This window comes from Malania oleifera, chromosome 12 (assembly GCF_029873635.1).
Source record: "Malania oleifera isolate guangnan ecotype guangnan chromosome 12, ASM2987363v1, whole genome shotgun sequence".
NCBI classification, from domain to species: Eukaryota; Viridiplantae; Streptophyta; class Magnoliopsida; order Santalales; family Ximeniaceae; genus Malania; species Malania oleifera.
Genome location: NC_080428.1, coordinates 62,265,354 through 62,337,442, shown reverse-complemented (window position 1 = coordinate 62,337,442; position 72,089 = coordinate 62,265,354). Strand labels below are relative to the sequence as shown.

Sequence of the window (72,089 nt, the reverse complement as noted above, 5' to 3'; positions counted from 1 at the left end):
TAAATCCAAAGGGTGCATTTTCATTGGTTATGAAAAGGGGATTAAAGGTTTTAAGTCGTGACATCTAGATGATAAGAAGGTATTTATGAGCAAATATATGGTGTTTAATGAGACATCAATGCTGAGATACAAAGAAGATGGGCAAGATAGTAAAGTTGACAAGAAGGAACCAAAGGTGCAAGTGGAGGTTGGTAAACTTAAGAACCAACAACTCAAAGGGACCCTTAATTGAGCAGCATGTTCTGATAGGGGTGGCAAAAAGGGTTAATAGGTAGGGTTCGGGCGAGTCACAAACGGGTCGAGATTAAACAAGTTTGGATTCAGATTGATCTATTTATAAACAAGTGACTAATAAATAAACTCAAATCCACCCATTTAATAAACGGGTCATAAACAGACCACCAACTTAAAAATATAATTTATTTATTTTAAAAATTTTTAAACAAATTTTTTAAAAGCACTCTTTCACTTGACATCATCGGCTATCTCTCCTCTCTCTCTCTCTCTCTCTCTCTCTCTCTCTCTCTCTCTCTCTCTCTCTCTTTGTGAAGAACCAGAGATGAAATTCAACATTTGTAACTATGTCATTATAGAAAAAAAAAAAAAAGGAAGAAGAAAAAAAAGTGGAAAAAGGAAGGAGGAGGGAAGTGAAAAGGGCGGGATCCAGATCGGAATGCGGATCTACAAATGGGGGCTCCTAGTATGGAGTTGCTGCAGTTGCAGGAGTCTAAGTGGGAAGAGCTGAGGAAGGAGGCTAAGAAGATTGGGACAGCTAGTATGAAACTCCTTAACTGTTGTTATTGGCTTGCTGTTGCTCCTAAACTCCACTATTGTTGTCGATCTAAAGTTCGTTGTTGTTGCTGCTGCAAAAAGCTACGGTTGAAATGCAAAAAGCTACTGTTGAAATCGGCAACAAACTCTACGCTGCATTGCATGCACAATCCACAAAATCTAACAAGAGCAGGCGCAAATCTAACCCACTGCCCGATAATGCAGTTGAGTCATCATGAAAATAAAAAAAAAAAGCCAACTGGCACCTATACCATGCACCTCACCTCCCCATCGTATAAACAAATAAAAATATATACTTATTTACCTGTTTCAAGGCCTCGATGAGCGGAATCAACGCATGCCTAGCTGGTAATTAATCAAGCAAGGGTCTCCCAGTTTGCGCCTTTCTTCATTCTATGTGGTTGCTGAATAGAGAGAGCATTGAAACCCAACACACCTTAAGCCATTTCGAGTTTCAAGCGTCGACATTTTTCCCAATTTAATCCATCATGAAAAATGAGCAGAGACATTGCAAATCCCAAAAGAATAAGAACCACCCCCTCGTCCTCAGACATAGTGATTGCCTCTGAATTAATTAAGATAAAAAAGAAAAATGGTTGAGATGGCAGTCGATGATTTCTACTTCTCAGCTTTTTATGATGAAGAAACAATCCTCCCTATTTTCGATGGGAAATACGCCCATGAATTGCACTTTCAAGAGGCTTTAGTGTCCTTTACACTCTCCTATTCAATGCTCAAAACGGTCTCCTCCCCTGTTGCAGGGTAAAATTAGCAGGATTGCTCCTTCGACTTCTGCTGACCTGAAAGGGGAAGAGAAGAAAGGTTTGGAGGACCCGGGGTGAACTCCGGGGGATCACTCTAATGCCTAAGTAAAAGAAATATTTTTAGAGAGGCTGAATGCAACAGTAGAATGAGTTGAATGACTTACCTCAGCATTTTCCTTGCCCCCCTTTTTATAGGAGTTAGAGTTGACCCTTTGGGTGATTTGCCTTTATTGCGCGGGGCTTGAATTGCTCCCGAGTCATAAAGTGTTCGCGTACATCACTCGGCCATTTAAGTCGTTGGCATAGACCTCTCTTCCTCTTTATTGAGTTGGAGTTGATTGCTCTCGTCAGATTGTTTGACTTAGGGGGGGGACCACGGGTCAGGTGTTGTCTTGCTCTTATTGGCTAGTTTATTTTGGGCATATCAGTTGTCCCCCCCTCAGTTTAAAATTTCTAGACAGAATTTGAATCTGCACTCTCCCCCCGGAATATGTAATGCTCCCTCCTCCTCTTCTTCTTCTTCTTTCTTTCTCTCTTCCAACTTTATTTTTTATTTTTTATTTTTTTTTGGGTGTTTTGAGCTGCTTTGTGGAGGAATTTTACAGAGTTGTTCCAAGCTGGGGAGAATTTTTTGAGCTGATGTTTCAAGCTAATATTCTGAGCTATTTCGCGAAGGACTTTTACCGAGCTGTTCCGAGCTGGGGAGAATTTTCCGAGCTGATGTTCTGAGATGGGGAGAATTTTCTAAGCTGATGTTCTGAGCTAGGGAGAATTTTCTGAGCTGATGTTCTGAGTTGGGGAGAATTTTCTGAGCTGATGTTCCGAGCTGGGGAGAATTTTCCGAGCTCATGTTCCGAACTGAGTGGTGGAGGACATTTTACGAACTCATGTTCCGAGCTGAGTGGTGGAGAACATTTTCTGAGCTCATGTTCCGAGCTGATGTTCCGAACTGAGTGGTGGAGGACATTTTCTGAGCTGAGTGGTGACGAACATTTTTTGAGCTCATGTTCCGAGCTGATGTTCTGAACTGAGTGGTGGAGGACATTTTCCAAGCTTATGCTTCGATCTGAGTGGTGGAGAACATTTTCTAAGCTCATGTTCCGAGCTAATTCATGGAGCGAATTTTGCCGAACTGATCTTACCGAACAGCTTCATGGAGCAATTTTTTGGGGCAGGGCTTACCGAGCAATTCGTGCCGAGCTGCTTCATGGAGCGAATTTTGATGAACTATTTTTACCGAGCAGCTTCATGACTTTTTATGCCTACTGAGTCGTGCTCATCTGTCGGGCTATTTTTGGCCTTCCGAGTCGTGCTTGTCAGTTTGGCCTCTGTGCCTAATGAGTCGTGCTCATCTGCTAGGCTCTTTTTGGCTTTTCGAGTCTTACTCGTCAGTTTGGCCTCTGTGTCTAATGAGTCGTACTCATCTGCTGGGCTGTTTTTGGCCTTACGAGTCATGCTCGTCATTTGGGCCTTCGATGCTTAATGAGTCGTGCTCATCTGCTGGGCTTTTTTTGGCCTTCCGAGTCGTGCTCGTTAGTTTGACCTTTGTGCCTAATAAGTCGTGCTCATCTGCTGGGCTGTTTTTGGCCTTCTGAGTTGTGCTCGTCAGTTTGGCCTCTGTGCCTAATGAGTCGTGCTCATCGGTTGGGCTGTTTTTGGCCTTATGAGTAGTGCTCGTCATTTGGGCCTTTGATGCTTAATAAGTCGTACTCATCTGCTGGGCTGTTTTTGGCCTTACGAGTTGTGCTCGTCATTTGGGCCTTTGATGCTTAATGAGTCATGCTCATCTTCTGGGCTTGCGTGTAGTGTGCTAGTCTCTTGTCTTTTCGCGAATCTATAGGATTCTCCCGTCTCCCTGCTACTACTTTTCCTTTTTCGTTCTATGCGACTTCCTCTTGTGTCCATCATCTCCTCCAGGTTGATGTATTTCTGTGCTTGAGCCATCAGCTCCCCCATATCCACTGGAGGCTTTTTCCTTAAAGAGTAAACTTCCGGGCTGAAGAGCTGTTGTCAAGGCTGCTAAAGCCACCCCCATGTCTAGGTTGCGGATTTCTAGGGTTGTCGTGTTGAAGCGGTGCATGAATTTCTTTATAGTCTCTTGCTCTCCTTGCGCCATACTCATGAGATGACCCGTTGTTTTAGCAATTCTCTGACTACTAAGGAAGTGGCCGGCGAACAGTTGTTCCATCTCTGAGAAGGAACCGATCGATCCGAGTTGCAGAGTTCGGTACCAATCTCTGGCAGTACCCTTAAGGGTTGTTGCAAAAGCTCGGCACATGATAGCGTCTGGAGCACCTTGTAGCTGCATCACCATCCTAAAGGTGTCCAGATGATCAATTGGGTCAGACAGACCTTCGTACCTTTCAAAGGTGGGCATCTTAAATCTACTTGGTAGTGGAGCCTCTATGATCTCTTTGTTGAATGGCGGCTCTGAGGACCTTAGGGACGCTCCCCCGTAGAAGGGTTTGGTTCTGCCCTTTTTCATCATTTTTTCTATGTGATCTATTTTCTTGATCCTTTCTTCGAGCTCCGTGGATCTCTATTGGTTGACATCTACACTGTTTGCGTCCTCTACCTTGTTGTTGAGGTAGATTTTTTTCTCGTTCTCCTTTTGTTTGTCAGCTTTCGTGTTTGTACTGGGGCTCTATTGTCATTGGTGGAGGACGTGCCCTTCCTGACTCTTTTGTTGTAAGAGCTGGTTGAGCATATCCTTCATTTCCTTTTGGAAAGCAAGGAATTCCTCCTTGCTAACACCCGATGGTTGTGCGGGTGTGAAGTGGATGGATTGAGACGATTCTTTTCTCGCTGCAGGGATGGAAGTAGAACTGTGTGAGGTCGGCATTGCCTGAATGTCAAAAGTCAAGAGCAAGATATGATCGCCTCTCAAAAGCAGGTTCCCACAGACAGTGCCAACTGTTGCAGGGTAAAATTAGCAGGGTTGCTCCTTCAGGTCAAAGTGATCCCCTGGAGTTCACCCCAGGTCGTCCAAGCCTTTCTTTTTTTCCCCTTTCAGGTCAGCGGAAGTCGAAGGAGCAACCCTGCTAATTTTACCCTGCAACAGTTGGCACTGTTTGTGGGAACCTGCTTTTGAGAGGCGATCATATCTTGCTCTTGACTTTCGACATTCAGGCAATGCTGACCTCACACAGTTCTATGTCCATCCCTGCTGCGAGAAAAGAATCGTCCCAGTCCATCCACTCCACACCCACACAACCATCGGGTGTCAGCAGGGAGGAATTCCTTGCTTTCCAAAAAGAAATAACGGATATGTTCAACCACCTCTTACAACAAAAGAGTCAGGAAGGGCACGTCCTCCACCAACGGCAAGAGAGCCCCAGTACAGACAAGAAAGCTGACAAACCAAAGGAGAACGAGAAAAAAATCTACCTCAACAACAAGGTAGACGCAAACAGCGTAGATGTTAACCAATAGAGATCCATGGAGCTCGAAGAAAGGATCAAGAAAATAGATCACATAAAAAAAATGATGAAAGAGGGGGGAACCAAACCCTTCTACTGGGGAGCGTCCCTAAGGTCCTCAGAGCCACCATTCAACAAAGAGATCATGGAGGCTCCACTGCCAAGTAGATTCAAGATGCCCACCTTCGAAAGGTACGAAGGTCTGTTCGACCCAATTGATCATCTGGACACCTTTAGGATGGTGAGCAGCTGCAAGGTGCTCCAGATGCTATAATGTATCGAGCTTTTGCAACAACCCTTAAGAGTACTGCTAGAGACTGGTACCGAACTTTGTGACCCGGATCGATCAGTTCCTTCTCAGAGATGGAACAACTATACACCGGCCACTTCCTTAGTAGTCGAAGAATTTTTAATACAACGGGCTATCTCATGAGTATGGCGCAAAGAGAGCAGGAGACTATAAATAAATTCATGCACCGCTTCAACACAGCAACCTTAGAAATCCACAACCTAGACATGGGGGTGGCTTTAGCAGCCTTGACAACGGCTCTTCAGCCCGGAAGTTTCTTGTACTCTCGAGGGAAAAAGCCGCCGGTGGATATGGGGGAGCTGATGGCTCGAGCACAGAAATACATCAACCTGGAGGAGGACACAAGAGGAAGTCGCATAGACCGGAAAAGGAAAAGTAGTAGCAGGGAGACGAGAGAATCCTATAGATCCACGAAAAGACAAGAGACTAGCATATTACACGCAAGCCCAGCAGATGAGCACGACTCATTAGGCACAGAGGTCAAACTGATGAGCACGACTCGTAAGGCCAAAAACAGCCCAGCAGATAAGCACGACTCATTAGGCACAGAGGCCAAACTGACGAACACGACTCGGAAGGCAAAAAACAGTCCAGCAGATGAGCACGACTCATTAAGCATCAAAGGCCCAAATGACGAGCATGACTCGTAAGGCCAAAAACAACCCAGCAGATGAGCACGACTCAGTAGGCATAAAAGGCCACGAAACTGCTCAGTAAGATCAGTTCGGCAAAATTCGCTCCATGAATCAGTTCCGCAAGAACTGCTCGGTAAGTACCGCTCCGCGAAATTGTTCCATGAAACTGCTCGGTAAAATCAGTTCGGCAAAATTCACATCATGAATCAGCTCGACACGAATTGCTCGGCAAACTTGCTTGGCAAGCCCTGCCCCAAAAAATTGCTCCATGAAGCTGCTCGGTAAGATGAGCTCGGAAAATTCTCTCCACCACTCAGCTTGGAACATGAGCTCGGAAAATCTCCTCCACACTCAGGTCAGAACATGAGCTCGAAAAACGTTCTCCACCACTCAGCTCGGAACATGAGCTCGAAAAATCTCCTCCACACTCAATTCAGAACATCAACTCGAAAAATTCTCCCCCCCCCCCCCCCGCCAATCCCCAAATCCTTTAAATCAAAAAATAGAGCAACTAGGGAATCTTTCTAAGTCCTGTGCGCAAGGGTGGCAAAATGGGTCACGGGCGACCCGACCCGAACCTACCGAACCCATTTCATAAACGGGTCGGGTCCGGGTTGATCCGTTTAATAACAGATCAGCTTGTATTAAACCCTAACTCGGTTTAAACGGGCGGGTCACAGGTCACCCATCAGCTTTCGACCCGTTTTGCCACCCCTATGTTCTGCAGCAATCAAGTACCATAATGTAGCTACAGACAAACCCAAATGCATATTCATGCATTGCAAAGATATGGTTTTAAGAATGTAGTCTCCTTAATTTGCTTTAGTCACTGGTAATGTAGATCCATATTCTTTATAGAATGAAGTTTTCAATTTAGAGAAAATAGGTAGATGGAAGCTATGATGGAAGAGGTGAAGTCTTCGCATAAAAATTAGACTTGGGAGTTGGTGGAACTTCCTAAGGGAAGGAAAGCAGTGGGATGCAAATGGGTATTCAGAAAGAAAGATGATATTTCAAGAAAAGATGGTAAATGATTTAAGGCTGAACTAGTAGCCAAAGGGTGCTCTTAGAGGGAAGCATGGTTTTAAATAACGATCGCGGCCGTTGTGTCACAATTTTTTTGGTTACTGATACCGTTACACACCACAAACTCAATAGGAAAAAAAATCACGATTGTAGCAGTTGTTATGGACCGCAACCATTATGTAAAGGCCGCTACAGCCGTTACATAACTGCTACATGACTTACGCCAAAAAAATTATTTTATTTTTTACCTTTTCTTTTCACTTTTCCCTCCTTCTTTCATATATCATTCTCAATATACTATGTGTAAGGACCCCAAAAATAGTTATACTTGATTAGGGTTATGATCTTAAAATAAATAAATAAATAAAATAAAATAAAATAAAATAATATTAAAATAATTAATTAAATAAACAATGAATAGTATTATAATGACAATAAAGACCTATTGGAATATATATATATATATATATATATATATATATATAATATTAATATAATCTAGTAATAAAATATATATACATATATAGGTGAATCTTGAAGCTTTAAGCTTCAAGATTAAGCAAAGTCCCCCACATTTTTCTCCCATGCAAAGCTTCAAGATTAAGCAAAGCCCCCCTCACATTTTTCTCCCATGCCCGTACGCCTCTATCTCTTTCTCTCTCTCTCTCTCTCTCTCCTTCACTTTCTCGCTCCTCAATTTTTCGACAAAACATGTGCTGATTGAAGAACGAAAAGTATCCCTGGAGTCCAAATTCAACCACCAACATTTTAATTAGAGTGGATTCGTTATTTGGCATCGTAGGCACCACTCCTGGGGATAGATTATGTCAATTATTTTAGAAATTCACCTGATTAAATCATGGTATATAACTACTGGAATATTGTATATAGTTTTCTGAGTAATTTTATGAGTATGAAAATTATGGTTTATTTATTAAATTGTAGTATTTGATTAAATTATATTTTTGGGAATATTTTTGGGATTAAATTAAATTGCAAGATTTGATTATATCAATTTTATTGGAATATTTTGGAATTAAGTTAAGCTGTCGGCATTTGATTAAATTAGATTTTTCGGAATATTTTGGAATTAAATTAACCTGCAGGGATTTGATTAAATTAGATTTTTGGGAATATTTTGGAATTTAATTAACCTGCAAGGACTTGATTAAATTAGATTTTTTTGGGAATATTTTGGAATTATATTAAACTGTAGAGATTTGATTATATTAAATTTTTGGGACGTTAGGATAGTAATTATTCCGAGATTTAGTTAATTTAACTAAAATATATTATTATAGGATTTTGTACTCCGAATGCTGCAGCCATCGGTTTAGGATCCTTGCAGGAACATTTTCAGTAAATAGGTAAGAGAAATACATTATGTTAGCTTTTTAAAGATTTTGAACCGATTAAATTTGAGTATATTATACGAATATGCCGTATTTGAATTTATGTATGATTTGGGCATATGAAATGGTCGTTTTTGAGTGTTTTTGAGTGTCATACATATTTGGGAATAACCAGGAGGGTGGTTTGTGTGCCTCCATTTTAGGAAAAATTGCATGTTTAAATTAAATAGAATTTTTAAAAAATAATCGAACCAGATTTTAGAAATACGCACAATTTCCTAGCGGATTACTTAAATGAAAATTTTAACGTATAACCGTGTGACATGAGATTGATTAAAAAATAATTTTATATGAATTTGTTGAAATTGTTATGGTATGATATTGTGAGTATGTGACGTAATACTAGTTTATAGATATATGTATATAGTGGGAATACTGTGAAATTATAAAATGATAGGTTTGATATGGATATGAAGATATGACAGTTTAATTCCATTAATCATAAAATGGTAAGTTAGATTTTGCATGTGATTGATAAATTGAAGCGAGATATGACAATTTAATTCCATTAATCATAAAATGATAAGTTAGATTTTGCATGTGATTGATAAATTGAAGCGGTGATGCTCAATATAGAAATTCTGTGTGAAGTTTTTACTGATGTTGAAGGCCTATGTGGTATACAAATTGAAGTGGTGATGCTCAGCATAGAAATTCCGTGTGAAGTCTATATTGATGTCGAAGGTCTGTGTGGCGTATAAATTGAAGTGGTGATGCTCAGTTTAGAAACTCTATGTAAAGTCTATACTGATGTCAAAGACCTGTGTAACATATAAATTGAAGTGGTGATGCTCAGTATAGAAACTTTGTGTGTGAAGTCTATACTGATACCGAAGGTTTGTGTGGCGTATAAATTGAAGTAGTGATGCTTAGTATCGAAACTCTGTGTGAAGTCTATATTGATGTCGAAGGCCTGTGTGGCGTATAAATTGAAGTAGTGATGCTCAGTATAGAAACTCTGTGTGAAGTCTATACTGATGTCGAAAGCTTGTGTGGCGCATAAATCGAAGGATATGGTCTGTGTGGCATATAGAAGTGCTATAGAAGTGTAAATTTAATTATCTAGTGATGTGTTGTAACACCTACATTAGTAGATGTGACTAAACTGCATTATATTGTTTGTGATATGTCGTAAACCTTACGTAAGTAGATTTATTATAAATTGTTTTACCTTGTGTGTGATATGTCGTAAAACTTACGTTAGTAGACTTATCTAACTGCATCATATTGATTATACTGATGTTGAGTATATTTAGGGGTAATATAAGAGACATAAATAAATAATTGTCAACTCATCTGTCACACATTGATAATAATGTATTTCGTCTTATTGAGAGATGTCTCACCCCATCATTATATATCATTTTTCAGATGCCCTATAGAGTATGATAGTAATCAGAGTTGTCGCGACATATGTCCCAGAGCGCATATGCTCCGAGGTTGGCAAAATAAAAATTGATGTTTAGATTTTCCGGAAAAATAGGAATGGAGTCGTCACTAACCTTTTAGTGTGGTTAGAACACTTGATTACTACCCAATTAAGGGTAGAATCAGTCTGCGTTACCAAAGCCGGGATCGGGAGTTTGGTTACTCGAGGGAAAGGTACGAGCACCCCCTACGTGCCCATTCTTACGAATAGTACCTAATTAATTATGAAATTATCTCAAAGTAAATTTAAAAAGCCTTTTAAGTTACTCCTTTTGTGAATTTACAAAATGCACATGTACGTGAATGCTTCACACAAATATTTACATAATAAATATATATTCCCTCAGAAACGGGATGCGTGAAGCTCAAAAAGTTCATATCATTTTGTTAAAATCATAGGGAAATACATACACGAAAATAAATAGTACTATAAAATAAAATAATAAGAGTAAATATCATAATACATAATACAAAATTTGAATATACCTGAGAAACAAAAATACTAAGAATATTTAATATTAGTAATAATAAAATTTAATAACAACAGTAACAATAATGAAAACATAATACTATAATAATATCCCTATACTAATAATATCATTTTAATATTGCAACGCTATACTGTAATAATAACATACAATGATACCACAATGACACTACATAAATAATTAAAGTATAATAATTATATACTAATAATAATATCACATAATAATAACACTACCTTAGCATATGAATATATATGTATAATAATAAAAAATAACCTATACTCTGATATATGATAATAATAACATGTAACTCAAATATATATACATACACTAATAGTAATAATAACATCTATTTTAACATATATATATATATATATATATATATATATACCTGCACAAAAATGATAATAATAATAAAATAAAATAATACCACACATCTAAAAATATACATATGTATATGTATATAATGATCAAGATAATAATTACAGCAATAATAATATTAATAATAATAATAAGCATATCTTAATAATACCAAACCTGCCTTAATATTAACATATAATTAATAATAACATGTACAATATGGAAATAATTAAAGAAATAAATTAATCCGATAATTAACATGTAAACTAAATAATACCACACATGTAAAAATATACATATGTATATGTATATAATGATAAAGATAATAATTACAGCAATAATAATATTAATAATAATAATAAGCATATCTTAATAATACCAAACCTGCCTTAATATTAACATATAATTAATGATAACATGTACAATATGGAAATAACTAAAAAAATAAATTAATCCGATAATTAACATGTAAACTATACAATCTGAAAACAAATTGATTCTAAAATCAATATATAGATATGCAAGGATAAGTATGGCAACAAATTAACCTTAACATTAATATGCAATAATATACAATCCGATTAATAACAATAATAATATAAGTATGTAAACAATATTCAAAAACAATTGATCAAGAACCCTAATTAAATATAAATAATAAAATGAATAATGTAATGACAATAAGACAAACCTAATGATGTGAATACAATAGATCAAAAACCCTAAATATATAACTAGTACAATGACCATAAATCCAAAACCCATATACGCAATGAACATGATAAAAATAAAAATAAAAACTTAAACTTACACAATAACAATAATCTAAACAATAAACCTGAATTTACAATCGTATTTAATAAATATATAATCGATAAAAAACAAATATATGACCAAAATATTAAATATAAACACCTTAAATATTAAAATAACACAATAAATCAGAACATGAATAACAATACCCTAAAATCCATGGCAACATAACAATAATCTAGAAAAGAAAACCTAAATAAAAATAAGCAATCCATATGCACAAAACAACAATAAATAATAAACAAATATATAAATCAATGACATGTCAAATAAGTAGATGTGTGCGTTGTGTAGTGTGTGTTTACTGTGTGTGTGGGTGTATAGTGAGGCAGTGTGTGTTTGTGTTGTGCATATATATATTTTACTCCTTAATACACTCCAGAAGGAGTGTTATTCATGGTGTGTGTTGTGTGCGAGTCTGGAGAAGGGAATTTACCTCATAGGTTGCTGCCGGAGTTGGAGGAGCGTCGAGCACAGTAGCCTGAGATGAGGGTGGAAAGGCTGGCCGTGAGGTTGGCGTTGAGTGGCTGGCCGTGACAGAGGACGGCCGGTGATGGGCAGTGGCTGTACGGCAAGTCTGTTGGTGTCTCGTGGAGGTTCGCCGGAGATGGGAGTCGTGGACGGTGTTACTGCTGCTGTCGGAGATACAGAGCCATGAGTGCTCGACGGCGACGGCGGGGCTGGTATGATGACAGAGGAGATGGGGCGACGGCGACGGCGATGCCTGGACTGTCTGATGTGCGGCCGGATCTGCTGGTTCGTCGAGTATGGAGGCCGGGAGGTTGGCGGTGTTACGTGGGTGGTGAGGTTGGCGTAATGGTGATTCTGGAAGGATGGTGTTGTGGAGCTATGAATGTGTTTTGCTGCTGTGCGTGTGAGTTCCTCGTCGGAACGTCGTCGGGGCTGGGCGTAATGTGGTGTGATGGTGGTTGCAGGTGAGGACGTGGAGGGCTGCGGCTAGGCGTGGTTGCAGGTGAGGTCGTGAGGGGCTGCCGGATTGGATCTGAGAATGGTGCGAGTATATGGTCGGAGATAGAGGTGGAGGCTGGAAGGGTGGTGTTGTGGCGGCTGTGTGCGTGAAAGAGAAAGAGAGCAGAGAGGGGGGATAGCTTAGGTTTCTTTTTCTTAATGATTCTCCCCCCACCGCGGACCCGGCTGTCCTCGGTGTCTCTCTCTTTATAGGATCCCCATGGAGTGTGCCGCTCCTTCTTGAAGCTGTGCGTGGACTTATTTCGCATGGCCCATGAATTGTATTTTGATGCCCAATAAAAGAGAGGCCCGTGAAAACGAACTTTGTCCCGGAGACAAAAGAACCCGGACTCAAAATAAAAATGACTCAATAAAAGGGACTTGAAAATAAAAAATAAAAAATAGGGGACTCAATTTTAAAATAAAATACTTAATTAAAAGGTCTCAATTTTAAAATTTAAAGAAATCAATTTATTTTTAAATTAAAAGACTCAATTTAGAATTAAAAGACTCAATTTAAAAAGACTCAATTTTAAAAATTAAAGGCCTTAAATAAAAATAACCAGGACTTGATTTAAGAACTGGAACTCAGTTTAAAATAATCGGGGCTCGGTTGGGCCCTCCCATTCCCGGGATACAAAGTCGACTTCATATTCAGCAGGGTCTTCTTAAAAAGACCTGGTTAAAATTTGGGTGTCTACAAGAGTAGCATAGTGGAAGTGTGGGTGGGACTAAATAAAGAGGTTTAGATTAATTGTTAATTTTGTTATTATGGTTTATCTTGAAATTCCTAAGGATGTATTAAATTGATATTGAAGATATTGTTGATATTTTATTTATGTTTTGATAAGTTCAAAACTTCATTGTGTTACTGGGATGGATTTATTGTTATATTATGATATTTTAGTTACTCTAATAATTGTTATGGAGATCTTACGCTGTGTATTTATGTGGTATCATAGATTTATTTAGAATAACACTCCAAACCCCAGTTTTGGGTTCGGGGCATCATAGTTGGTATCAGATAAATTAAGTGAAATTTTCGGGTCATTACAGTTGGTATCAGAGCTTAGGATACAGATTCTGTAGATTTTAAGAATGATCTTTAACAGAGTATAGGTATAAAGTAGGATGAGGATAGGAATGGGTAGGCTGGGTGTGGTAAAAGCGACCGGATATAGGATGCGTAGCAGAGTAAAATACAACAAGCAATTGGAATTTTGGAGTTTGTCTTGCAGCTGAAAGAAGAAATCCATCAAGGGTTCTCAATGATTTTTCTGGAACAGCCGGCAATTCCAAAAAAGTTATGACAAACCATTGACGTTTTTCTCCCGAAATGCTACACTATGTTCTTTATCTTGTGTAAATAGTCACCGTAAGGTAGGCTGTGCAAAACGGGTCATAACCCGTCGGGTCACTCAGACCCACCTATTTAAAACGGATTCGGATTTAAAGAAGTAGACCCGTTTAATAATTGGGCAAGTCACAGGTTGACCCGTTTATAAACGGGTTAACCGAGTTCGGGCGGGTCACTCGCCGGGTGACCCGTTAATTTGGATCCTTTATATTATATGCATTCGTCATCACTCACTTGTCCAACCCTAACAAAAAAACCCTAATCTCTTCTAGCCTTCAGGCTTCTCTCGCTCTCCTCTGGCGGCCTTCGGTGCTTCACTCTCCTCTGGCTTTTAGCCTTCGGTGCTTCGCTCTCCTTTGGCTCCTAGCCTCTCGGCTTTCAGCCTCTCACTCTCTCAGCCTCTCATCTCGGTACTCTCCTCTCGGTTCTAGCAGCACAGTCGCACGCCATCGCCATCGCCCACACCGCACGCCATCGCCGTCACCTACGCTGCACGCCGTCACCATTGCCCACGCCGCACGCTGTCTGCCTGTCCAGCCCGTCCCCCTCCCTCTCATTCTCAGTCTTCCTGGTTCCTAAGTCCCTCTCAGCTCAGACCTCAGTGAGCTCATGATCTCGATTCTCCCTCTCACTCTGAGTTCCACGTGACGACATCAACGGTCAATCTCCCTCTCTCAGTTCTCTCAAGCAATCAGACCCCGACGATCTGCAATTCTACATCTTTCTTTTCACATTTCACTTCTTTTTTTTTTAGATACAATAAATAAAATAAGTATTTTTAAAAATAAAAAATAAAATTTAAAATTAAAATATATAATTATTTATTAAACGGTTGACCCGTGACCCGCCCGTTTAATAAACGGGCGGGTTAGGGTTGGCATGTATATGATCCATTTAACATTAACCTGTTTATGACCCAGCCCGTTTATGACCCGGCCCGTTGACGACCCGCCCGAACCCGGCCCGCCCGCCCGTTTTGCCACCCCAGGTAAGGAATGAGCTACCATTTGCAAAAATGGAATATTTGAAATAGAATTTTGTGTATTCTTGGAATGTGCGCACCTTTACATATTAGAGTGTACTCCTAGTTCCCTATGGTTTCCTTATGATTTAGTGTGCATGGATCTGAGAGCAACTGAAAGAATGTTAGTGGTTACCTTCGGATCAAAACGCTAAGAAATCTCAGGGGTTCTTTAATGGTGAAGTCTTTGTGGATATTGATTATCCTAAGCTTTCATGAAAAGTATAGTTCTTTGGTGTATGTTATTTTCTCCCGTGTTTCTTGTGCTTAAAGAAAATATTCTATCTTTCCATAAGTCATTCATGGGTCCTTAGATCACTTTCTAAGGAGAGTAAAGGGTCAAATTAAATTCCGATTTGCAATAAAAATGTCACGGAAGTAACTGTAGATTTTGTTCGAGCAAAAAAGGAATGGAAGATATTTTTACAGTCCATGAGTCAAGTATCTAATGAACTTAGAATTTCAAAGAGTGAGGATCTTTTTAATAGGTTAAAGAAAACAAGAGAAAAAAATACAACAACAACAACAACAATAATAATAATAATGGGATAAATTTAAATTAAATTGGGCCACACACAAAAGGATATGGAAATAATTAATTCATGTGAGTGTGAGAAGATCTTGTAATAAGAAATCATATTACTTGCCCATAAAGATATATGCAACACCCTTAGCATGTAAAAGAGACCGTGATGCATAAGGTATCTCAAAACTCGTCCCTTGATCAGTCGAGCCAGTCATCTCAAATTTGGAAGTTACAATTCTAGCATTTGTTTAATAAGATAATCTAGTATATTAAGTTGATAAGTTAAGGGAAATTTTGGTTGGAAACCATCAAAGTTCTTTAATGTTTGGAATTAGATTTCAAATAAATGAGTGCATATATATAGTTTGGAAGCAAAACTTTCACAGAATAGTGTCAGATTGAAAGAGAACCCTTTAAATTATTAGTGGAAAAGTTTGGATATGATATTTTGTTTGTTTGGAGGAGAAAACTCAAATTTGCAGCTAAGAGTTAGATTCCCTTATTTAGTGGTTAGATGGATTTAGGAATGTTTGTATTTTTAAAAAAAAATATAAGAAAAGTATTCATTACAAAAAGTTAGCGAGATAAAGACTTTAAGGGGGACAAAAGAAAATTAGAATGGTAAGCTTATAGAGTTGGGTTTACAATGAATAGTAAAGGTTCTGGCAAGAGTTGCTGGCGATTGTGGGATGGGAGAAGACAAGTGTTGTTGTGGTTCAATTTGCAAACGGTCATCCTGAGGATGGAAGGAGGTCCTGTAATGACCTGCCTAATTTACCATATATTTTTTTTATTCTTTTACATAATAGCATGCCAATAATCATAATAACCATAAACATAATCTACCCAGACCCGTGGGTACTGGGGAATAAACCTGTAATATATCACTGACACCCTAACAGCGGAAAACATACATCATATACATAACAAACCAACCGTCCAAATACAATACTAGAGTTTTACAACCAGTCATATAAATATACATACATCCCAAAATAATCATAAAGTTCCCTAGGGTCACTACCCAAAAACCCATCTGACCCTAGCATAGCGACTTACCCTTCTAGCAGGGTAGATCGGGCAACCACTAACGCCACAGAGCTCTATCCGCTCCTCTACCTGGATTCCTTAAAATGTTTTAAAGTTAGGGTGAGACACCTCTCAGTAAGGGAAATAAACTAATATCAGTGTGTGGCAACATGGGTATTTTCATGTGTCATAAGCATATACTGTATGTAAATCATATCTGTCAAAACTGTCTGATAATTTAATAAATAAACATATTTAAAAGTAACATACATGTCATGCTATATCCTTATACGTGTGAATCATCTTATACAACTGTATAATATGTGAAATAAATCACATGATGGATAGCTAGTTGGTGTCATGTATAACCCCTACATGGTTGGGTTGTGCAGCCAGAAGGCGGGACCTAGCAATGGCTAGCCGACCATGTTAGATCAAAAATTCTGATTTATAAGTACGATGAGTTTGCCCCACCTAGTTCGGACTGCCAGGGGAACATCTCCAAACTACACTAAAGTCACATCGACTATCACCTTACCACACTCTGATCGTGTGGTTGCACTATCATAATCTGAATATATATAGTTATGGTATCGTGCTCCTAAAAATTGAACTAAACTAAGTCATCCGGGTTCTGATATCATAGACTATGTTTCATATGCTAAACATAACTGTTTCATCATAATATCTGACATAATAATAATTTCATGAAAATAACATATCATACGTCACGACCTTTGCGCCAACATATCATATCATATAAATTATGGCCCTTGCGTCATTTCATATAAATTATGGCCCTTGCTCCGTATCATATAAATTACGGTCCTTGCGTCGTTGCATTATAATATACTTTAAACATATTTCTATATTGTTTTTAACAATTTCCTGAAACAGTGATAGCATGCTTATTCTGAAAACAGGGCATTTTTCCAATACATAAAATCTTAAAATTCTATACCCATGCCACACAAAAGTAAATCATGTTCTACTCATAAAATCTGCACTGAAATCATTTTCCCTGATTAAATGTATTAAAACAATCTCCTGTTAACAATAGTAAATTTCTCAAACATAATTCTATAGTGTACATAATTTCCTAGAATAAAATGTTGTAACATAGTAAATATTTCCATGAAAAATACTGACTTAATTTATTCCTTTACCTGATTTCTTGAACTACATCAACAGGAATCCCAAACTGATGCCTACGGTGCTCACCCATACCCTGAATAAAAATCCTAATTCCATTAAATCAATCCTAAATAAAATACTATTTTGTTATTTCTTAAGCCCATAAATTCCAAATAAATAATTATACCCTCAAATATAATCAATTTACTTAATTCCCCATATCCCACTCTTGCTTTGGAATGGTGCTTAGGAAATTGAAATTAAAAATTTACTCAAACCAAAATGACGACGATAACAACTAGGACCCCGTGGTGGTGCCCGATCGTCGATTTGGCTGAAGATCTAAGGAGAAGTTGAGAAAATAGGGAAAGATTATCTTATCCCAGGAATGGTGCCTACATCGCTCCTATGACAAATTTGCTCTAGTAAAAATGTCGGTGGCGGAGAATGGAGTTCAACGATATTTCTGATTTTTGATCGAACGAAAATCAGTCGAGAAATTGAAGGAAGTGGGAGAGAGACAAAGGTGAGCAAAGAGAGATTCGGAAGGGGGGTTGCGGCTTCTCCTAGATTTCCAATTCAAATGCTTCCTGAAGCAAAGCTTTAGGAAGCTTGGATATATATTTATATATATATATATATATATATTAATATAATAATAATAATAATAATAATAATAATATTAATCTTAATTTTAATATTAATATTAATATCAATATCATTATTATTGTTATAATATTTAATTAATAATATTTATTTATTTTAATTAATTTAATTAATTGTTTAATTTAATTTAATTTAATTTAATTTTTTTTTTAGGATCCACTACATCCTCCTGTAATAATTATTTTTGGGGCGTTACGGATCCTATCCAATTGTTTAAATTTAGTGAACGATGAGAGGTAAAGTGAAAGTTTCAGTGATTCTGAATAAGTATTGTTCTATAGGCTGAAACATTGTTAGTTAGAAGAGAAGTTTTCCTTTCGGTTTATTCAAAGAAAGGTTAACTAGTGAGATAAGGGTAGTTGAGGATGTTGCTACTAAAATTGTTGAACTGCCACATTTGGGGTTCACAACATGTTGAGTTAGTAGAAGAAGAAAAATAGTTGGTCTTTGTTATTCATCTCGTGTTTTAAAGTTTGAGGTTGAATTCTTTTTTATAGTGGAAAAATAATACAATTTGTTATCAAGAGATTATTATTAACTTCCTAATGTTAACAGTATATTTGGTTATTTATTTATGGTGATTTCATTGGGGGAAAATCTTCAAAAGTCTAGGATACATTAGTTTTGAAATTAAATTAGACGTCGATGATAAGGTCTTCGTTAAGAGTCATTTTGCAGATCAACTAATTGTACTAGGGAAATATTTGACAACTTTTGTTTAAGTTTTGGATGTCACTTAAGTTGGGATTGGCCTAGTGTATAAGGCATCTAATAGGGTCAAGAAAAGTGGATGTACAGAGCATATGGCTGTTTGAGGTTTGGACTTACGTAGTAGGCGTAAGTAGATTTTGGTGATGTATTTCAGGGAATAGTAAAGTCAAAGATGCATGTGCATAGAAGTAAATGAAAACGTCTATGTTAGGTTGTGAATTAAATTTTATTTAACTTGGGTTTGGATCTATAGGTGTGTGTACACGCAGGAATATAATATCTTGGTATAGGACAATAATAAATTAAGTTTGAGTGCCACCTATGATGATGTGTTTTCTATTGTCTTCATGGATAATACAAGAGTTTTTCAAGATTGGTACTCACCTTTGTTTTTATTCTAGGATAAGATTGTCACTGAGGTTTCCTTGTGGAGTTCTGTGCTAGAAGGTTTTTAAAAGCAATCATAAGGGTATTGGGGGAATTAGGCTTAACAAATATGCCAAGAATTGTTGGATTCTTGGTTGTTGTGGTATTACTAATTAGATTCCCTACTATGAAGTTTAATGTACTATTTGAGCACCCTTTCATTTTAAAGCTAATAGTTACATCCTACATGCAGACCCTTGTTTAGTTGGCAAGATGCAAAACTGAGTACGCGTTTTATTGTAAGTACTTAGTAGGAATATGTTCATTTTAAATATGATAAAATAATTTTAAGAACTAAGATTGTGATACTTCGGAGTTAGAAACTTGCTCATGAGATGAGTTGGAGATAGGAGTCGAGAATGAATTGATTTAGGGATGGTTATTGTAACTCTTAGACTTATCCATAGAGATCTTGGTGGTAGGAGAAGAAGGAATTTTATTTTGGAGTTGATGGTTAGCAAATTTCGAGAATGAAATTTTTATAAGGAGGGGAGAATGTAACGATCCCATAAAATAGTAATACTTGATTAGAGTTATGATCCTAAAAATAATAATTAATTAAATAAACAAATAAAATGAATAGCATTATAATGACATTAAAGACATATTGGAATATATATATATATATATATATATATATATATATGTTGAACCTATGGGTCATACCCTGTTTTGATTATGATAAATACTCAGGTATTTAATAACTGCTGAGTTGATGTGCAGAATTATCTTGGTAGTATCCTATGATGGCACTCGGAGACCCGGAGGAAAACGAAGACGAAGACCCTAAAGACCCTGGATATAATTTAGTTGTTGTAATTTATATTCGGGTCTGTAATATTTAAGTAGGAAAGGTCTGTAATAGTAATTAGTATCTTTGGTTTGTAATACGCTGACACACATTACATGCATGATTTATTACGTAAGCTCAAACAAACCATAAATGAAAAATAACCTTAGAAAGACCTTAGGGTTTTCCCTTCTGTAGACTGACACCAGACTTTTTCGGTGTATTCATAATCATAAATGACCCTAGGACACACACATTTACATATATGTTTGTTAGGCACTTGAATAGGGCTTATTTGTTTCGAAGCGAGACCGAAATGCACACATGGTGCACTTTCGGTTGACCAGCAAAGCCAGTTCATTTTGGCCTGGTCAACGGAACCCTCCCTGGGTCAACTGATTGACCAAAGCCCTGGTCGACCGAACCAGAATAGTTCAAAAAGCCCTGATCGACCGAAACCCTCTTTGGTCAACATTTTGACCACCTGGTCAACCGAACCAGGTAGTTCAAAAAGCCCTGGTCAACCGAAACCTCCCTGGGTCAAAATTTTGACCATCTGGTCAACTAGCCCTTTTTGTACTCCAACTACCTTCTCAACCGGAGGGTCCTCAGGAGAATTCCCAGCGGTTTGGTCGACCGAAGCAAGCAGTTCAAAATGGCCTAGTCGATCGAACCTCGAAAAATTGAGAAATTGCCCTCTCCTGGTTGACCGAACCCTTAGTTCAATATTCCTCTGGTCGACCAAACCATATGAGACTTGGTTGACTGAAACCTATTCTGGTCGACCAGACCTCTCGAGTTGTCCTGATTTTTTACCGCAGTTAATATTTTTTAAATAAGGTTAAAATGCTTTAAACATCATTAAACTTTCCTAAGAATACCCAATAGGTCCCCAATGGTCATATTTTCTCTCATATCTATATATATGAGTTCATTTGATAAAATTAAGTGTGATTAGCCACTTTGATTAGGGAATAATTCTCTGAAAAATAAAAACCCTATACTACTCATTTTCTTACTCAAATCACTCATACTTGCCTTCTATCATTGCCTACATCATTTGTAAGTGGATTGAGTGTGTTTGAAAAGATTTGCTCTCCTTGTTCTATTTGCTTGGCACGATTTTATTAGAGAGCAAAACCTAAGGATTCTTAGGAGACTTTGTTGATAAGTCTATCCTAAGAAGACCTTGTTAGATCTTTTAAGCTTGCACCTTCATTGCAATATTCTGAGAAGATCGTATAGTATTTTGTTTGCAAAATCTTTTCAAAATCATTTTCAAATATCTAGTGTGCTTTATATTGATAAATACATTTGAAGAGATATTTGTTTGTGTGATAGTGGTTTTTGTAGCAATATTCATTCACTCATATATTATTTGCTGAATACAAAGATTACACATCTTTTGCAAACTAAGCATATACATCATTTAATACCAATATGCTTGAGATATCTTACTGATTGAAATACTGTAGACTTGACATCTTTGTGTGAACTTATTTGTTTAATATCTTGTGATACAAAGATTGCTTGTTTGACACTCTCACGAATGCATTACACTGATAGAAAATACCTTTGAGAGTTAAACCATTTAGACCACATTGAGCTTACATATTGAATCATATTGTGGTGTATGTTATTGCGCGCATTTGGGTACATATCTGCTTTACACGAAAGCACAATCATTGTACCATCTGATTATACACACTTTTGTTGAATATCCAGGCATGGGTCTAAAGAGGGAGACTAGCCCTGGAATAGTCCCGGATTGGTTTAGACCCGGTTAGGAAAGTTAGGTGCGTCGTCCTGTTAAGGCGTGTAGGTTGAGGTCAGCCCCGTTAATTTGACCTGGTTAAGGTTGAGGTCAATCCTATGTTAATTTGACCTAATTGTAAACGGTGCCGCTCCACCCTTAAGTGAGCTATTAGTGGAATCCTCCGGCTTGCGAGCTAGAGGCGGGGACGTAGGCACAGTTGGCCAAACCCCGATAATATATCGTGTGCCTTGTTTATATTTCTATACTTTATATTTACCGCACATGTATGTTATGGTGTGAATGATGCGTTTGATTTAATTTCCACATCATTTTTATCTGCGCATTTGGAATCGCATAAAAAGACCCTAGGTTTGTATAATACTGATTGTAGGATTAGTTGAACCTAAGAAAAAAGTTTTAAATTCCAATTCATCCCCCTTTTGGGAATACACCTTTTCTAAAAATATATATATAATATTAATATAATCTAGTAATAAAATATATATACATATATAGGTGAATCTTGAAGCTTTAAGCTTCAAGATTAAGCAACCCCCCTCACATTTTTCTCCCATGGTCGTATGCCTCTCTCTCTCTCTCTCTCTCCTCAACTCACTTTCTCTCTCCTCGATTTTTTGACGAAACAAGCGTCGATTGAAGAAGGAAAAATATCCCTGGGTTCTAAATTCAACCATCAATATTTTTATCAGAGTGAATTCATTATTTGGGCGTCGTAAGCACCACTCCTAAAATAAGGTAAGATGAGAGATTATGTTAGTTATTTTAAAAATCCACCCGGTTAAATCATGGTATATAATTACTGGAATATTATATATGGTTGTAAAGAAACGGCTAGACGTAGAGAGAAATTCTGAATCTCATTCATGATTAAAATTATTACATCAATAAGTATATATAGCTGAAGCTGAAGAACTAACAAACTGAATAGATAACAAAATAACAAGCAGAATATAATTAAGTTACACTAATATTCTGAGAATGCTAACTAAATCTCCAACTACATTTATAGCTAGCAGCTGACTGTTTAACACTCCCCCTCAAGATGAATGTGATTGAGTATAAACATCAATTACACCCATCTAGGAAAGTAATGAAGCAAAGGAAGGAAATCCAAGAGGTTTCGTGAAGATGTCTGCTAGCTGATTCAATGAAGTGACTTGCAAAGTCTTGATAACACCAGCTTGTGATTTTTCCCGAACTATATGGTAGTCTATCTCTATAAGTTTTGTTCTCTCATGGAATACCAGATTAGCAGTTATATGTAGTGCTGCTTGATTGTCACAAAAAATCAAGGCTGGCTTGGTGTGCTCAATCTTTAAATCCTTAAGTAATGAAATCAGCCAAGTTACTTCGCAGATAGTAGTAGCCATGGATCTATAATCCGATTTTGCAGATGATCTAGAAGCTGTCTTCTGTTTCTTGGATTTCCATGAAACTAAAGAGTTTCCTAGGAAAACATAGTAACCTGTGACTAATTTCCTAGTCTCTATGCAACCTGCCCAATCTGAATCACAAAAAGCCTTCAAATGCATGTTTGAAGAAGCTGAGAAGAACACCTTGACCAAGAGTAGCCTTGATATACCTCAGCACCCGATATGCTGCAGTCAAGTGAGGTACCCTTGGCTTGTCCATGAACTGACTTAGAGCTTAAACTGCATAGGATAGATCTGGCCTTGCAATAGTTAGATACAACATCCTCCCAATTAATCTTATGTTGGCAGTGGGATCTTCAAGTTAGTCAACTTCAAGTTTTGCTCCATAGGAAATTTGATTGCCTTAGAGCCTATATAACCTTAATCTTTAAGAATGTCCAAGGCATATTTCCTTTGACATATGGAAATGCCTCTTTTAGACCTTGCTACCTCTATTCCCAAAAAGTACTTCAATTCTCCTAGATCTTTAATTTTAAATTTCTCATGTAGAAAGTGTGTCAAATCCTTAAACTCCTGCAAATCATTCCCTACCAAAATCACATCATCTACATATACTAAGAGTGTATGTGTTGGCTTTAGTGTATTCCCAAGAGGGGGGTGATTTGGAATTTTAAAATTTCTTCCTAGGTTCAAGTAATCCAACAACTAGTATTACACAAACCTAGGGTCTATCTATGCATTTCCAATATGCGCAGATAAATATAAAGTGCGTAAATTAAATCATGTGCAACATTCACAATATAATATACACGTGCGAAAATATAAATTGCAAAAATATAAACAAAGCACACACGATATGTTATCGGGGTTCAGCCAACTGTGCCTACGTTCCCGCCTCTAGCTCGCAAGCCCGAGAATTCCATTAAAGTTCACTTAACAGGTGGAGCGGCACCGATTACAACCAGGTTAATTCAAGGGGCTGACCTTAACCAACACGCCTTACCAGGATGACACACCTAACTTTCCTAACCGGGTCTAAGCCAGTCTGAGACTATTTACTAGGGCTAATCTCCCTCTTCAGGCCCGTGCCTGGAATACAACCAATTTGAAATATAATTTTTGCGTACAAGGAAATGCTTCTTACACAAGCCGATGTGTACCAATATAATCAACACACTACCAAATTATAAGATATGATAAGCTCAGTGTAGTCTTAGTGTCTACTCTCAAAATTAATGTTAATAATGCAATTAGAACGTGAGAGTGTAGGTGACATGATCATTGTGTCAAAATAATATTCTCAATCACAATGTACTAACAAAGATCACAAGTATATTTCAAATATCTCAATAGAAGTTTTAATCAAAATGAACCACAAGAGATATTCAACAATGGTTTGTAAAATAGTTAATTATATCTATTAAATCGCAGGCATCTTTTCGGGGTCCTCGTTGGGGTAGTGCAAGAAATCAGGTAAAGGGAAAAATTTATGTATTAAATCAGGTTTTTATAAATTAAAAATGGTTATGTGTTATTTATTTATATATGTTTTTATGTGGATTTAAAATGTCAACCATGTTAAAATATGTTTTCTGAGCCTAAGGTTGTTTTATTAGATACTTATATGTGAAATTAAACTGATGAAAGTGGGAAATATTTTTCAAAATAATTATATAAGAAATTAAAGGTATTTTCTAGTTTATGAATGTTAAACATGGGTTGGCCTATTTTACAAAAATATGTATGAATTTTACTGTTAAATTGTGTGGCATAAGATTCTGTGCAAATATATGTCAAATGTTTGAGATGCGGGTTAAATAAGTAAAATACTATGAATAAAATATGATATGGATTACGTTGCCTGTGTATGTTAAATGCAACCATTTAAATGTAAGATAGCTGAAAGACAACCATGTTAACAGATTTTAGCGCATTTCTATGTGGATATTTTAACGCATTTCTATGTGGACTAACTGATGATGGCTAAAGATCAGCTGTAGTACGAAGGAATGAAATGAAAATGTTATACAATGAAATGACAATGTAATGAAATGAAATGTGAAATGTGAATGATACAAATGGGAAAGAGTCACTTAAAGTAAAACATAATGAAATGTTAAGTTATGAACATGAAAGGATGTGAATGATTGAATAATGATAGAAAAATGGTGTATTATGATATTAGAAATATGTATGTACGTAGAACATGTTATGATTGGGTGAGGCGTACCTTTCGCCTGAGGGCTTGCTGAGTAAGGCGAGTGCACTAGTAGCTACAGATGTGGCAGTAGTGGCATAACATACTAGGGCAGAGGGAACCTACTTATATGGGCGGGTAAATTTCCCTATCCTTAGGGCCTTTGCCGGTAAACTATTGTTGAACTGTGTGAGTATGAGATTAATCTTACACTTGAGGGTTTACTGAGTAAGGTGAGTGCTCTGGTATGTTTTAATTGTGACCTTAGGGTTACCTAAGTATCAGAGCAGAGGGGTGCTACTTGTATGGGCGGGTAATCACCCTTATCCTTGGGTAATCTCGTGGGTAAATCTCTGCATGTGATTGTTTAAGTTCAGAAAACGATTTCAATGTTATATGATGATTTGCAAATGAAATAAAAACGATATTTATTTACCTCATGTTGGCCACATGCTGTTTTAATATGCATGTTTCTTCCCTGACTGAAATGTGTCTCACCCAAATATGATTATTTCTTTTATAGGACATCCTCGAGGTCGAGGGTATTTAGCATTTTGAGGAACTTAAAGATAAAGGGTATATTTTTATAATACTTTGGGGGATGTAAATATTTATGTTTTAAGTTTTTATATTTTAAGTCTGTTGAGAATGGAATGTGAAATTAGGAATAGCTTCCCAAGAGGGGGGGTGAATTGGATTCTAAAAGTTTCTTTTAATTCCTTTTAAAATACCTTAAACTTCTTTTATTTATTTTAACCAATTCTTGACTTATTTTTTAATTCCTTAATCAATCAAGAACTTAGTTCTTTTATCCAATCAATTAAACACAATCTTCAAAGCAAACAATTAATTTATTTGCCAAGTACAAATTAAACAACAAATAACCAAACCAAGATATAAAGTATTCAGCAATTTGGTAATATAAGATCTTGAGATAGTTTATTTGTTTATATAAGCCCTGTGATTATGAATTATAATTTATGCTTACTGAAGTAAAGCCCTGTATAAATAAATCCAATCACTCTTTCCAAATATTTAGAATTCAAATAAACTCTTGGCAAATTTATCTTTAGGGTGTTAACCAAGTAACGTACTCCCGTATGGTTTCCGCAAGATATGGTGTAACCAACGTACTCCCTTTTGGTTTCCGCAACCCAAATCAAAATTGGATTTTAAGTTTACTTGATTTCCAAGTATGCATAGTATGTATAATTTAGATATTTAAATCATCCACGCAGTTGTATATGAACTGAAATTAAAGAATAAGGAAAGAGAGAGTGAGACGGAGATTTTTACGAGGTTCGGCTTATACCCAGCCTACGTCCTCGCCTTTGGCAAACCACCAAAGGATTCACTAAACCTGTTCCGTTGATGGGTGGAACAAAACCGATTACAACATTCCTTGGTTAAGGCTAGAGCCTGCCTTCTCCAAACGATATTCCCTCGTTCGGTCACTCCTTACATAGGCTAGAGTCCGCCTCTCTAAGCAATATCCCCTTGCTTAGTCAACGATCCAAACACCTTGGAACGTCAATGAACTACAAGAAACATAAGATAAAATCTGCGTACAAGTATACTCTCTCAAATAGCAAGTTAGTACAATTTCAGCACTATATACTTAAATGTAAAATATCAATAGTAAATAGAATGAAGCTCAAGTGTAGAATTCACCAATATCCTTCTTAGAAGAGGATTAGCAGTAGGAATTCAAAGGAAGAAGGATCAACACTTCAGAGTTCTCAGCAAAAGAATTTTCCAATGAGTGAGCAAGAGAACTTAGGAAGAACAAGAATACTTTTAGCTTCTCAAAACAGATTTTTCAATTCTTGGTTTTATATTTGTTTTGCAAAACCATGTATTTATAGGCTTTCAAACTTGCAAAAGTTTCCTTAAAGAATTTCCCTATTTATTAGAATATTTAAGGTTCAAACGGCTATAATTTAAAACATTCGAATTTTAAAAATTTGCCCGTTGAACAATTTTTAAATGTCTGACAGCAGTGACCTCGATTCAGTGTTTTGGCCATAACTTTTTCTATATAACTCCAAATTAGGTGATCTTGGTGTCAAACGAAAGCTAAGAGAAAATCCTACAACTTTAGTGTTATCACTATTTAAAATAATGAGTTCTTGATAGAGAAAAATTCACCTCAATGCGGATGTATAAAAACTGACAGCATTTGGGAAAAAACTCTTTTTGGTGCTCTTTATTCCAAAAATGATTTTAACCTTTTTAAAATAATTTTTGACCATATAAAAATATTATTCAGGTATTTTAAAAAGTATCTAGGTCTAAGAAGTTAACCTAAGAGCTTCAAAATATTTCAAATGATATTTTAAACATTAAAGCACTTACATGAAACTTCTAAAATATTAACATTCTAAGTTCTTGAGTCTTCATGCTTTGTCCTTTGATTGAATCCATCTTTTCTTCAAACTTCCATATTCTTTAAGCTTTCTTACTTTGCCTTTCTTTGAATCTTTTGACTTTAATATGCCTTGGCTTTCAACAACTTATTCATGTCCTCATGTTCTTCAACAAGTAATTCATGTCTTGGCTCATTTAAGCTTCATTTGATCCTTGTGAGCACTTTGACCTTGCTTCCATCATATTTGATCCTTGTGGGCACTTTGACCTTACTTTCACATATATGAATCCTGAAATATCATTACTCACACAATTACATTAAATTTCACTTGTTTGTTAGCATCAAAATAAGATAACAAGATTTTAAGCCTTGTAAGGCTAACAGAATGGTTGTGAAAATACTAGAATGCTTTTGGAGATGTATGTATTCATGGAAATGCATGTGATAAATGGATAATATGGATTATAGTTAAATTTGTAAACTCTGGTATATTGTTATACGGAGATTGTGATTATGTTTTCCGCTGTGTATGTTATGGATTATGATTTATCAAGATTTTACCAGGTATAAAGCGCTGGACCCGAATTTAAGGGTTCGGGGCGTTACATACCCGGCCAGCATTGGGATGGCACCGTATGAGGCGCTTTATGGTAGGAGGTGACGATCCTCGTTATACTGGGATGAGGTTGGAGAGAGACAGGTATTGGGGCCAGAGCTGATACAGCAGACTCTGGATAAAGTCAGACTCATCAGAGATAGGATCAGGACAGCGCAGAGCCAGCAGAAGAGTTATGCTGATACTCATCGGCGAGAATTGGAGTTTGACGCATGAGATCACGTATTCCTGAAGGGGGCACCGATGAAGGGATTTATGAGGTTCGAGAGGAAGGGTAAGTTGAGCCATAGGTATATTGGACTATTCAAGATTCTTGAGAGAGTGGGTCCAATTGCCTATCGCTTGGCATTACCACCGGTTCTATCTAGGATCCATGACGTATTCCACGTTGCTATGCTGAGGAAATACGTCCCAGACCCCTCCCATGTGATAAGATATGAAGCACTGAAGTTGGGTTATACTTTAGCTTATGAGGAAGTGTCAGTGCAGATTCTTGACTGGAAGGAACAAGAACTACGTACGAAGAGGATTCCACTGGTGAAAGTTTTGTGGCGCAATCATGCAGTTGAGGAGGCTTCCTGGGAACTAGAGGATCAAATGCGCCAAAAATATCCATACTTATTTAGTGGAACTTAGAGTTGATCCAATCAAGTGAATGAAATAATATTGTGTATTTTTATTTGTATAGTGTAACGTATGATAGATAGAGTTTTTAGTTTTGAAATATGAATGACTTTGGGAGAATTTTGGAAAAGTTGTAATCTTCCAGAACCCTCGTTGTAACCACGGTGTTCCTCCGCCATAAGTGAGGGTAATTAATAAAATTAGGGTATTTCTCTTTAAGAATGAAAAGTGATAAAGAGCAAATTTCGATGACGAAATTTTTACAATGAGGAGAGAATGTAATAACTCCAAAAGGGCTATAGAAGATTAGTAGTGTCATGATTTGCTTATTTTCCACATTTTTTTTATAATAATAAAATTAACATCATACATTCCAGCTTAGCAGGTCACAATCCACCTGGACCCGTGGGTACCAGGGATATATCAAAACATACAGCAGAAGCCCTAGTAGCAGAAAACATACAATAAAGTACATCTCAATACCAGATATATTACAATATACCAGAGTTGCTACAATCACCGTATCTCAGAATATACATCCCAAAAATCATATCTAGAGACATTTTTCCTAAAATCTAACAGTCCCTACAAAACTTACCCTTCACAGAGGGCAGATAAACAACACTAATTCTGAGGGGCCTTTCCCGCTCTCTTATCCGGGGCTCCTGAAAAGTTTATAAGATTAAGGGGTGAGACACCTCTTAGTAAGGGAAATAAACTAATACCAGTGTGTGGCAACATGAGTATTCCGTGTTCTACATATACCATACATATCATATTTAGTACTGTATATCAAATCTGGGAAAACATATGTATATCAAAACATGGTAGAACATACTGCATTTTCATAAACACTTCTCATTTTATATCATAATAATAATAACATAAAAACATCCTTGGTAGGTTAGCTGACCATTGTCATGTATTACCCCCACATGACTGGGTTGTGTGGCCCGAAGGCGGGACCCCACAATGGTTGGCCGACCACTGCCAGGTCAATAGTCTAGTCTGTAGGTCCAATGGGTCTGCCAGACCTGGTCCGTACACCAGGGGAGATAATAGCACACTTCTTGAAAAATAACCACATCGACCATCCAATCTCACACCACTCCGTACAACGGCGTTAATATAGATATCATGATCACGAAGACCATAGACACATAGCAATGGTACAGTGCAAGTGCTAACCTAAACCAAGCCAACCAGGTTCTGATATCATATACATATATAAAACTGTGATACATAAATATCTCATATCATTAATTACCAAACCAATCATATCAATTTGCACATACACGTATATCATGAAAATCATCTGCTCGTACGCTGGTATTACACATTTTATTATAGTTCGGCCCGTATGCCGGCAAATCATAGCTTAACCCGTACGTTGGCAAATCATATCCACATAGCACGACCCGTACGCCGGCAAATCATAGCACAGCCCGTACGCTGGCAAATCACAGTCACATAGCACGGCCTGTACGCCGGCAAAACATGTAAAAATCTCTGCCCGTATGCCGGTTTTCCATCGTAAAAATCCATATCATCCACATTCCCAGAAAACAGTATTTCACAACATTTTATACTTATGTCACACAAACAGATTTTCACATATTCGACCATACAATCATTTTTATCGTATTTTGAAAATATAAAACATATATATAAATATATACATGTTCCGCAAATCAGATGCTAAATATATATACATACGTTTTCTCAAAACAAACTAGCTTAGTTTATCCCCTTACCTGATTCCAATCATCCCTGCTCCCGCAGGGTTCCTAAGTCAACACCCTGAAAATGGAAATTTCCAGTATTAAAGTTCAGTATTTCTAAGCATATAATACTTTCCTCAACTGTCAAAAACCCAAATATTGAGTAGAAAGTTTTTACCCAAAAGTATTCAAGTCTAACAACTGAGGGATTCCCTGACCAATACCCCAAAACTGAAAACCCCCAGTATTAAACTTCAGTATTTTCATGCGCACAACATTTCTTATAACTGACGCAAGACCAAATATGACTTAAAAAGCCTTACCTCAACTCTGGGATGATTTACAACTAACTTTCACCAACGATCCGCTTCGGCAGATTTGGAGAGAATTTCCCCACGAGTGTCGTGGTGACTTTGGATTGTCAATTCGGCGAAGATCTGGCCCGAAATCGACGAAAGAAAGAGGGAGAACCGAAGGGGGAGAGAGAGAGAGGATGAAGATACCTTAATTAGGAAGTTAAAATTTGGATTTCCCATATTTATAGAACAGGGAATTTCATCGATGAGCCCGTCCTTCGTCGACGAGTCCTTCACAAATTTCGTCGACGAAATCCACCCCTTGTCGACGAAATTCAGTCGGCTCAAAAACCCCTCTCGGTATTTTATCGTCGATGAGTTCTCTTAAGCCTTCGTCGACGAAGTTGACGGCCTCCTTCTGTTTTCGGTCTTCATTTCCTTCTCTTTATTATTTAAATACCATTCTAAATTCGGGTCTTTACAAGTAAAGTGATTCCAAAAAAATAATTAAATAAAAAATAATTAATTAATTAATCAAATTAAAAAAATGTAATTAAAATTTATTTTTATTTTTATTAATAAAATATATTATTATTATTATTATTATTCCTAAATCTGGAAGCTTCAAGAATACTTTGAGAGAGAGAGAGAGCTGCCCCCCTTTTCTTCTTCTTTCTTCTTTTTCTTCTTCTTCTTTTTTGCTTGCATGCAGACATTTTCTCTCTCCTCTCATTCTCTCTCCCTCTCTCCTCGATTTCGTGATGAATTTTCGCCCGATCGAAAATCGAAAGATACCGCTGGACTCCATTTTTCGCTACCGTCATTTCTACCGGAGCAGATTAGTGGTAGGAGCGGCGTAGACGTATCTCCTAGGGTTAGCCAATTTCCCTTTTTTCTTTAATTTCTTGCAAATTATAAGTCCGATTGACAAACGGATACCACCACAGGAATCTAGGGATGATTCTCTACAAGTCTAGCATGACAAAATTCTCGTGGGGTTATCGTGGGCAAAACCCCAAATTTGGGGTATGAGGGTTATTAAGGAGTTTATTTTTAATTAATTAGTATTAATTTAGAAATGCTAAAATGTTGAGCATTTGGGGTTGAAGTAGGATTTTCGAAATTTAGGGTCCGGGTGAGCGTTGCGGGTGTAATTTTGGGACCCGCAAGCAAAATTCATAAAATTAAGTGGGGCTGTTAAATGTTAGTTTAAATATTAATTTGGGGTATATGGAGTTTAGGGAATGTTAGTTGAGTATTGTTTTGGGGGAAAAGAGTTAATTAACTTAGGAAAAATGTGAATTTTAGGATTTGAGTTTCGGGCGCCAAGGGCATAGAATCTGGGTGTTAACGAGTCTCTCAGTAAGTCAGGTAAGAGGAATAAATTATAGCAGTATTTTTAGAATTACTGTTTAAATTAATATGTGAAAATGTACTTATGGTATTTTGTCTGAAAATTATTACGATATAAATATCAGATAAATTGTGTGGCATTTGAGTGATTTTAAATTATGATATTTTGGAGTGTGAAAATAATATGTTATGAATATTAGATGAAAACTCTGTGGCACATGACATGTGTTGAAAAATGTGAAATATAACGATGGGTATTTTATAAGAAAATATTAAAATGAGAATGATTGATGTGATTAGTGGAAAATAATAAAATGTGATATTTATATGTGAGTGGAAATTATTTGCATAAGAAATGAGTTTGTACAAATTATTGATATGAGTATTTTGGGAAAATGTGAAAATACGTGAAATATGATATATATTATTACGAGATGATGAAATGTGCACAGAAAATAATGAGAATATTTATGTTGAACTAAATTGTGATATACTGAAATATGATTGATAAAATGCCAATACCGCATAATGATTGCGGGTATGTGGCAGTGAACCCTGACGGATGGTTATGATATTGAGCACGGTACCATTGCTAGTGGTGTTAGTGCAACCACACAGACTCTTGGAGCGTGTGGCGTGACAGTCGACTGAGCCATTTTGTAGGGTTGTTAGGCCCCCTAAGTCCGGATCAGGGTTATAGGCCGGCCAGTCGTACTACAGACGTGATATGTGATATGATATTTAATCTAACCAAGTCAGCCAACCGCGGTTAGATCCAGCCTTCGGTCCGCACAACCTTGATCATAGGGGGAAGCATGACGTGGATAGAAAGATCCTTAGAGTGGCCATGAGTTACAGACGCGATGTTGGTATTTGATACCAAGGATATTCATGAGCCGGAAAGTAAAATGAAAATGGAAAGTGAAAGAATGATAAAATTGGCTAAAATGATAAATGAAAGAAAGAATGGAAATTAAGAAATAAAGAATGATAAAATTGAGAAATGGAACCATGTGAGTTAATAATATAAATAATTGAGGCGAAGTGAAACTCTTCGCTCGAGGGCTTATTGAGTAAGATGAGTGTCCTAATATGTATCAGATGTGGCCATATCTGGTTGCATAACGTGTTAGGGCAGAGGGAAGCTACCTGTATGGGCGGGTAACCTTCCCTATTCTCAGGAGTTTCGCGGTAAATATGTGTTGGAAATTATTGAATATAAGAAATAGTTTTAAAGCTTATAAAAGCTTGTGTTGTATATCTATATGATTATGAGAATGTGTATATCAGTGTATTTTCTCAAATGAAATAATGATTTGAAAAGTAAAGTGTATTATAACTGAACTCGTATGACCACACACTGTAAATAATTTATTTCTTCTTATTAAGATGTGTCTCACCTAAATTATCTAAAATTTTCAGGGAACATGGATAGACTAGGTGATAGATCTCTGTGATCATAGGGAGTTGGGACCCTGACACACAGGATGAGTTTTTGGATTAAGGAGTGTGTAATTTCCCCTAGAGTTAAGTAGTTTTTGAGTTTGTGATAATGATGTATATGTGTGTATGTAAATACTCTGAATATTGTATTCTGAATGATATATATATACAGTCTTCCGCTGTTAGGTTTTATAAATAAAATGACTTTTTACTTGATATCCAATGCGGGTTGGGTCGTACGAATGATAGTAGGATTGTTGACGTAACCGATTTGTGAATGTTATGGATGACGTGTGATTATTTATTTATTATTGAGAAAAAAAATTATACGAAAATCAGGGCGTTACACATTGGGTTTCCACATTCATGTAACTACCACAATTGGTGCAAGCTGCACACATAATGACTTTTCCTTGAATGATTCGTGATCCCTTTTGTTAGAGTTAGTTTCAAAACTTTATTTTTTGTAGGGGTAAAGAGTACGATGTTTATTTTTTAATACTTTTGAAAAACTTACTTGGCAATAATAAAATTGTCTCATATTATACTTGAGTCGAACCTTCCCATCTCTTAAAAAAGTAATATATTCAAAGACATATCATATTAATATTTATATTGGTGGGGGCACATGAGAAGAAATATGTGTGCAACACAATCACATGGTCTTAGAAGAATAGTTTGACATTTATTATTGTTCAAATAACTTATAGTTAGGTAGTATCGAGGGAAAAGAGGTAAACATTTTTTCTCTTTTTCTCTCTTACGCACACATACAAACAAACACGAGTATGCAGAAGGAAAAGGCACGTATAAAAAAGGTAAGAGTTTTTTGTCTAATTCGATCAAGCCAAGCTTACCAGAGAAAAAGAAAACCTAAGATTATACATGTAAAAAAATATGAATAAAGTGGAAGTAAAAGTGCACTTTGTTCATACTTGATAGGAGAGAAAAAAAGTGAAGCAAGAGAAATGGCTGCTCTTTATTCAAGCACATGAAATATTTGCCTAACATGGGTTATAAGGAAAAAAATATGAAAGATAAAATAAGACTAGGTGAAGAAGTTTGACAAAAAAGTATATTTGTTTGTAATTGTTAAAAAGAGAAAGAATGAAGTTAGAACAATGAACTATTTTTATTTAGTCACAGTAAATCCAATTTTAAGAAAGATAACAAGGACAATTGCAAGTGATGTAATTTATAATACTACATTTTTTAAATTTTCTGTACAAAGTATTGAAATTTATGAAAAATATACTTAGAAAATGACGAGTTTCGCTTTTTTACTAGTTTTTTAAAGCAAACCAATCAAAGATAAAAAAAATTTATCTTCCCACTAATTTTGATCTCTCATCAAATAATGCTCGACAACTTTGTAACTTGCTTTATAAGTGAGCACCTTAAAATATTAGCGTATAATCTATCTTATTATAATTACCAACAAAGGTTAGTTGTGTTTTATCATGGTTGGTTTAGTAATTGTTTGCACAAAAAACTTATTCTACTTGCTTAATTAACCTCAAGAAGTATAAATGACTTCAAAGAAATAAAAATTGAATAAAATCAAATACTTTGAATGAAAGGCTGATATTGTCAAAATTAAGATATTTTCAAACAAATAATTAAAATAAAAACAAATCTTAAATGAATAAATAGAAACATATATTTATCTTACTTGAACAAACCAATAGAAAGCGGTCTCTCTATTTGCTCGTATGCGTTTATTATTGATGCATCGAAGTATGAAAACTTGTAAACCCAGTTACAACTGTAACTTGCATTCGAATTTAATGAATGGTATTTTTGAATTTGATGCAACTAAATTACAAGACCAATAATGATTTCTACTCTCCTTTCATACCTGTCATATTCTTATTTGCTACGTGTCAAAGTTGGACCTATTGAACTGCCTTCATTCCTGCTGTTCACAAATTAGATTGCAATTGAGAAGTTAGTTATTTATAAAAGTTTAACTTTATGTTGCGTGCACGATATTTATATTTTTCCTATAAATTAATGAGAGGAAATATAATTTTCAATTTGTTATTTCCCTTATTATTTAGAAAATATCACTTTTTCTTTCTTATGTTCAAAATTAAAAAACAAATTTTAATTAACAGAAAGAAAAAATTGTAAATTAATATTTCTTAATGTTACAAATAATAATTTTTTTTTTAAAAATCCCTCCCATAATAATATGCACTGTAACAAATTTTAAATTTAATACTTTAACTCCCCAAATTTAACCTAATGTTTTTGAATTTGAAAATTTCAATTTTAACCTAATAATTTGGTTGAAGATACATTTTGACAGTACAATGAGCCCCATAAAGATATTTATATGGGATCCTACTCTTCAAACCTTTCACCTTATTTAAAATTTTCATTTAGAAGAATCAAATAGACTAAATGCAGAAACGAAATCAAACTTTTTATATTGGTGTTAATTTAAACAATACATAAATTTTTTTAATTCACAGCGGCACAAAAATTTCTCTCTCTCTCTCTCTCTCTCTCTCTCTCTCTGTGGAAAAACAAGGCAAACTCTTGGCTTTGTCCAACAGCCAGCTAGTTGCAGCGGGGAGCAAAGAGTCTTCTTTGCTGACTCCTCTGTTCTCCCCTGTTCCCCACTTTCTCCTCCTGACCAAAGCAATCGCAAAGAAAAAACAAAGGAAGAAGCAACTTACGGCAATCAAAATTTCAATATCCCCATTTCCAAGTTTCCAACCTCTCTTCCTCTCTCTCTCTCTCCCAAAAGCAAACGCACGTCACGAGGGAAATGCGAGAAAAAAAGGGCCACAGACGTTGAAAGCAAAGTGCAAGAATCCCAACACCAGGAATCTCGTCGCCCAATTCTTCAAAAAGCCCCATTATCCAAACCCTAGCCCCCTCTTCCTTAGAGAGAGAAAGGGACAGAGATAGAGAGAGAGGCGGAAAGTGTATTGTATTCCTTAAAACCACTAAACCCCACTAAAGATCCCCTCCAATCTCGCTATCCCTTCTCACTCTCTCTCTACAGTGATATCTGTCGCCTTCAATTGCGACTTTCCACCACTTCTCTCTCTCTACACTTTGTTTTCTTTCTCTCTCTTTCTCTATATATAAGTTGGGGTTTTGGGGTACCCTGAGATGAGTGCGGTTTCGGGTGCTAAGGACTCTGGGGACGAGTCCGTGGCTGAGGCTGCCGAGGCGAACAAGGGTTCTGAGAAGGCTGAGCCGGGGGTTGCCGAGGAGGAGGCTGCGGAAAAGGCGGACGATCCTATGGAGGAGGACCCAGTCCGACCTGCCACCGTGTTCTGCATCAGGCTTAAGCAGCCAAGGTCCAATTTGCTGCACAAAATGAGCGTTCCCGAACTTTGTCGGAATTTCAGGTGATTTGGGCTTCGTTGAGCGTTTTTTAACTCCTTTGCGTGCAAAACTGAAGTGGGTTTTGCTTAATTTCTGAACTTTGATCGTCTCGGTTTTTTTGAGATGCCTCTCTTGGGAGTAAGTTCACGTGCTGCTTTGGTATTGGAAAATTGAAGTGTTGGGGCCTTGATATTTGTGAATTCTCATTATTGCTGCTGATTTTTTATTGGGCTAGTTTGAAAATTGTTTTTGAAGTTCTTTCTCGCACTGAAAACTTCTGATCAACTGGCAGAAAAATGGAAAATTGGAAAGCGATGTCTGGTGGCTTCGTTGTTTTTTTTTTATTTTTTTTTATTTTTTTATTTTTCAATACATTTTAGGCAACCTCACATCCATTTTCTCAATTCTTTAGTCGAGCTGGACAGGGCAGACAGATTGGGAATTGCCCTATATATTTTGGAAATGTGAGTGAAATTATATGGCAACTGCTCATTTAAATTGCAACAAGTCCAAGATGAAGAATATGGATAGAAGAAAGAAGAAACTCAAGTTGAGTAAACATTTACTTTCCTTATGTGGCTGGAGGTCTCTGAAATCTCCTCATAGCAATAGTGAAGAATGACTATTTGCTTTAATTACACGAGGCTGATATAATTTGTTCAAGTCTAATTTTGATAATTAAAAAAGTCCATTATGAAAACAAGAAAGAAAACAAGTTTGGGAGAATGAGGATCCTCCTCAAGAGTCTACTTTGTTCAAGTTCAATTTAGTTACCTCATTTCAACTGAACGTCAGTGCTTCTCTTCAACCAAACGTCAACAAATTCCGGGTTCTGAAGTAGTCTTGAAGATTGCTAATACAATGCGTATATACCCAGAGAGAGAGAGAGGGAGCCCTTTCATGACCTTGGAACAAGCTCAGAATCCAATGCATTCTGGAAATGAGATTTCTAAAAACTTGAATTCCATGAGTCCCTGACCTTTACAATGTGTTAACTGTTCACCATAAGATCCCTCAGTGTCGCACAACAGCACCGAGAACTGAACAGTTTACATAGTAGCAGTTAGTCAAAGAGCGAACTGGGCATGTGCTGGAAACAATGGAATGTTTAGTCAAGCACTTAGCAGGCACTCAGTTGGCGATCATTAGAACAGCAAAGATACCCATATGTGCAATTGTGCATTGAGATTACAATGGGATAATTCTTGGGTATTGGGTGATTGTGCTCTCAAACAATGCAAAATGACTTTCTTGTTTTTCAACGTGTTTTTTTTTTTTTTTTTGTGCTAGACATCTCGCTTTTCAGCGTTTATTTGTTCAAAGAAAAAGCAAGAGTGGCCTTGAAGTTTTATTCCTCATGCAGCTTTTTGGATTCTTTGGAAAGAAAGGGCTTGACAAGCTTTTGATGGTGAAGAAACATCTTCCATGACATGCAGGAGGGATCAGTCAAAACACTTCATATTTTGGGATAGGGATCCTCTTGTCCTAATGTTTTGGATTTTGTAATTTTGGTTTATGGTCTATACTTATGAGGGTAATTGATGACTTGTTTTTAGCATCTTTTGTTAATTGAAGATCCTTCAATTGGCATCCTTGAAACTATTTCTTATTTCTGACCAAAAAAAGGGAGTCTCTGTCAGTCTTTCTGTATTGCTTGTTCCTATGTGATTTGATATTCCTATAATAAGTGTGTATTGTGCTCATGTAACTTTTTTCTCCTTTCACTTTTTGTGATTTGTTTGATATTAAGTAAATGATATATTTATTGATGATAAAAAAATTTTAGTTGTTTCTTTTTAACATTTTAGAAACTTTTGTGCATTTAGTGCTTTCTATTCTAATATTCTGTTTCTTTGTTTTTTCAGTGCTGTTGCCTGGTGTGGGAAGCTGAATGCCATAGCATGTGCTTCGGAAACTTGTGCGAGAATTCCAAGGTTACCATATTGCATTTTCAAGCTTGCAGAACATTTCCTGTTACCTCTTTATGAAGTGATGGAAGTTTCCTCCAAGCATAATGATATGTATTGCATTGACAGGACAATGTTCTTTCGATGGAACTTGAGTGTTACTCACATATGACTAAAGTTTTCACGGTCATTGTTTTCTTCTTGTAGTTCTAATGCAAATCCACCATTTTGGATCCCTATACATATTGTGATCCCAGAACGGCCAACCGAGTGTGCAGTATTTAATGTTATTGCAGGTAATTTGAGCACTTGTTATTTGTTGCATTTATTTCATTTTTGTTTTAAAATACTTGATGTTGCAAGAAAATTTGCATCATAAACAGTATGTTAAGTGTTACTTCTTTTTCCTTCCACTATTGTATCATTTGGTAAGGGAGCCTTGGCGCAACTGTAGAGTTGCCACTGTTTGACCTGGAGGTCATGGGTTTGAGGCATGAAAACAGCCTCTTGCAAAAATACAAGGTAAGGTTGCGCATTATAGACCTATCATGGTCTGCCCCTTCCTGGACCCCTTGCATATGCGGGAGTTTGTGCACTGGGTTGTCCTTTTTTTTCATTGTATCATTTGATGGTTAGATTTGAAAAACAGAAAGATTGATTGTTGACTAAACTGGATATTTTAACTTTTGACCTTTGTAAGGTGAGGAACCAACTTGCCATGACATTTGATTTACAAAAGGACGGCTGTGAGAGGAGGTGGTCACTGTTGCTGGTGGTTTATCACCAGCTCCACTAGATCTGGTGGTGGGTGGCCGTAGACGGTGGGAGGATGTAGATGCTGAGATTGTCGTTGTTGCCAACCATCTCTACCATAGAGGTTGGGTTTGTTGTCAGTCTTCGCAAGAGGTGATGGGTGGTGGTGGTGGGAGGATGGCTGTGGGGAGCATGGTTGTCAAATTGAGATTTGAATCATGAATCAAAATCCAAATTTCATGAATCGAGAATCAAATTGAATCATAAGATTTGGTGCAAAAATTGAAAAATCGATTCCTAATGACTTGCATATATGTGAAACAAGTAAAATAGTAATAAACATTGAAATTTCAACAAATATGGATCATCCATGTTGATGATTGGAATGACGCTTGCCTTCGAAGGAAGTTTTATAGATCTAAATCCTACCATCATACATATATTGATATTAAAATAAAAGTGGTCATATAAGCAAGATATACCATGATCTTAACCATTCCATCTCTATCAAGTATCAAGTTAGGCTAGTCTCTATGAAACTATAAGAGTTGTTAGGTGACTCAAAACTAAAGCACCAAGTCTAAGAGTTCAAGATACACTAAAAAGTAAGATTTAAAAAAAAAAAAAAGTTTTAAAAAAATTTTTAAAAATTGAAATTCATGCTTATGGTGTAACAAAAAATTCATGTGTTTGCTTTCATTAAGAAACAATAAGGAGAGGAAACAAGAAAAACCTAATGAAAAATTGAACTTTATGGATTTTAAGGGAATGAATCAATGAAAAACAATAAAAATTTGAACTTCATGGTGTTTAATAAGAAAAGAATATGAAAAGTCATTTTTAATGCATGTGCTTGCTCTAATAACTAAAACAAGAAGAAAAAGTAAATAAAAAACACAAACAAAACTTACTAAAATGTAGAAACTAATGACAATCAAATCTTTAAATCCAAAGGAGTGGAGAGGGCAAAGTGCGAACCAAAGGCTCACCCACCTAGTTGACTTTGGTTTTCTTCTCAAGAGAGGTTTCCTTCTTTAACTCTGATTCTCTTCTAATCTTATCTAGTGGCAGAAATAAGAGGTGCAGAATGAGAGGGTCGACAGACTTCTTTCATCCCTCTTGAAGGACAAAACTCATGTAAATAACAAATGGCCAGCATGAAAAGAAAAGGGTTTAAAAATCTTTAAGTCGGGTTTTAGAGGAGTTGCATCCAAATATAACGATTCGTATGATTCAATTCGATTCACCAATTGACCAGGTGAATTGTACGACTCACCTCGTTCACTGCCTTCTGAGATTCTCCCATGCGATTTGAACCAATTTATGCCTTTCTCGATACGAATTGTATGATTCGAAACAAGAATCGTACAATTCTAACAACTATGGTGGGGAGTATGAAGCCGTGGAGGATTGGTGGAAAGCGATTGTGAGTCTTAAGGGATGGATTGAATCACTGATTGAATAAGAGAATGTTCAGAAATGCAACCTGATTTCAAATAAAACTGGTCTTTTAATTTTGAAGCCTATTCAACGGAGCATTCAATTAAGAGGTTAATAAGATCAAGCAAACAACTCCTTAGATTTCCATGTTCAATTTTTCTGATCGGTGGAACATAAAAAGTTTGTATTACTAAGGCTTTGGAACATTCATTGCTAGTCTTAACCCACTGCTGTACCTTGTTACCAGCCGTTTTTTGTTCTATTCATTAAGAAATGTAGGAGTAGGAGTAAGAATGTTTGTATGCCTTTGTCTATATGCTTGTGGTTATTATGCTTTGACAAATAATGCCATAGTTTTTCAGTTATGAATTTAAACGACCATTTTACCAATCTGTTGTTTTTGAGGATTAACCACCGCAAAACAGGGCTGGAACCTAGAATGGAATTGCAATTCTGATCCGGATTCCCATTCCCAAGGTGTGCATAAATGAAGATGGAATGCGTTCTCCCATTCAATGGAATGGTGATTCCTTCTTCTACATGTGGGAATTATGGTTCGATTCTTGACTTGTTTTTTGAAAGACAATTAGAAACCTCACTAAATAAAATTTTTTCCTAAAAAAAGACAAGCTGACATTCTCACGACTAGGTGACTGCTAATAATAATAATAATAATAATAATGATAAAGAAGAAGAAGAAGAAGAAGCTGGGTGGGTAAACTGGAGGAGTGCTTCGGCATGCTGTGTGATTGTAGAACACCCCCAAAATTAAAAGGAAAGTTCTTTAAGGTGGCTATAAGACCAGCCATGTTCTATAGATCAGAATGTTGGGAAATCAAGAAACAACATATTCAAAAAGTAAAAGTTACCGAAATGCAAATCTTAAGGTGGATGAGTGGTATAGCACTAAAGGATAAATTAAGGAACCACAATAAGGTAGGCATAGCACCTGTAGAAGATAAGATAAGGGAAGGGTGACTTAGATGTTTTGGGCATTTTTAAAACTCAGGCCAAGCAGTGCACCTATGAGGAGAAGTGAGCTAGTTAGTGTTACTGGTAATGGAAGGGGTAGAGTTAGACCTAAAATAACATGGAATGAGAGAATGAAGAAGGATGTAATAGCTCTTAAGCTAGCTGAGAAAAATGCCCTCGGTTGTGTGAATTGGTGGAAAAGGATTCATGTAGCCTACCCCACCTAGTGGGGCTTAAGGCTTGTTGTTGTTGTAATAATAATAATTACAAGAATAGTAATTATTATTAAAAAAAAATAATGAAAGCAACAAAAATAATATAATTATCATGTAATAACAACAACAAAGCAGTGGTGACCAGAATGAAAAAAAATATTACTGCTGATTCTGAAAGATAACAAGACAATCTATACAAAAAATATCATTTATTATTATAAAAATATTATGATCCGATTAATGTAGAAATTTTTAATAATCGCAAAATGAATAAATTTGTAGTAAGGACATTCTTGAAAATTGACTTATTTTTTTTGTTCCATTCAACTGAAGAATACCATATTTGGGATAGGATTTGAAACTGCGATTCCTAGAGCCATTTTTTGTTACTTAGCAAAGTGTGAAATCCAGTGATCACATTCCAATAGTGATTCTATTCCTGCCTTCCCACTTCAATTCTTTTGCTACTTCAATTACATTCTGTGAACCAAACAGGGCTAAGATGGCTTTTCTTACCTGTGTTTCATTAGTTTACACACAACTGTTTTTCTTTTGCCATCTTTTGTGGTATTTAAAGCCACAACCACACTGAGAAGTCTAATGCGTTACCAATTCTTTTCTTTTTCACTTCTAATGATATTACTGTTATTGCATTTGAGGCTTTATCTGGGTCTTTTAGGCCTTGGAAATCCCCAGAATTTTGCTGTTGCTGTTATGTTGTCATTGTTCTTTAAAATAGTGATTATATGGATCAAAGTCCACCATGAGGTGCCAATACATTATTGCTCACTGAGTTTATAATTTTGCGAATGATGACCATTTTATTAAATGTCCTTGTGCAGATTCTCCTCGTGATTCTGTCCAGTTTATTGAATGGTCTCCATCTTCTTGCCCCCGTGCCTTACTAATAGCTAATTTCCATGGGAGAATAACTATCTGGTCTCAGGCTTCTCAAGTAAGCTAGTTTTACTGGACTGTTTTGTGTTAAAACGTTAAATAGCAGTTTTGCTTCTTTTGTATGTCTGCATTTACCCCTTGTTAAGGAGGCTTTTCTAGTGTTCAGCCAATTGTAATTTTTATTGGCAGTAAGTTGGTTCCTGTTGCCCCCTTGTTTTCTGACATTCTGGCATGGATTGAATAATTATTTCACTTATTTTGTCCCTTTCTTGGGGAAGTTGATTCAAAAAGTGTGTTCCATTCATTTAGGGGCCGGCTAATCTGGTACGAGATTCTAGTTGCTGGCAGCGGGAGCATGAATGGCGACAAGATATTGCGGTTGTTACAAAGTGGCTATCAGGGGTGTCTCCGGTATGATGTCACTGTTGTCATAGCATGCTTTGTACATTAATTTCATTGCTTGCATAATCATGCTGATGATGTTTTCATCCCTTGGAATGTAATTATAGTTGTTTGGTTAATTTTCCTCCAATTTTTATTATGTAATTGCTAACATTGTTCAATAAGTTGAAAAACCTAATCACAGTTATAGATCTCCCTCTCCTATTAATATTGTGTGCCACTTACATCACAATGACCATTTACCGTCACTATTCACGCTTACTAATACTAACTAACCAATAATACTCCCCCTCAAGCTGGAGCATAGATATAATGTGCTCCTAGTCCTAGCACAACAAATTGGTTTAATCCTAGGAAAGATTTAGTGAATAGTCAGCAATTCAGATAGTATGTATGTACTTCATATGAGTGGTTCAGGCTAAGCAGTTGAGCCTCTGCCCTCTAATCTAGTCGAGAAGAATTGAAGAAAAAGAAAAAATAAGCAAACCAACTGTTCAACCTGGTCAAGATTCTGAGAAGAAGAAGACAGCGACTTACCTAGTCTGTCTTCAAAGAAAAAAGAAGTTTCTTTGCCTTTGAAGAAATTTTGGCCCGGTTGAGAGTTGCTTGAGCCTTCAGTCCATGTCGATGCCTAGGGCTAGATCTTATGAGTAAATGGCCTGCAATGATTTTGTGCTTCTCACTCTTTTAATGACCAATGACCATATATCCATATCAAATCCATGGGCTGAGATTAAGAGAGACTAAAAAAACAGTGTGTAAGTTAACATGCACGAGGTGCACCTCAAGGAGCATCTCGCCTTGCTGTGCCTCTGAGCGCCTTGCAGTGCCTCTTATAGGTTGCCTCACCTTAGCCATCTTGAGGTGCTGGTCTGTTCACCTCTTTGTGCCTTGTGCTTAGGTCACGACGCTGCGAAAGGTTTATCTAGTGGATGACTTAGTTACTAGGAGATGGCTTACTTTCCAAGAAGTCTTCATTATCGTTGAGTATCAACCAATTAATCAAACCATTCTTGGCAGTAATTTGCTCATATTATTTGTTGGTGTATTAATGGGTTTGTATCTCAATATCCCAGTTCCATTTTAAAGATCTAGAATAAACTTCCTTTATGACAAAACTGTCCCCACATGAGAATTTGATACTTCTATACACAAGAAATATTTCAACGGTCCTAGATTTTTTAATCTGAAACTTTGCTTGTAGAAAATGCTTCAAGCTCTGCCCTCATTGGCATCACCCATAATCACTTATCATCCAATGCAAAAGGAGCAACATCCTACTTGAAGCATGACAATTAGAAGACAAAATGATCGGGAGCACACTGCAAAGACCAAACTAAAGCACAATTGCACTAAACTTGCCAAACCATGCTCTAGGAGATTGCTTTAGAACATATAAGAATTTCTTGAGATGACACACAAAGTTGGGTGGTTGCTCCTTATTGACCTTCTATTGAAGATTATATAAGAAAACATTCTTCACGTCTAACTAATATAAATACCAATGGTAAGTGGTGGCTAAGGATATAGAAAGCTGGATTGATTTATGTTTGGGTATTGGGGAGAAAGTGTTAGGGAAGACCTATGGTCTTAAATTTCCACGAAATTGTTGAAATTTCCGATTTCCGTCACCCTCGAAATCGAAATGACAGTCGATTTTCATTTTACATAATTTCCCTTGAAATTTCAATGAATCATCCGAAATTTATCGAAATCTCAAAATTATAGCAATACTTGTCGAAATTTTAACTATAAGATGAAATTTTCTCGGAATTTAAATGAAACTTTAGGAGTGAAGTGAAATTCCTCTCTTAATATGCTCAATTTTTTTATTGAAACAAAATGATTATTGTAACGACCCGGCCCTTTACACGGACTCAGGTGTCACTCACATACATCAAATACCTATACCTGTTCAAGATATGGAAACAACCCGCCCTAAACAGGGACATACGGGTGTAAAACATACATAATCATGATGTAAATGTCGCGGAAAAACATAAACATCCATTGGGATTACTACTAGCCTTATACCAGAGTTCACTAATACATCCATAATTTACATACATTCGGACTTAGAGTAATCGTCATATTACAACCCTCCAAAAAGGACTTTCATCAAGTTTAGTACAAAAATTTAGATGCTTACGTAAGCTAACCAAAATAACCTCCCTAGTCCTTTTATCTACTAGGACCGACGCACGGATGGACCTGAAAACAAAGGTTGTAAGATAGGGTGAGACACCTCTCAGTAAGGAAGAAGGAGTTACAACAGTGTGTGACTGCATACATGCATATTTTCATTCAACATCTGGAATATAAATCAAATATTTTCAATACAGTAATGCATCAGGTATATCATTATTCATATTACAAAATTCCCACATCTGTCTTTCGACCATTTAATGATTTATCAGATGACCAACAGCAAAATATCCCTATAACCAGTTTTACCCCGTGGCTCGGGTTGTGCACTGGTACTCGTCCAATGCCCTGTTCGTGCAGACACTGCCGAGTACCTACATACGATCCGACTGCCTCCATTGGCCCAATATCAGCCAATGGTTTCACCCTGCTAGCCGACCATCTTGGTACCCACATCGTTTAGTACGTGTGGTTGCACGTGTACATCTAGCTACGATATCGTGCCGTATCATATAACAGTAGTTTATTTCAACTCTGCAAAGAAAGTATTTTTCAACCCTCCCGGGACTCTCAAGCTGTGGTTCCGTGTATCATAAATTCAATTTATACAAATATGATTTTATCTCCCATAATCTATATCAATAGTATAGAAATAATTCCAGCGGGTTCAAATCGGCGTCTTTGCACCTGGTTTACCCCTCTTTGTTTACTGATGCGGCTCGGTGTATCACCAGCCTCTGTTTATCACATTGTCAGTATAACAAATTGAAATTTCATTCCCATATTCTATATCAGTAGTATAGAAAATACTTTATTTTTCATTTCAACATATATCACACAAGTTTAATACAAAAACCCGCTAAATGATAGAAATTCAATATACATAGTTTAACTAAATAAATAAAGGAATCGAGCCTCTCCTACTATAGTATAAACACAAATAACGATGTTTGTAAAATTTGGAGATCATACGTCGAAATCCTCGTTTTTACCAAAAACCGTGAAATCGTCAAATCGGCATTTCTACGCGGTAGAATTTCACAAATAAGCATTTAAATCATACATAATAACATAAACTAGTTTTTTAGCGGTTTAGTTTTCCAAAATAGCTGTTGTAATCAAGTTCCCCTTACCTTATATTCAAAATGAAACTTCGTACGAAAACGGTCCAAAACGACAACTCAAGATCCCGAAAACCTAAAACCACAGAACATAACCTTACTATGTTTTCTACTGCTATCCAAATATCCAATCAAAATTAGGATCAGATTCCTACCTCGATTCTTGGGAAAACCCGAAACTCTCCGAAACGACGATCCGATCCACTAAAAGTGTAGAGTTTTCTCTTCTGATCCACGCAGTACCCTCCGTTTTTGGAAACGGATGACGAACGGCGAAGGATCTTAGAGAGAGAGAGAGAGAAAATGAGAGAGAGAGAGAGAGAGAGAGAGAATGAAAGAGAATAAGAGAATTTATAGAATAAATCCTTGAGAGAGAGAGAGAGAGAGAGAGAGAGAGAGAGAGAGAGAATGAGAGAATGAGAGAATGAGAGAGGATAAGAGAATTTATAGAATAAATCTTTACTTAGCCCTTAAGTAATCTAAATAAATATCTCCTCCAAGATATTTATATATAAATATCTCAAAATATCTTCTCCAAAATATCTTCTTTTTTTTTTTTTTTTGTGTCGGGTTACTACAATTATTACCAGGGCTTTTGAAATTATATGAAAAAATATACTTATAACAACATTTTGTTGAACCATTCATGTCTAAAATATCATTTTTTGTAAAATAAATAATATTTAAATGATTTATGAATTTCATTTGTATTAACTGAGAATATGTTTAATGCACATTATTTTTAAAATATGTTTGATGCACATATTATATTACAACTTTTCCACCTCATATACAACATGGATGTTTTTAATTTGTAATATATTTGTCCTAAAACTTATATTATTATGTCTATTAATCATTTCTAAAGTTTCATAAAAGAATTCCATGCTTTACTACTAATTTCCATTATTTTTTCAAATTGAAATTGAAATTGACATCGAAATTGAAATTTCCATACTTTTGGAGCTTCGAAATTTGAGTCAAAATCGAAATTTAAGACCTTGGGAAGTCCAAAGCATGCACTTGAGTATACCTTTCAGCAACAAGACAAGCCTTTAGGCGAGCCACTGAGCCATTACGATTGACCTTCATGTTGTACACCTAGGCAACATCCAACTAGACTTCTTAACAGGAAAATGCACTTGTTCCTAAGTATCATTATCCTATAAAGCAAACGTATTTTCAACCTTGCGGCCTTCTAATAGAGTGGGATAAGGATTTCAAAATCGACTAAGGAAAGGAAACAACCAATAAAGTATTAACAAAAATAGCAATATGAGGGTGACAAAAGTCATAATAGACAAAATTAGACTTTGTATAGGCACATTTACCTTTTGCAATAGGAAGGTCATCATAAGTTGGAACATTTAATGAGGAAACAAAAGGCATAGCATTAGGATCTGGAGAGGGCTCTCCGCAAACGAGGATGATCTAGTTGGCTAGACAAATTAATTGAGATTCTTAGGAGGAGAATTGGGATGAGACAATATGTTGAAACTTAAAAGGTCAGGGAGAGGAAATGGCATTAAGCTTTGTAGGACTCAAGGAATTGTTATAGTATGGTATAGGTGTTGGAAATATAATGGAAGGGAAAATATTTAATAATAAAATTAATATTAAATAAAAATATGAATACTTATCAGAGGCGTGGAAGAACCACTGTCCTTAAATTCGATTTCGCACCTACTAAGAACATTTCTCGGTGCATATAGTCACTGCGCGTACAACCTCTAGGATTACTTAACTGACTCGGTTTTGTGTGAACTCACAAACACCAGAGCGATAGGAGATGTAGTGTCATTTAATTACCCAACAGAATATAAATCTCAAGAGAGAATAGAAGATAGAGTTGTTTTTAAGAAGAAAAACGTATATTGAAATGAAGCTGGATCATAGTTTATATAGGTAAAATTAAATATAACTTCCAGCATCATTAATAAGAAACTGTTAAAGTAGTTTTATATTTTGAAACGTTAAAACTAATATTTTGAAACGTTAAAACTAATATATTAAATTTAACGTATATTTAATTAAAATAAAAACCAATGACTGTTATATAATATTTATTAAACAAATATTTTTTTTTTTAATTTGAAACGTCCAACATTAATATCAACAATAGGCTCATAGAAGGTAATATCAGAGGAAAAGATGCAGAGTAGGACTATAATGATGATATCCCATTTGAGTACAAGAATAGCTTTAAAAAAATAACATTTGATAGCATGAGGATTCAACTTATCCACTCATGGAGATAATTAATGGACGAAGAACACACACCCAAATATATGAGGAGGTAGTAAGAACAAAGTAGCGTTTGGGAAAATGACCAAATATTGATTATTTTACCACAAAGGACAAGAGGATAACATTCTGTTAATAAGGAAGCAAGTAGTGAGCAGAAGATCAATCCAAAATACTTTTGGCACATTCATTTGATACAACAGGATATGAGTGACTTTGAGGAGCTGTCTGTTTTTCCTGGGTACAAGATGACTAATGAATCATGACAGATTTAGTCGTTTAGGTAGTGAATTGGGTTCTAGATATCACTATGAAGTATTTTGACGAGTAAATCAAATTGGCTCTTTATTAGAAAGCACAAAAAATATGAAATAACTCAGCAATCCTTTACTAATGTTTTTTTTTTATTTTTTATTTTATAATCAGTAAAGAAACTTTATTAGAGACAAATTGGGCATCCAGAATATGCCATTCAAGTACAGTGCAAACAAACTAAAAACAAAAATAAACACCAGTCACAGAAGTACATCCAGGAAATCAAGAAAAACAGGGAGGTTCCTCTTGTGCAACCTACAATGCCAACTAGAGATCATGGAAAACTAGCTGCCTTTAATGGGCTGCAAAGAAGAAGCCATCCCATCGAAGGCTCTTCTGTTTTCTTCTTTCCAGATTGTCCAAAAAAAATAGCAAGGGGAATAAAGGTAAGGGCTCTCCTTTTGAACTTGTTGGCATGGATTCCAAGCCCAAACTGATGCTGCAGTGACCCATTTCTGAATAATCAAGGAAATGGTCAAACTCCAAAGATTCCTGGTCCAGGAGCAGTGGAGAAGGATATGATTCACAAATTCGCTCTTCGAGGCACAGAAAACACCAATTCAGGGTAGAGATGCCCTTTTTTTGAAAGTGTGAAGGGTCAGGATCTTCCCTAGGGTGACCTCCTAGGTGAAAAAAGCAACTTTGGAAGGGGCTACGGTTTTCCAAATGGGCTTCCAAGGAAAAGAGCTGGTGCACTCTGTCTCACAGCTAAAGATGGTTGAAATAGGACTTGACAATGAAAGTTTCCCTCCTTGCCCAAAGACCACTTGGAATTGTTGGAGGAGCCCTGGCTTAAAACATTGTATAGGCTGCTGTAAAAATAATAAGAGTATCAATTTCCTAGTCAAAAACATTTCCGATCAGTCAAATGTTCCAAATGTTCCCATGGGTTGAGTATTCCTGGTGATGGTGGATGGCATTTTTGTCGCAGCCAAGTCTCTAAATAGATGAGAATGAAATGCTAAGTTGGGATCCACCATACCAAACATTGTGCTAAAAAAATACATCCTCACTGTTTCCCGCATTGAAATGAATGTGAGAAAAGAAATTCCACCACCCTTTTTTTGATGAATTTCGAGACGCTAGTACCATAGCTATTGGTTGCCTCTCTGGAAGCCCAATCATTGTGATGAAGGCCATATTTAGAAGCATAGCTTCCCTCCACAAATGATTCTTCTCAGACTTGAACCTCTAGAGCTATTTTCCCAAGATTGCCTTACTAAAAGGGTGAAGGGATCTAAGAACAAGCCCCTCCTTTTTGCATGGGTTGCTTAACAATCCCCCTCCTCACAATATGATATTTAAATTCCTCTTTTGTGTTCCCCAAAAGGAATCTTCTCTGTATGCCTTCCAAATGATTGGTTACTGCATGGGAAACAAGGACATAAAATAAACTGGAAGTTTGGCTGGGGTGCTTTTGTTTAGAATGAGTCTACTACCTTCAGAGAGATTCCAATTCTGTTGGAGAAGCAATCCTTCTCTAATAAAGCCAAGTTGTCTACAAAAGTGAATGCATGAAACCCTACTTCTACACAACATGGCTAGGACCCCAAATATCAGAATGAACTTAATTGAAATGATTGACTGCCTGTTTATTGACTTGAGAAGCAAATGGAACACGATGGAGCTTTCTCAACTGACTAGACACACACTCAAGACTGGACGCAGAACTTGAAGTAGGAATCAACTATTCTAACTTGTCCAATGAAGGATGACCAATGTGACGATGGATTTGAAGAGGTGTATAACAACTGCAGTGCTGGTAGTAGTAGGAGGTAGCGACTCAAACTAGTAAAGTTCAACCTCATGTCGTGCACCAATCATCTTCCTCATCTTCTAATTTTGAATGGCAACATATGAGAAAAGAAGGTTATGTAACAATTCATGGATTTTGTAATCTTGCTAATGTACATTAGTAGATGAGATTGAAAGGAAACTTAGGAACATACAAAACAGAACAGAGAGAGGGACGGGGATTAGGATTGTAGTAGTGGACCCATTTGCAAGGGTAGCATGAGGGAATCTTTCAGACACAGAAGGGTGGAAAAGAAAAGTTGTTATGCCTATCATGTGGTTAGTAGCAGCTCAATCTACAATCCATGAACTAGTGGAAGAGATAATGGGAGACAAACAAGCTATATGAGCCAGAGATGCAATTGGAAGAGAGGCTTTCTGGATGTTTGATATTGGAAGAACTTTGAATGCTTGTCCTCCAAAATGGATATAGTACACTGCACCTCAATAGCTGAACCAGTAAGTGTGGTTAGTTAGTTTCATGCTTTTGGTGGTAAACTCTTCTACAGTGGTAGACATGCTGGGGATTGTGGGTTACATGTTTTTCAGCTCCTCATGGATGCACTTCATCTCCACAAAGTAACTGACGCTTCTGTCTCCCTATTGTAGAAATTTATCCATGGAGAGATCGTTCATGATGGTTATCCCATCGGAGTATACAAGTTTGACACAGACCCAGATTTCTTCACATATATTTAGAAGCGTAGGAGTTCCATAGAGGAATTCTGATTACGCAGGACCAGATCAGACCAAAAACATGGATGTACAAAACCTAGTGTGCCATCTGGTCGAGTTGGAGCAGTTAGCCTTCCACAGGTGGGTGGATATGGTGTTGTTTTTGCAAAATCTCTAGATTTTTTTTTCCATGTTTTTTAGCATGCAGCATGCATGAATTTTTCAGTGACTGCTGGGTTTGTTTCAGGCTTTTGGTGGTCAACTCTTCTACAGTGGTAGACATGCTGAGGATTGTGGGGTTTTGGTTGCAGTTAAGCGGTGCTGAAGGCACTTAGGTTTTAATCCTTGGGACCATGCACTATTACCATGGTAACAGTTTTCAATAAATTAGAAAACCTAATCGCAAATAGGTCTCCCTCTATTTATGACATACGTCAAATACATCACAATTACCATTACAACTTTACTAACTCAAGCTTACTAATGTAAAGAATACTGCTAATGGGTTTTAGGGCACAGTTAAGCGGGTGCTGAAGGCACTTAGGTTATGATTCTTGGGACTGTGCACTAATACCACGGTAAAAGTTTTCAATAAATTTAAAAACCTAATCGCAAATAGGTCTCCCTCTCTATTTATAACATATGTCAAATACATCACAATTACCAGTACACCTTTACTAACTCACGCTTACTAATATAAAGAATACTGCTTGATAGTCAATAATAATTATGTTGAGAGATGATAGATAACCCTTAAATACAAATGGTTTCTTAATAACACCCAAAAGTTGAGCATTTTAAATGACAAACTATGAGGAGCTTTTCAAAGATATATGAATACTTTCTTATAATAATTGACTTCTACCTCATCTTGTTGTTAAAGAAAGTATATTTGTGGAAGCCTCTGTAAATTCTCGATATCACTTCAAATTGTATCTAATTGCCTCCTGTAATGGCAAATAGACTGAGGGCATTGTATCAGTTACAAAGATGCTTGGTCTCTCCGTAGCTTCATGCCTGCTTTTTGCTTTTCTCTCTTTGCTTGTCACCTCTGTGGACAGTTTCCTTCATACTCTTCAGTAATTATTGCACATTCCCTTTTCAAAGCTGATCATTTACATGCTTATTCCTATTTTGTTAGACAGCGTCATAGTTTTGAGCTGAACTAAACCAACACCAATTTTCTTTCTCCTGGTGGGGAATCCAAAGGGGTTTCAAATGCAATAAACATGGTTGCATTTCAGAAGATTTTTGTCGGGCACATATTTAACTAAGTTTTTTTTTTTTTTTTAATAATTATTTTTCTTTGTGCAGCACTCTTGTACATTGTTATTCACTATCTAATGTTTAATTTTTGTTTGTTCGGTTGTGTAATGCAGCCTACGATACTGTAATTTTCTGTTCACATTTTGCACCCTTAAATTTATTTGCATTTCACAAATCCCTTTTTGATGTCTTTATTGCATACTTTTTTCATATATGCAATGCTCATTTATTTTGTTTATTTGTTCTAAAAATCAGTATAGGTGGATCTCTTCTAGAACCAGTAGTGCGACTAATTCAAAGTTGACTTTTGAAGAGAAATTTCTTTCACAGCAGCCTCCAACTTCAGGTTTGTTATTTCTTCTGCATCTCTTTATTTGGATTTTATTATCACTCCACTTAGGTGCCAATTATTATTTGAAACCCTGGTATGCATGCATGCTTATACATGCCTATAAGTTGTTCTTGGGCATGCGTTGCAGAAAAAGATTCTTGAGTTCTAGCCGTCGTTTTCTTTACGCATTCCTGAGGAGCGCTGTCTTTATTATGGCTCATTTGCACCAATTAATTTCTTCAAGTGGGCTATTGATGTAGGACAAGCAAGACCTTGGGAGGATCCTTGCTGGAGAATAATTAAGAAGAGTAGAAGGAATTGCGAGGTTAAGTTAGTAGTTTATTTTGCGTGTTTAGTATTAATTAGTATAGGATTATGTGTATTTTGGGGTTCTTTTTTATATTTGTGTAAATTTGGGGTATGTTTGTAATGTAATGTAGTTTTAGGGGTTTATGTGTAGTTTATGAAAAGAAGCTTTCTTATAAAGAAGAATAGGGTTTAAGGAATTGTGAGGTTAAGTTAGTAGTTTATTTTGTGTGTTAGTATTAATTAGTATCGGATTATGTGTATTTGTGTAAAGTCAGGGTATGTTTGTAATCTAATGTAGTTTTTAGGGGTTTATGTGTAGTTTATCTAAAGAAGCTTTCTTATAAATAGTGTGTGAAAGCCGTGATGTAGGCAGTTGATGAATTTGAATTGAAGTGAACGTGAGTTTTCCCCCTGGTATCTCCTCTCTCCTCCCTTCCTCTTCCTCCTTTTCTTCTAATATCTTCATGGCTGTAGAACCTTGATGCTGCCCCTGCATCATTTGGCATCAGAGCCCAACCACAATCACCATTCTTCCATTTCAGTCCACCCATTTTCCTCTTCCTCCTTGTCTTCTTCTTGTTTCTTCTCTGTTTCTGCTCTCCTGTTCTGTCCATAATTCCCTGCAGCCCAGCAGCAGGCTGCCCTCTTCTTGTCTGTTTCTCTTCCCCATCTCGTCTTCTTCTTTCCTTCTTCTCTGTTCTGTAACCTCTCCCTTCCTCTCTGCTGCCGCTTCTTCTCCTTCTCTTCTTCTTATTTCCTTCTCTTCCTCTGTTCTGTAGCTTCTCCCTTCCTCTCTTCTGCTGCTTCTTCTTTCCTCTCTTCTTGTTCTCTGGTATTCTTCTTCTTTTTCTTCTTCGTCTTCCTCCATTATCTCCATTAATCTCTCGTTCTCTGTTACTCTCTCTTCTCTCAGTTTCCATTCTGAAATTTCAGTATTTAAAAAACAAAAAAAAAAACTGAAAAGAAGTTTTGCAGTTTCAGAACTTTTCAGAAAATTTCGGTCCCCATTTCTTCAAACACGACCTTCCAGCCACCATCCTGCAACCCCACCCATACCACCAAAAAAAGAGCCCCCCGAAACCCTCCCCCTCAAAATTTCATCGCCGTCCGACCGCTGGAGGACCCCCACGCGCCAGACAAACTTCTCCAGCCACCAACCTTTTCAAAATCCACCATTGCCGGAGTTCTTTTGACATACAGCCACCACCACTGTATTCGCCACCCCCTGATCTACCCTCACCTGAATAGTTATCACTGGAGCATCATTGCCGGCAGCCTATGTGCCCCATGCGCCAGCAACTGTGAGTGAGAGTGTCTGCCAGTATCTCCTGTTTCCAGTCTTATGAGAAATTGCCCATCCACGATATTTTGGATTTTTCCTGCTTTATTTTGAGCTGCAAGAAGATATTTTGATTGTGGACATAATATAATTTTTGACACGGAACCCTAGAAATTGTCACTCCAGCACTAAAAATCAGGTTTTCTTGCTGTAATTTGTGAGTTTCCTTTGTGAATTTGTTTCATTTCAGCAGGACAATCAATATCAAGGTGAATTGAAGGTAGTTTTTGAGAAATTGGGAGTAAGGCTTGTGGAAAATTGTGTTGGAGGGTTGTTGGTGATATTTATGTTGCAGCATATACATCCATAAATTCAGTCACACATGGTGACAAATTATAGGAAAAAGGAATGCCATTTATCATACCTTGGGCACAATTTTAAGCTCTTCGAAACCTTTCTCAAATGTGAAGAAAAAGTTTTGCAAAATCATTATTAATGGAGGATGGTCAATGAATTTGGTTTCTATAAATGGAGTCACTCGAATGCAGCTTCATTCGGAACCTCACCCAGATCCTTATGAGTTGTTTTGCGTTGATAACTCTATTCTACATGTTTATGAAATATGTTTGGTTCCCATCCAAATGGGTGAATATTTGGCTAATGTTTGGTGTGATATCCTACCTATGAAGATTGGCCATGTACTCCTTGGTTCTCCTTGGTTGGATGATTTAGGTGTGACTCAAGGACATGAGAACACATATGTCTTTCACTATAATGGGAAGAAAATCATTTTGAAGTCTTCTCTATCAGTGAACCAAGGCAAAGAATCTGAGATTATTGATCAAGTCAAAGTTACTCAACTTGAAGACACTACAAGCAAGGTAATGAATGTGTTTGAAGACACCCAAAGTCTTTTAGACATTCCTATTGTTGAGTTTGTCATTTCCAATGTGCTTATTGATGCTAACCCTCAATTCAAGTCTCTGATGCTGCCAAAGGATCGTGGTTTCTTGTATTGCTCAAGCCCTGGCTTTCAAAGAATCCAAGTTTGCTTCTCCCTTTTGATCCTCCAACATTTCAAAATTTGAGGCCAAATTTTTCCTAACTAGGGGAGAGTTGATGTAGGACAAGAAGCAAGGCATTGGGAGGATCCTTGCTGGAGAATAATTAAGAAGAGTAGGGTTAAGGAATTGTGAGGTTAAGTTTGTAGTTTATTATGTGTGTTTAGTATTAATTAGTATAGGATTATGTGTATTTGGGGGTTGTCTGTAATATTTGTGTAAAGTAGGAGTATGTTTGTAACGTAATGTAGTTTTTAGGGGTTTGTGTAATTTATGTGAAGAGGCTTTCTTATGAATAGTGTGTGGAAGCCATGATGTAGGCAGTTGTTGATGAATTTGAATTGAAGTGAACGTGAGTTTTCCCCTTGGTATCTCCTCTTTCCTCCCTTCCCCTTCCTTCTCTTCTAATTTCTCCATGGCTGCAGAACCTTGATGCTGCCCCTGCATCAGCTATTCTGCAGTGCTGATTCGTGTTGAAGATAGAAATGATAGTAATGTCACTAAGACTCCAAAAAGCCCAAAACAAAATGAAACAAAAAACTAGAAAAAGGACTTCACATATGGCTTTTTGAAAAGTTGCATTTGCATTGCTAATTGCATTGCTAGTTGCAATGCTAAATGTGATGTAGTTAACTGACTGGGGCAAGGTTTATGGGCATGGCTTGGTATGCCCAATTTGTCAAGGGGCCTATATGGTTTTGTGGTATGTTCGTCTGGCTTGCTGAAAACTTCTGGAATGTGTTGCGTCAGGATGATTTGCACTAGGTCACATGGAATAGGTCCACAGTTCAGATTTCAGAATTTGATGAGTGTATGGTATGCATAACCAATTGGGAAAATAGGTTGGTTGACCTTTGAAACTTAAGCGTGTGATAGTGCATTTTTTTCTTGTCGATATCATCTTCATTGTGATCTTCAACATCATTTAGTCATTATCATCGTTGGTATTTAGTCAAGTCAACTCATTTCATTAGTTTGTTCTTGCCATTTGTACAATAATTTTCCAGCCTCAAGCATGAACAGCATCATAATCTCACTATCTGATAGACTGATGCAATTTTTTTTTCTGTTTTGATTTCAGAGAGGTGGCCGAATTTTCTTTGTGTTTGTTCCGTTTTCTCATCAGGCTCTGTTCAACTTCACTGGTCTCAGTGGCCTCCAATCCAGAGCAGTGCATCATCAAAGTGGTTTTGCACAAGTAAAGGCCTATTGGGAGCTGGGCCTAGTGGGATCATGGCTGCTGATGCTATTATAACAGACACTGGTGCCATGCATGTTGCAGGTGTTCCAATAGTAAACCCCTCAACTGTTGTTGTTTGGGAGGTTACACCTGGCCCTGGAAATGGTTTTCAGGTGATTCCAAAGACCAGTACAAGCAACGGGGTCCTGCCTTCTCTTAATCCCTTGTCATGGGTGGGATTTTCTCCTTTAGCTGCATATTTATTTAGCTGGCAGGAGTATTTGATATCTGAATCAAAGCATGGAAGAAAGCAAGCTGATTTAGGTTTCAGTGACACAATATCACTTCATTGTTCTCCAGTTTCAAATTTTTCTGCTTATGTGAGTCCTGAGTCAGCAGCTCAGTCAGCGCCAACCACTACATGGGGGTCTGGAGTTACTGCAGTTGCCTTTGATCCAACTCGTGGTGGTTCTGTGATAGCTGTTGTAATAGTTGAGGGTAATAATGTGTGCTTTCTTCTCCCATTTTCTGTGATGAGACATTTATTTGTTGCCTATATACTTACTAATGCGTAGCATGCATTTGGTTGCAGTGATTTGTGTTTTCTACACAGTAACTTTTTCTGTTATTGTTACTTCTGTGCTTCGTTATTTGTCCTGTACACATAATCTTTTCTTTTTCATACAATCCATGTATATACTGTAAATTTGGCTTGGGTTTAAGTGGAGTATAACTTTAGTTCTTTCCTTTGTTAGTGTTTATAGCTAGCAGTGTGGACAATGGTTAATCCCGTTGAAAAAATAACAAACTTTATGTTATAAGTTTTTGTGAAAATTACTTTGTCATTTTATACTTCTGCAGTGTCAGCATACATGTTATATTTTTTTGTATTATGGTTACCATCTTATAATGTAACCACTGGGGATAAGTTTTGGTTTCTTCTCCACTAAACTAGAGGCACAGATAAACAAACTCAAGCCCCCCCTTTTGATATATATGAACAGAGTCATAGATTCAAAATGCATAAAATATCTGTGTCCGTGTTCATGAAGACAATCACAGTCGCATATGAAATATTTTGTTGTTCCTATATAAGGAAAGCTGGTATATTTTGCTCCCTGTTTGTGTCAAATGTTAACTTCACCAGTTGTGTCCATCTTTCATGGAGCTTAGAGAATTGTCTAATAGTTGATTTTAATTGTGTAGGTCAGTACATGTCCCCTTACGATCCTGATGAAGGTCCAACAATCACTGGATGGAGGGTGCAACGGTGGGAATCGTCTCTTCAGCCTGTTGTCCTCCATCCAATATTTGGAAATCCCACTTCCAGTTTTGGTGGGCAGGCACCAATGCAGACAGTTTGGCAGACAAAGGTCAATAAAAGCATTCCAACTACAAATGATTTTAAATGTCATCAAGCAGCTGCAGCAGGACCAGTTTCTGATGTGCGAAACATGTATGATTCTGGAGTCGAGAAGGCAAAAAGGGTCAGTTTTGATCCATTTGATCTGCCGAGTGACATCAGAACACTTGCTCGAATTGTGTATTCCGCACATGGTGGTGAGGTGGCTGTTGCTTTTCTAAGGGGTGGGGTTCATATATTTTCTGGTCCAAATTTTGTGCCTGTTGATAACTACCAAGTTAATGTTGGATCTGCTATTGCTGCTCCTGCCTTCTCTTCTACAAGCTGCTGTTCAGCTTCTGTTTGGCATGACACAAGCAAGGACCGTACTGTACTGAAAATAGTTCGTGTCCTGCCTCCTGCTGTTCCGAGTAGTCAGGCAAAAGCAAACTCAGCAACCTGGGAGCGTGCAATTGCTGAGAGGTACTGAAAAAATTTTGTGCTTATTGGAATTAGATTGAATACCATAATATAATTCTTTGGAGTTGTGCATCAGTTTTATTCAATAACAGCAGGTAATTTTTCCCCACGTAGCATTTCGTATAGTGATGCTTATTTGATTGCTGAATATTTAATTTGTTAGAGCAGGTTTTGGTGGAGTCTTTTGGTTGGAGTTGATTGGTGGGATGCTGTTGGATGTACACAGAGTGCCGCTGAGGATAATATTGGTATGATTGTAAGACTATTTCCTGTAGTGCTAGTTAATTATATGAATTATGTTTTGTTACCGGTCAAATAATCCTGAACATTTAAAGGTCAAAGCATATGAAGCCTTGGCCAAACTGATGCTTGGCGTTTTTTTTTTTAAATTCATACTGAGGTACTTTGATTTACAGCACAATTCAATACATTTATATAATTCAGTAGGCAGTCTGTGTGGGGCTTTGACATGATGTAACTAGGGGTGTAAGTGAGTCAAGCTTACTGGTGAGCTAGTTCAACTCACTTCATCCCCTAACTTGACTTGGCTTGATTTTGCTCGAGTTTGAGTCAAGTTTCGAGCTACTTGAGTATTTTAATGAGTCGAGTTTGAGCCTAATTGAGCTTTTAAATTTTATTATTTTTATATTATATAAGTCACATAGTATATATTTTCTAAATATATTTAATATTATATGTACATTATATATATATATATTTATATATGTAATTGAATCGAGCTTGAGCTTTAATATATATTTTGTTAATATATGTAAAATTATATGTACATTATATATATTTATACATATATTTAATATTAATTTACAATCGAGTCGATCTTGAGCTTTTAAAACTTGTAGCCGAGAGTATAACAATTATGAGATCAATCGAGTTCGAGTCAAGTAAATATTAGATTACTCTCTCAGGGTGCCATCTTTTAATTACTTCCAACTGTAATACCTGTACTTGTTTTAGATTTTAGCTAAAAAATTTCAAAACATCGATGAGTGCTATCACACGCTTTTCATGGAAATTTCATAAATGGCTTTTATACAATGTGAGGCACAAATCATGATGAATAATTATAGGTTATATTGTAATGATTTACTATGCCTATTACAGTTAATTAGATTGCTTTAACCTCTCATCTCATGTATATCATGTGTGATTTGATTTGATCTCTGTGCTATGATTTCTGATTCAATGTTTTCTGTTTTCTGAAATAATAATTGTGTATGCTACTCTGTTCTGCTCTTATATGAAGATAAGATATGATGACAATTTTTATGAGGCAAGTGAAAGATAGGGAATTCCAGATAACTAAAGCTTTTCCCATACATGCATTTGTGACAACCCATTAATAATTTGTGATTGGAATTGTCTTGGTCATTGACTCTTCATCTTTTTTTTGTTTCAGTTTCTCTGAACAGTGTCATTGCAGTTTTGGATGCGGATTTCCATTCTCTTCCTTCTACCCAACACAGGCAACAGTATGGCCCTGTATGTTTCTTTGGATGATGGCCACTTCAATTCCTTGTGGTGATTTCTTTTGGAATAGTAGCCTCTTTTTTTTGCAGTATTTTTATAGTTCTGAAATTAGGATATATTTCAGCTCAGGTTGCTGCAAAGCTGAGGATAACTTCACTGAATTAACAGTGTTTTTTCTAACTAATTGTGGAAATGTTACTTTTTTTTATTTCGTAGCTGGGTGTCCTTTCCACTAAAAAGTAGAACTGATTTTTGGTGTAGTTTGACATTGCAAATATTATTCTGTATTGCTTTATTTGATATTATATGCCTGATGTCTAGATTTTAAATAGTTGTACAGAGTTACAAAGTCCTTATAATTATTGAACATAGCACATGATCTGGCCTCACTATCTGGTGCAACTTAATCAACATACATTTATGATGCATTTATGTGAGGTCAGGCTTATGCTATTCCAGCTTCAAAATGGATGCTTCATAATTAAATAGTGTTATCCTGACAATGCAACTATGCAATGGACCCTTGGTTCCATTGGTAAGTTGGCTGAAGCAGACTATGCTGGAAATGTGGGTTTTGAATATTAATATGTAAAAGCTGGCAGGTAGATTGAGTATTTTGGATGTTTTCTATTGGGTAAATGGAAATATGCTTGGAAGAAAAATTGGTCAGCCTGATCCTTTAGGGTAATTGTACTTAAGGCAAGAGCATGCAGAGTGGCCTGGTTTTTTTTATCGATTCCTTCTTCTTCTTCTTCTTCTCCTCTCTCTCTCTGAAGAACCTGGTTGGGGGGGGGGGGGGGGGAGGGGAGTAATATAAACTGAATCATGTATAGTTATCTCTCTTTTAGTTCCTACTTTTTGTCAATGGGTATATATCTGGTAGGATTTGTTCCAATTAAGTGATCTTTCACCTTGCTCACATATTGTTCTATTTGTCATACATTGGTGCACAATTTGTATAATAAGAATCTGTTTTGAGGAGATAGTTGTTGTTGGATTATATAAAATTATGTTCGTATATTGCAGAGTCTAGATCGGATAAAATGCAGGCTTCTGGAAGGTACAAATGCACAAGAGGTTAGGGCCATGGTTCTAGATATGCAAGCAAGGTTGTTGTTGGATATGCTTGGGAAAGGAATTGAATCGGCTCTGATAAATCCTTCAGCTTTAGTACCTGAGCCATGGCAGGCATCTGGTGAGACATTATCTAGCATTGATTCTGAAGCTATGGCTGTTGAACCAATGCTAGTTCTGAGTATCCAGGTTTGCTTTAGACACTTATTTTCAACATATTTTGTATTTCTGTTGAAATTTTGTGTTGTGGTTAATTTATCCTTTGATTTCTCATAGACATGGTAACTATGATGGCTGGAGATGCTGAATTATGTGTATTCTTTATCGTGTCACTTTCTTATATGTCAAGGATGTGTTATGTATATTTTCAAGTATATATAATTGATAATTTTGTAATGATTGACCATGTTTGTATACTAATGAATGTTTATCACGGGGGGTGCATGGGTGGATTTTTCTAGCATTCTTAGTGAACTGGTACCCTCAGTTGAATTCAGACATAGGTTCCCTGGGCTTTGCTGAATTGCACAGACCTTGGCCTTCAGCTGGTTAGGGAACCAAAAAATAAAAATTACTCATAATTCTGAAATCGTGAGATTGGAAATAGTTCTTTCAGTTTCTAATTGGTGCAATATGAAGCAGGCTTATGTTGATGCTGTCCTTGATCTTGCTTCCCACTTCATCACACGCTTGCGGCGTTATGCAAGTTTCTGCCGTACTCTGGCTAGTCATGCTGTTACTGCTGGCACAGGTGGCAATCGGAATATGGTAGCTAGCCCTACCCAAAGTTCTGCAACTCCTGCGACAAGTCAGGGTCAGTTTGCCAGCCAGTTTTCTGCTTTTTATAATTTCATTCTTGAAAGGAACTTCGGGTTTTATAGAGCCTTACTTCTGTTGAACTGTCTCGATACTTATGGATCCTAAATGGGAGTTCTGGCCATTTTCTGGACCAGCTTTGGTGTCGGTGTCATGGTGATGGTGGCTGCAATACAATCTCTCTTACCTAGGAGTTGGTTGACCTTGTTTATTTTCTTTTAAACCCTTTTTGAAGCAATGTTTTAAAAGGCTTAATCGAGGCTCGCCTCAAGGCAAAACATGCCTAGTACGCCTAGAGGCTCAATCTAAATACCAAATCCCAAAAAGACTTAACCCATTGCATGTTGAGGCTTACACATTTGTACAAAAAGCATGCCTTTTGTGCCTTTTTAGTTGAAGCTTACACATTTTGGGTGTGTGATTTTCAAGTGAGATTTGGCTAGAAAAATTTAAGTGCATATTTATATAAAAAAAAAATGCAATAATATAAGTTGATTTCTAAAAATCTTGAACCTCGACCTTTCCGAAATAATTGAAAGTTGTGTCCTGGATCTTGAACATAATTTGAACTTTGTAATGTTATAGATATCTTGTCATGATTTACAAAATGAGTTCAAGTGTCAGCAATTTTTGAACTGTCAACAAGTAGTTTGCAAATTATATTTGATTTCATTTTACATTATATTTTTAATTTCTTAATTTTTCTTCATTTTTAAAATAGACGTAATTTATTTACATATTTTTTAATTCAAAATAAAAATCTTTTACTTATTTTTTTATTCAAAATAAAATTCTCAAAAGGCTTATGCCTCGCCAGTTAAGGGTTAAAACGCCTTGCCTTACACCTTCGCCTTTTATAACATTGTTTTAAAGTTAATACTCAAGTTAAATTCAATTAAGATGTAGTCTCAACTACTTTAGATCTTTTTCATTGTTCATTTTCTAACTCTACTGCAATTGTCTTTGTAGGTCAAAGTGGTACCACGAGCTCCACAGGAAGCACCCAGATGCAAGCTTGGGTCCAGGGTGCTATTGCTAAGATAAGTAGCACAGCTGATGGAGTTTCCAGTTCAACTCCAAACCCCATAAGTGGTCCATCTTCCTTCATGCCAATAAGTATTAATACAGGAACTTTTCCTGGAACACCAGCTGTCAGGCTTATTGGAGACTGCCATTTCCTTCATCGACTCTGCCAACTTTTACTTTTCTGTTTTTTCTTTTGGCGAACACAACTACCTCGCTTTGCTCAGAGGAATTCTGATACAAATGCACAAAAACCCCAACCTAATGGTCCCAGCAAGGTGGAAGACATCAACAGTGTCTCTAGTAAGTCTACTTCAGAGGGAACTCGAGTTGGACAACTCATCTCGGGAGCCAAAGCAGGCGAAGATGGTCATGCAGGCCGGTCAAGATTGGGTTCTGGCAATGCTGGACAAGGATACACATTTGAGGAGGTGAAGATAATTCTCATTTTCATGCATCTGCATGTATTATAGGACCTGTTTTAGGATCTCTGTTGGCCGTGATTTATATATTTTCTTCAAATGGATGGTCTCTGAAAAAACTGGCATTTTTTTTTCATGTTTTAGAAAACTGAGATTCAACACTTATCACTCATTGCTTTCTAGATGGCTCTAGTAATTTGTCAATGAAAGCATCAATAAATTGTCTAGTTTGACCCCTACAAACTCAGGTTCTGTTTCTTTTATGCAGGTGAAAGTCCTTTTTCTCATCCTTATGGATCTCTGTCGGCGAACAGCAGGCCTTGCACATCCTTTGCCAGTTTCGCAGGTGGGCAGCAGCAACATCCAGGTCCGCCTGCATTATATTGATGGAAACTATACTGTCTTACCCGAGGTTGTAGAGGCATCACTTGGCCCACATATGCAGGTACATATGTTTATTACTGACTTTTGCATTTGCTGGAAAAAAGCTAAATCCTATGAAAGTGCCTCATGACCAGTGAAATTGAATTGGGCATGATTAATATGTTTAGATTAGGCTCGTTTGTGGGCTTGTTTAATAGAGTCAAATTGGGTTGGTAGACTGCAGTGGGCTTACTTAGCCTAAAAGTAGGGATTATCTGGGTGTGGGCATGTTTACCCCAAACTCCATAGCTTGAATTCAGTGATAAGGCCAATGGGCTGACTTGTTGGGGTGCAAAGAAACCCTAAGGTTGTATAAGAGCCCCTTTTTCACTAACGATGCTCTAGGAGCCGCTTGCCTCTTACAGTAAGAGGTTTCAAAAGAACCATGCCGCTTGTAGCAGCTCTGTAGCTCAGCTTGGTAAAGGCACAGAGAGAGAGAGAGAAGGGGGACGCTTTCAAATACACTATAATGCACACACACAAAAACAAATACTAGTAAATATGTCAATTTATTGTGCAATATATTTATATAATGCTTAATAATGTTTAGATATATTTTAAAACAAATTTATTTTCATAATTCAGTCTCCAATTATTAAAGTATGAATATTCGAAGTTTTTTAGAGAAATTTATAAAATAGAAATATAGACACAAGATAATATTATGATACCACATAGATATAGGGACATAGAAAAACCTAAAAATTTAGGATGTGGTAGGATAGGAATGATGTAAACAAAATTATGCGAAATATTAATTTTTAATATTACATTGAATAAAAGTTTAACTATACATATACATTTTAATTTTTTTTTATTTAAAAAAAAAATCTCAATATATGTTTTCTTTAGTTCTTCCAATGACAATATTAATAAGTTTATTGTGATTTTTGGATTGTGATTTACTTAATGATCAATCATTTGCTTTTTTTTGTTTGAATTTTCAATAAATGTAGAATTTATTATCTGGAGTGTGCTTCTAGGTTTATAAATTTGTTAAAAATTTATATTTTAGAAGTTATATGTTATTTGGAGCGTGCTTCTAAGTCTGTAATTTTATATCTAAAATTTATTTTTCTTTTGGAAGTTATATTATTATTTATTTAAGTGATGCTAGGCACTTTGCAATAATTTTAGAAGACATAATAGGCATTCACCTATTTTTATTTTTGGGATATACATTTTATTAGAATTTATAATACTATTATATATATTCTATTTTTTGATCAAATGAATTTTTAAGGTTCTAATCTGTACTTAATAAAAAAATTAATTCGAAGTTTATCTAATTTTTATTGAATTTAGTTCTCTTAGAAATGCATTTTATAATACTATTCTTGTCTCTAAAGGGATTTACACTCTTTGTTCTTTTATTTTCAGTTTTTAACCAAATGGTTGTTTTTTTTGGTTTTGAGAGTTTCTTTCGTTTAGGTTCAAACATTAATTTCTACACATTATAAATGTGATTTTATTTAATTTTGGTCGAATCTACTTCCTTTTAGAAATATTTGTTTTTTCTTATTTTTAGAAAGAAAAGGAACAAAATGATTTCTAGTTTTACACAGATTGTACTTCTATGCATATATTATAGAAATTTTCTTATTTTAGAATTGTTTGGTCTTACTTTTAAAAGATACAGATATTTACGCTGTTCATACTTCTAAGTCTTCTATATATAGTATAGCTATAACTTCTTGGTTGTGTTTATTGGAGTTTGTATATATTTTAAGAATCTAGCCAAGTTAAATTTGTTATATTTCATTAATTAATGATTATTAGCTCACAATTGCAAGTCTAGGTTTAGTTAAGGTTGCATTGTAAATGTATTATTCCTTCGTACCTTCAATTATTGGATTCTAGAGTCCTGCTTCTTGAGTCTAATCATGTCTAGGAAATGTTGGTGGGTTCAGGAAGACTGAGGGAAGATATTTCTACAACAGATTTTATTTTAATTATTTTTCAGTTACTAACTTGGAACACATTAGCCGTTTTCCCATTGAAGTCATGTCTTAGAAGAAGTAAGTGCCAAAATTGACTGTGTTACGTGATGCGTGATGTGATGTAATGAGTTGCACATTCTCTTACCGATTTAGATTGTTCTGCAGCTTGGAGGGCGATTATATATATATATATATATATATATATATATTTCCAGGGTGAATGTTGGGTGCCTCTAAGGTTCCTTGGGGACCTCTTTGTCTGTTTTGTTTAAAGGTTTTGGAAGGCATAAAGATGACAGCAGGTCATGGCTTTGTGCAGCCGTTGTTTTGGGAATGCTTACTTTTAATGATCTCTGTCTTCCTTTACAATTGCTTTGGTACAGAATTGTTTCCCTTTTTTCTGTATGGATGTTTCAATTCAGTTTCTTTTAAGGAATTTTAGGTTCTTGGACCTCCAACAGGATTGGACGGCTTTGCTAGATAGATTTTCGTATTGTATATTTTTCTCTTTCTTTTCTTTTGTTTTTTCTCTAGGAGGTACCTTATCCTTCTCTTGTTGTTTATCGGCATGGGTTATTTTAGTTCCCAGTTTATCTTTTCTTATCTAATGAGCACTGCTGCACAGAATATGCCCAGGCCAAGAGGTGCAGATGCTGCTGGTTTGTTGCTTCGCGAGCTAGAACTCCACCCTCCAGCTGAAGAGTGGCACAGGCGAAATATGTTTGGTGGACCCTGGTCCGATCCAGAGGATATGGGTCTGGCAGATGATCCTCGTAAACAAAGTAATTCTAGCGACCTACTTGATTCGAACTCACTCGAAAATTATGATATTAATAATGGTGTGCATGGACTCTGGCCAAGGAAGCGGAGAATGTCTGAAAGAGATGCAGCTTTTGGTTTGAACACTTCGGTGGGTCTTGGAACATATCTTGGTATAATGGGATCACGAAGAGATGTCGTCACTGCTCTGTGGAAGACTGGTCTTGAAGGGGTTTGGTACAAGGTTGTATACAAACTCTCTGTTATACCTCAGTACTTTATTTTCTTGACCTTATTTCCAAATGCTTCTGATTCCGTATTTCCTCATCCAGTTTTTTTGGTTTATATGATCATCCGAGCTCTATGGTGAGCCTTGAATCCCAGGCTTAACCATTAGCCATTTTGTCTGTATATGTGCTAATTCTTCTATATGTTGCGAAGTGTGCTAGAGCGATGCTGCATGTTCTCTATTTAATTTATAATGATGTAACACACATTGCACATGTAAATATTTTTAATATGCTCCGAGGGTCAGAAATTAGAAAATGTGCGACGAAATTGGTGGTGGGGCAGACTGGGCAGTGTATCATGAAATTACTCTGTTCCTTGATGTGCATATATATAACATGGTTATAGGATCATCTTTATGTAAGCATAGGGTTTTTTGATATGACTATTTTATTGCACAAGTAGGACTATATACTTGGAAACTTAAAAGGTCTGGGATATTAAAGAAAGTGAGAATTAAATCATGCTAACAGGGAAGATTGAACACCTTAGATTATGATTGAGAATTTGAGATCAGATTGTGTCGTGGAGCATGCTTCTTTGTTACATTGCCAGTATGTTTTAATACAATGAAAAGTAAATGAGATCAAACCATATCTATTGAGGGGCCAATGGGGAGGTGGAATTTCTTTCATATTTAAGGCATTTGCAAGGAGAAAGGAACTTGGCAGCTAATGTTCTTCTTGTTGCATGGATATTATCTATGCATTAATCTTCAGATAGGCTGATTCTTGTTTATTTTGTCCAAAAAAAACCATCTTCTTGTTGCATGGATATTATCAATGCATTAATCTTCAGATAGGCTGATTCTTGTTTATTTTGTCCAAAAAAAACCAACTGCAATAAGTAAGATTGCCAGTATATTTTAGTACAATGAGAAGTAATGATATTAAACCATATATTGGTGACTAATAGGGAGGTGGAATTTCTTGAAAATTTAGAGCATTTTGTGAGGAGAAAGAAATTGGGTGGCCAATGTTCTTTTTGTTAGCATAGTTATCATTGTGTAATAACCAAATGCAATAAATTAATAGAGTGATTGAATTAATTATTTTGAAAATGCATGCCAGAGATTTTAGGTGCAATATATTGCTGCAAGTTTTTTGGTCATTTTTTGTTTTGATTTTGGAACAATTGTGAACATTTAATTGAACTTTTATTAGTTTCTTCTCATTAGAAAGAGGCACTATGACTCTTCCCCATGCCTTCATGCATTCCATTTCGTGCTTTTACTGTGTTATAATTTTAATTGTTTTCTTGATGCAGTGCATAAGATGTTTGCGACAGACTTCTGCTTTTGCTTTACCTGGTGCTACCAATCCATCAAATCAAAATGAGCGGGAGATATGGTGGATCAGCCGCTGGGCTTATGGCTGCCCAATGTGTGGTGGAGCTTGGGTTCGAGTTGTATAGATGGCTCCATATTCATAGATTCTTTCAGGTATGATGTGTTCCCCCCTCCCCATTTTTGTAGGGCCATTTTTGTAGGGAAAAGGCCATTTTTGTAGGGAAAAGGTTTAACATGAACACATGGATCTTAGTTCATTTAAGAACATTTGACCTCAGCATGTTGCTGGCAGGGTATGTAATGAATAGGTGTTGCTCACCGAATACAGAAAATCATCAATGTCAAAAGTGAAGATCCCCCTTCGTTCTGATAAAGCTAAGATCCAATAGGAAATCAGCAATTTGAACCATCCTATCACAGCCACACCAAAAAGGAGAGAGAAAAAGATACAGGGCATTTGATTGCTGATTTCCACAGGATATATAGGATGACCTAGACCCCTTTGATATCTGTCAACATCAGTGTCATAAGTGCAGTAACAGATTTTGCTCAGGAGATAGGTGTGTTTGGTTACTGCTCTAAAGGAATGATGTTTGGATGAACTTCCATGTGAAATCATGATTTATTTTTTTCCAGCCCAATACCGAGCGATTTTGTTGATTTCTCCTTGAGAAGAAGTAGCAGATTACTCAGGTAGTGGGTGCAGGAGTTGAGTTTGGAGGGGGGAAAAATAATGTAGAGTTGAGGTTCTGAAGCACCATATTTTCTATCTCATTGTCCCGTTCTTTTAAAAACCCATTTGGGAGATCCCATTTTAAGTTATTATAATGCTCTCTAATAGCAGTTTTCTTTCTTGGCAACTTCCAGACCCAAAAGTTCATTGACTCTAAGTTCTGCAACTCATTGTGTATCAATGCTTTGCCTTTCCTTGATTGTGTCCTCTGCAGGGTTGCATTCACAATCCCGGTGGTTTTATTCAGTATTTGGGGCTGCAAGGAGCCATGCCGAGCGCCCCCCCTCCGAACACCAAGTTAGAAGGAGTTCCATGCTCAAAATGGTAGGCAAGAATGCTTGCAATTCCACGCCCAAAGATGGGCAAATCTTGCTGCCCCACCACGTTAAATGCTCTCCTGTGTGATATGGTGGCTGGTGGCTTTCAGAGCAGGATGTGAGGATTGTCCATCCTAGTTCTCTCTCTCAGTAGGGTTGTGGGGATGGATGATGCCTAGAAAATGTTTGTATTGTGTACTCGTTACACTTGAAGGCAGGTGGATGAAGCAATTTTAAAGTGATGTAGGCGGATAAATGTAACAGTGATAGTACCACAGGAAAGATTTGCACATAGTAGCTTTGTTATTAGCACCTTTTTTAAGAATTTCTCATTAAACGAGCAGTCTCCCAAACAAGTAGTCATTGTCTGCCTTGTACACAAATTTGACGGACTTGTAAATGCAAATACTCTTATTTGGTTTTAAAATTTCCTGAATTTAGCCTTCTTTGATATTGGCTTGCACTATTTAGAGAGAGAGAGAGAGAGAGAGAGAGAGAGAGAGAGAGAGAGAGAGAGAGAGAGATTCAATCCAAAACTTTCCGGGAGTTGGGGTGAATTGGATGCAAAATTTTTGGGGTGGTGCTAACCTTGGCTGGGAGAACGTATCTATACAAATTTAATTTTCGAAATTCATATTTTTGATACTACGTTAACTTACACAAGCAACTGGTTTAGAGTCTTGCAATTTATCATAGGATGGTAGTTTCCATGAGCGGTAAATAAAACAGAGCATGAGCTCACGTGTCATTTTCTTCCTCTCTATTACTGCCTGGGTTCGTGATAGTTATTAATTTTCATTAGAAATGCTTTTGAGAGTAAAGAATTCAAACATTTCAAGAGAATTCAAACATTTCATACATAATCAGTAAATTTTGATAATTTTATTTCACATTTTATTGAATCATACAATTTAATTTCAAGACTAAAGACACATTTTGTTAATACCAAAATGGACTTGAGCACAGGTTTTGCACATTTTATCTGAAATTGGATTACGTTATTTGGCTGAGATTTAATATAATTTTGCATTGTGCTTTAATCAAATTTAACTTTGGGCTTGTGATGCACTTAATGTTCTAATTTTTTTCACACACATTCAGTCTTAAGCCTGATTAAAGGAGAGTTGCATTAGGTAGCTAACAACTAGCATAAAACTTATCAAATCACTAAGATATGAATCCTTATCGATTATTCGCTAAAATGTCCCCTACAAGTAGCACATTACACTTATATCACCCGAATGTAGCACAAAGCGAGCGAGGGTGGACTAGGTTGTCGTCCCGAAGCGACTCATTGTGTCTACGCTTGAGTACGGTATCAAATATGAGTTCCTACATCATTCTAGACGTGAGTGGGTAAAGAAGTTAGTTCAAGATATTAGGATTAGATTAATAACTTGGAATATAGAGACGCTTACAAGTGAAAAGTATGAAAATTGTGAACACAATGATTAGAAGAAAAATTAATCTAATTTGTTTTCAAGAAACTAAGTGGGTGAAGGAGAAAGTAAGAGAAATTGAAAAATCAAGTTTCAAACTTTGATATAGTCGAAAAGAAAAACATAAGAATGAGTTAAGAATTATTGTAGACAAATCTAACTTAAAAGATAGCGCTGCAGGTGTTAAAAGAGCAAGGAATAAATTATAAAAATTAAGATGGTCTTAGGACAAGAGATAATAAATGCCATTAGTGTTTATGTTCCTCAAGTAGGCTTAGTAGAAAACTTTAAGAGATAATTTTTTCAAAATATGGATAATATTATAAAAGAGATATCAAGGACTAAGAAAATATTCATATAGATTTGAATGAATACATTGGAAGATAAAATAAAAGTTATGAGAGAACACATAGATGATATGAATATAAAGACAAAAATGAGCATAGGAAAATGATCTTAGACTTTATCATGTCATATGATTTTATTACAACAAATACTTGCTTTAAGAAGAGAGAAGAACACTTATTAACCTTCAAAAGTACACAAAATAAAAGTTTTTCCTTAACTAGAAGGGTAGATCATTTAGTGTGTAAGGATTGTAAAGTTATTTCAAGTAAAAGTTTAACTATAGTTTTATTGTTAGATATATGTATTAAAAATAGAACCAAGTATAGTAGTGTAAAAGAACCAAGTAGCGAAACCTATAAGGAAAAAATATAATAAAATTTAAAAATAAAATTATCTTATCAAAGATAGAGACCGAGC

The 72,089-nt window shown here is 36.4% G+C and overlaps 1 protein-coding gene and 1 long non-coding RNA gene across 2 annotated transcripts; one reads left to right on the top strand and one right to left on the bottom strand.

Moving 5' to 3' along the window:
• The first annotated feature begins 36,423 nt into the window (after window positions 1-36,423).
• LOC131145227 (mediator of RNA polymerase II transcription subunit 16) lies at window positions 36,424-70,312 on the top strand. Its single transcript, XM_058094373.1, has 17 exons — window positions 36,424-37,209; window positions 39,052-39,120; window positions 39,301-39,389; window positions 43,316-43,428; window positions 43,680-43,781; window positions 53,588-53,678; window positions 57,394-57,990; window positions 58,699-59,317; window positions 59,483-59,562; window positions 60,732-60,814; window positions 61,829-62,065; window positions 62,519-62,690; window positions 63,662-64,146; window positions 64,406-64,582; window positions 67,126-67,503; window positions 68,814-68,988; window positions 69,783-70,312. The coding sequence occupies exons 1-16, from the start codon at window positions 36,968-36,970 to the stop codon at window positions 68,958-68,960; spliced, it is 3,681 nt and encodes a 1,226-aa protein (XP_057950356.1). The 5' UTR covers window positions 36,424-36,967; the 3' UTR covers window positions 68,961-68,988; window positions 69,783-70,312.
• Window positions 45,760-47,457, bottom strand: LOC131145228 (uncharacterized). The gene is made up of 3 exons (XR_009134024.1): window positions 47,194-47,457; window positions 47,051-47,114; window positions 45,760-45,983 (listed from the first exon to the last, which is right to left on the bottom strand). It is a non-coding gene; the product is annotated as an uncharacterized LOC131145228 (long non-coding RNA).
• Window positions 70,313-72,089: the final 1,777 nt, after the last annotated feature.

Excerpts from the sequence above, each read along its gene's own strand:
- LOC131145227 (XM_058094373.1), top strand. The coding sequence starts at position 36,968 with ATGAGTGCGGTTTCGGGTGCTAAGGACTCTGGGGACGAGTCCGTGGCT. Across the intron at positions 62,066-62,518 it reads TGCTAGTTCTGAGTATCCAG|GCTTATGTTGATGCTGTCCT; the intron begins GTTTGCTTTAGA and ends AATATGAAGCAG. Across the intron at positions 67,504-68,813 it reads TTGAAGGGGTTTGGTACAAG|TGCATAAGATGTTTGCGACA; the intron begins GTTGTATACAAA and ends TTCTTGATGCAG.